The sequence below is a fragment of the Hordeum vulgare genome, chromosome 2H (genome assembly GCF_904849725.1).
Source record: "Hordeum vulgare subsp. vulgare chromosome 2H, MorexV3_pseudomolecules_assembly, whole genome shotgun sequence".
Classification (NCBI taxonomy): Eukaryota; Viridiplantae; Streptophyta; class Magnoliopsida; order Poales; family Poaceae; genus Hordeum; species Hordeum vulgare.
The window spans coordinates 16,850,164-16,922,252 of NC_058519.1; the positions used below are offsets into that span (position 1 = coordinate 16,850,164).

The 72,089-nt window shown below is 44.5% G+C and overlaps 2 protein-coding genes across 3 annotated transcripts; one reads left to right on the forward strand and one right to left on the reverse strand.

Moving 5' to 3' along the window:
- The first annotated feature begins 1,531 nt into the window (after nt 1–1,531).
- On the forward strand, nt 1,532–6,218 carry LOC123424484 (GDT1-like protein 2, chloroplastic). Its single transcript, XM_045108103.1, has 11 exons — nt 1,532–1,654; nt 1,745–2,015; nt 2,660–2,816; nt 2,910–3,093; nt 3,774–3,821; nt 4,343–4,439; nt 4,593–4,753; nt 5,220–5,285; nt 5,412–5,462; nt 5,549–5,653; nt 5,868–6,218. Exons 2-11 carry the CDS (start codon nt 1,814–1,816, stop codon nt 5,931–5,933), a joined length of 1,137 nt encoding a protein of 378 aa, XP_044964038.1. The 5' UTR covers nt 1,532–1,654; nt 1,745–1,813; the 3' UTR covers nt 5,934–6,218.
- Nucleotides 6,219–21,291: 15,073 nt separating this feature from the next.
- On the reverse strand, nt 21,292–42,215 carry LOC123429243. Of its 2 annotated transcripts, none has more exons than XM_045113297.1 (2): nt 41,327–42,215; nt 21,292–21,473 (listed from the first exon to the last, which is right to left on the reverse strand). In XM_045113297.1, the coding sequence occupies exons 1-2, from the start codon at nt 42,131–42,133 to the stop codon at nt 21,369–21,371; spliced, it is 912 nt and encodes a 303-aa protein (XP_044969232.1). In that variant the 5' UTR covers nt 42,134–42,215; the 3' UTR covers nt 21,292–21,368. The 2 variants fall into 2 exon arrangements, with proteins under 2 accessions (XP_044969232.1, XP_044969233.1); XM_045113298.1 differs by lacking the exon at nt 21,292–21,473 and adding an exon at nt 27,150–27,594.
- Between the last annotated feature and the right edge of the window lie 29,874 nt (nt 42,216–72,089).

Below are 72,089 nucleotides of genomic sequence, written 5' to 3' on the forward strand. Positions count from 1 at the left end.
ACGCTAAAAGCCTCTCCGCGTCTTGAGCATTGGGTGCTCTCAAGTATTGTTGGCCAAAGCACTTGATAATTACTTTTGCAAACCGCCTCAAGCAGAAGATGGCCGTGCTCTCGGCCATTGCAAGATGATCATCTACCAAATCAGCAGGTATTCCATAAGCCATAATCCGTATAGCTGCGGTCACCTTCTGCAATGTGCTATGACCCAACAAGCCCGTGCAACTCCTTCTTTGCACGAAGTAGTTGTCATGTTGACAAATTACCCCGCAAATATACTGGAACAAGTCCGTGCTCATCCGAAACCGCCGGCGAAAGTAACGCTCAGGAAATACCTGGGGTCTACCTGGAAGTCCAAATTAGTCCAACATAATGCGTTCATGGCCTTCTTGCCTTCGCCTACGAAGCACCTCACGCCGACACGAGAGCCTCCATGCCTGGGTCGTTTGTTTTGCTCCATGTCCATCATCATGAGCAGAGCTAGCTCCTCGTCTTCATCCCACTCTTCTTCTTCCTCCGATGATGAAACATTGCTCAATTCATCCTCAAACCGAACCATCTAGAAAAATAGATAGCACATCAAAATCTAAATAGCCAACTACCAAAACATTTCTATAGATATTTGAAACAAAAAATAAAAAAGGAAAAAAAATAGAAAAACGAAGAAATTACCTTGCAAGCAAACCGTCGAACACCTTGCGGGCGGCGGCGTCATTTGCGCCGGCGAGGGCGTCGAGGACACGGCGGCTGTCGGGGACGTGGGGAGGGGGGCGGTGAGGACTTTGGGCAAGCGGACGCGGCCGCACGCCGCTCCTCCTGCCGCCGCGGTGAGGTCGTCGGCTACCGCACGAGCTTGGCGCCGTGTGAGCTCGTCGTTGCCGGTCGAGGCGGGGTGGAGGTCTTGGAGGCGGGGCGGAGGTCCAGGAGGCGTGCTGGAGGTTAGGGAGGCGGAGGGAGAGTCGCCGGCGCAGAGAATCGGCCGCCCCGCGCCGGGCGGCGGGGCCTCGATGCGGCGGACGGGCGTCTCGATGCGGCGGCGTCTGTGCTCGCTGGTGGCCGGAGGAGGGAGGCGGGGGTCAGGGAGGGGTCGGGGACGTCGTGGATGGAGCGCCGATGGCCGGAGGGGGCGGCGGCGGCGGCGGGGTCGTGGAGGCGGCGGCGGCGGAAGTTTCCATTCGGGCAGTTGGCTACTCCCGCACTGATTTTGGGTCGGATGGGTATTTGCCCCAAAGACCCAAATATGCCAATTCTGAACTAAATTTTGGGTAGTGACCCAAAAAAAATTGTGTGGGGACCAGTTTTGAGTATGCTCTTGGAGCTGGTTTTTTACCCCCAGTATCCAGAAAAACAGTTTTTAGGTATTGAAAGCAAATATGGGTATGCTCTTGGAGATGCTATAATGAAATCTTCAAAAGTACTTATATTTAGGAACTAAGGGCGTCAAAAACTTAGAGTTCCAAACATTACTCACATGTGGCCCCAGTGAGCTGACAATGGTGGTCATGGGCTCATGGTCGTCTCATGGAGGATGGAGCAGGGCTTCCAGATCCGCCAAACGGGTGGCTTCCACAGTGCACCACCGAGTGGCTCGGCGGAGGGCGTGACCACCTCCGGCCGGCAGCGGCGGCCGGCGTCCGCACCGCACCACCGCGCGCCAGGTCCACGCTCCCTCCCTTCTTCCATCTCCTTCACTTTTCTGCTACGGGGACCATGCTCTCTCTCACTCACTTCTCTCTGCACGCTGACAGGCTGCGCCTCAGGCGATACGGACAGCTGACTGACTGACTGCCTGCCAACCCTATCCCGAACCTCCGCGCATGGCATCCGGCCTCCTCCTCCCGGCGCCGGCGGCTCCCCCGCGCGTCTCGCAGCGCCGGAGGAGCGCCGCCCGCCTCGCCTGCGCGGCCGCCCAGCACGCGCCCGGGCTCCCCTCGACGGGGCCACGCCCACGCGGCTCCCGCCCTCCTCCGCACTACCGGGCTACCGGCGTGGGGGCTGGGGCTCTCTCCTCCTGCCTTGGTAAGGAAGGATCGCTGGCTCACTTGCACTGCTGCTTTGCTCCGCCTGCTGACCGTATCCTAATCTCATCCATCCATCCATCCATAGCTCTGTTTTAGTTGCTCATCAAGGTTGATCCTAGTTTACCCTGTACGTACCTGCCCATAGCTGATTCATTCAGTACCTACCTACATCACTGGTTGCTGCTGCCCTTGACATGCTCGCTGAAATGCCCAAACAAAATATGTCGCATTGTGCGTCGACATTATCCTTAATGTACGCGGCGGAATGCACTAGAAATATGTATAATTTCAGTTGCGGTCGTAGCAACACCAAGGAGGCCAGGAATGTATTACTTTCGTCTCAGTTCGTGCTCTCTCATGCCCACTCCACATCTTTGGGGATTTCACATCATCTGCCACCCTACCCATGTTTTTGGGAAGCATCGTATCCGTATGATGGGCGCACTTACCCAGATGCACACCAACTTCTAAATGCCATGCACTTGCATTCAATATTTTCATGGCGAAGGAGTCTGGTGGAACACCACCTAAAAGCGCCTTTATTGCATTCTGCCAGAATAAATACCTTTTCAATATATTAGGTCTCTTGTTCAGCTTTGGTGAGGCAAACATATCTTTAGTTACATGTTTTCATTTTAACAGTAGGATGTAGGTTGTTGTCATGGTTGAAGCCAATAAGGTATGATGTTAGAGTGCAAACATCTAACATAGACCTTGGAGCTGGGAACTATGAAGGAGATGAAGCAGGTGGCCGTAGGGAACAGTTGGATAGTTCTGGTACCAAAAGTTCAAATGAACCGTGAGTTCTCGCCCCTCAACTGGTTTTCATCCAGCTTTGCTCCTGTCCTGATCCATATAGCACTGAGCTCATATCATTGACAATGCGTGGCAGAGCAAAACCAGTTTCGGGATCTCGTTACATGCAAGCTGTTGCTGCCGTGCTACTTCTGTGCGCCCTGGCATCTGCTTTTATCGTTTTCTTTAAAGGACAGCCATCTGCAGTTGTAGCTGCACTAGCAAAGTCAGGTTTCACGGCAGCATTTACACTGATTTTTGTATCCGAGATTGGGGATAAGGTATATAAACCATTTCAGTTCACCCTTTTCTCTTCTTATTCCTTATGCGTACATTGATTTTGGCCTGTCCCTTATCCTCCTTTAGTTAGGGGTTTTCACTTTTTCTAAAAAGACAACTTTGTGCTTCAGTAACCTTGTGGTGTAAGGAAGATCTTCACGACACAATTGGAGTTACTGATTTCACTAAACAAACTGAAGTTTTGTTTCATTCAGAAGTCTAGGTTTCACCTACACTGTTGTTGTCAACCCCTTCTAGAGGTTTTATTAATTCTCACACTCCATCACTAAAGTTCAGAATTGACCTTATTTGGATGTTGCCAACCCCTCTGTAGAGTGATTGATACATGATGAGCCATTGGCGTGTAATGTATTGTCTGAAATGTAGCCATAGCAGAATTAAGCTTCATCTACAATGCTGATTGTGGGATTATGCTATTTTGAGAATTAGAGAACATGATTGCCGGTTCTGTAAGATTGGGGTTATATTGCATTGACTGTGAATTATTGTGATGTAATTTAGACCATCAGTTGTAGCTATATGTTCATGTAAAATGTTCTCTGCATTTGGACCTCTCTTCAGCCAACATCCTATGCTTTATTTTGATGCTTATTTGATATTTGTAACACATTCAAGTAAACCAAGAAAAAATTGACCAGGCTGACCCTTTTTGTTATTGCAGACATTTTTCATTGCTGCACTACTCGCGATGCAGTATCAAAAGGCATTGGTATGTTGTGGACCTTGACATTTTATATCTGCCTACAGTATTGCCTAGTTATTCCAATTCTGCTCTTACCTGGTTTTTTCTTTCCTGCTGGTCTCATCTTCATTGAGAGAATAGTGTATTTAATTTATTATGTCATTTTGTGTATGCGAAAGACAGATATAACCTTTAACTGGATTCTGTTGAGGAGCCTAATGCTCAGTGCTCTTACATGTTGTGTGGAAAGTTGAGCAGAGAACAACCCCTTGTAAACATAAGACATATGTTGTACCCGAGAGCAGAAAGACTGTTGGAAAGTTGAGCAGAGAACAACCGCTTGTAAACATAATACATATGTTGTACCCAAGAGCAGAAAGACTGTTTTTGTAGCTAGAGTTCAAGATATCAATGATAGTGATACATATTTGTCACCTGCTGATGATAGAATTGCCTTCAGTTTTGTTGTTTGTAGAGAAATATGTAGTTCCTTAGCTAACTATTTTAATGGTGAATTAATGATACTGTCGTGTGCATGCTATGAGCAGGTTTTACTTGGGTCAATGGCTGCTCTTTCCCTGATGACTATCGTGAGTGTCGTGATTGGACGGATCTTTCAGTCTGTACCAGCACAATTTCAAACAAGTTAGTAAAGCTGCAGACCTTAACTAGGTCAATTAGTTTGTGCTTTAAATTAAATTTTCAGTGCTTCCTCTGTTACTGTCTATAAAGTACTTTGTAACACATATTTGTTATTCTTTGCGCTAAGACATGTGTGCAAACATGTTTTTTCTGCAGCACTGCCCATAGGAGAATATGCAGCGGTTGCGCTACTTGCATTTTTCGGTTTCAAATCAATTAAAGATGCATGGGCACTTCCAGATAAAGTAAATGGGAATCTTGAAAAAAACTCTGAATCTGGTGAACTGGCTGAAGCTGAGGAGCTTGTTAAGGAAAAGGTTGTGCTTTCCAGATATTTTTACTATTTCAAGAGATTTTTATTTTGACGTTTTGGACATGATCTTGCTCCCCAATATCCAACTTTGCCCGTTACTTTTCATACGAATAAGTTAGTGAAACATTGCAACATTGTAGTATTGTGAAAATGTTTTCCATGACAACTCTTATGATACTATTTTCACATGCCCATCTTAAAATATTTATTATGCATTGCAAAGCAAATTTAAAGAGGTTTGACTTTGTCTACACATTCTCTAAAACATCACCTATTTTCAAAAGGATGTAGCATAATGTTTTGCTTTACTTCAAGTCACAGCCTCTAGCTGCGTGCATTGTCCAAGCAAACATTTGTATCTTCAGAACGTGATGCTTTTGGGCATCTATCGAGTTGTGTTCGAGTCAAACGTGAAGCTAATGGAAGTTCCCTGCCATCGTTTGCTTACTGGTGGTTGTTTTACTCTTCAGGCTTCACTGAAACTCACAAGTCCTCTTGCGATTCTCTGGAAATCGTTCAGTCTTGTTTTCTTTGCGGTAAGTTGCTTCTGATGTTCATAAACATTATCCGTCAAACAATCATTGGCATAGAAACTTGATGCCCAAATATTGTCAATTCATTAACAAGTGGTTTATCGCTTGCCAAACTTTGTGTACATGCAGGAGTGGGGGGATCGCTCTATGCTGGCTACAATTGCTTTGGGTGCCGCACAGGTCTGCTTGAATACGTAGTAACATCACTTGATTGTTGATTTGGTTTAGCTTTTGCATAAGCATAAACCAGACTCTTACTTTTGCAGTCTCCCTGGGGCGTTGCTAGTGGGGCCATAGCTGGACACCTGATTGCAACCTTGCTTGCGATCATCGGGGGAGCATTCCTAGCCAACTACCTATCCGAGAAGCTGGTATGATAACTATAATGCATGTGCTCAATCTTCCACGAGCGTAAATTGCACACAACTCCAAAGAGTGTATCGCTAGTTCTAGCGGCTTCCTGTTTTGATTTAATCATGACGGCTAGAACTTCATGGACAGTTCTGGCTGCTTCCTGTTTCGATTTAATCATTTTGAGAGCTTTGGCAGTTCGTATGACTAACAAGAAAATGCGTTTCTCACCAGGTTGGCCTGCTGGGAGGAGTACTGTTTCTGTTATTTGCCGCCGCGACGCTTTTCGGCGTGTTCTGATATATCTGAAGAATCCGTAAGTTTTCTGCTGTGCAGTGTGGTAGTCCATCCTAAAGTTTGAGGGAGGGCAGACCCCACTCTAATGTTTTTTTAGTTGTGCAAAATTTTACTGTATGTAACTAGGCGTTCATATACCCTTCGGAAGATCTCGATGTGTATAATTTGAGTCATGTTTGATGAGCGATGCATGTGTCTTAGGGTGTCTGGATTCCTATTTGCTGTGTTGGACACTAAACACTTACCTCAATAGAACTGTCCATAAGCTGTCGTCCTTTGTATGCTCGAGAGACCTGTGCCTGTAAACTCGCAGTAAACTTGCAATAAAGAGAGGCCGTTCTTGTTCTTGTTATAGATGAGAGTTGGATTTTTTTCACCTATATAGTTATTGAATTTGATTGCACTTCTTCATTCCTGCTTGCTATTGTAAGGACGTAAGCATTGCGCGCGTAAACTTTTTTACCTTTCATTTTTCTGACCATATTTCTCTCTTGACATTTGTGACATTTGGTTCGGCCCTAGATGAAAAGGTACTCCCTCCGTCCCGAATTACTTGTTGTAGGAATGAAGTTATCTAGACGTGATTTAGTTCTAGATGTATTTAGTTTTACTATAAGTAATTCTGGACGGAGGGAATACTAGTTTTAAAGGAACCAAAATTCCTCCGAGCATCTTACTGCATCTTTCTCATCTCTGGTCATCGTAGGGGGAAAGGAACTCGGTAACTTGAGTGACCACAATATGATGTAGAAGATGCTTTTTTACGGGACGGTTACGTGGTCTGTTCGGATGCCGCCGCGTCGATCCACAAATAAAAAACCCCAATAGGTGAATTTGACAATGATTCTGACAAATGAGATCAAATTGAAACAATAAAACATAGTTCGCAATCATTCAAATTACAATAATTATTCAAATTACCGAAGCAAACTAAATAATTCAATTCAAAACATATCCCAAATAAAAATCACACATGAATTAAATGAAAATGAATGAAAAAATGGAATGTGTTACTGCCCAGCCCTTTGACAATGATGCTTAATGAGATCCTCCTAAAGCTGAAACTGGGTGTTTGTATTTTCAATCTCCTTGTAGGTCTGGAAAAAAGCTCTAATGCGGTTAGAGTCTCTAACTGGTTGGACACGGCTACCCACATTATCGTAGAAGAACTCCAAGTTCATGTCCCTCTCATCTTCGATAATCATATTGTGAAGAATAACACAACATGTCATGATGTTTTTCAAGGATCGCTTGTCTCAAAAACGAGCAGGACCCCCGAATGTTCTTTCAATGTCTTTTCGAGCTGCCTCTTGTGCCCTTGCGAATTCACGTTGTTTTCTGATTTTGGGGTCTTTGATGCTCTTGACAAATGTGCATCAAGGAGGGTATATACCATCTGCAAGATAGTATCTCTTTGTGTATTCATGCCCATTGATAGTGTAGTTGCAAGAAGGAGCATCACCACTAGCAAACAAATGAGACCGTTGCAACACATTGATATTATTGAGAGTATCCAGCATACCAAAAAAGCGATGCCAAATCCATACAACCTCAGATGCTACAGCCTCTAGCACAATTGTTGCATCACGAGACTTGCCACAATACATACCTTGTCATGCCTTTGGGCAATTTTTTCAAGTCCAATGCATACAGTCTATGCTTCCTAGCATGCCAATCCAATACCTCTTCTATCATTAGATGCCATCAATTTTTTTGTGTCTTCCTCGTTGGGTGCCCGAAGATATTCAGGACCAAAGACACGGATGATCACTTTGGCAAACCTACGCACTGACTCAATTGTAGTATCTTCATCAATGCGAAGGTACTCATCGGCATAGTCAGCCGGAATGCCTTATGCAATTACCCGCATAGCTGCCGATATATTTTGATATGCACTAAATCCCTTCAAGCCCGCGACATTTCTTCTTTGAGTAAAATACCGAGAATTAGCCTCGCAAGCTTGAACAATTTTCACAAAGAGGGATCGGCGCTATCGATACTTTCTCCGGAAGAGATGCGGTGGATATGTTGGATTGTCCGTGAAGTAGTCTTGCATTAGCATCTCGTTCCCGAGATGGCGATTTCGGGGAATGCAAAGACGTCCGACGGTCGATCTTCGCTGCATCTTTCGATTCCCGTCTTCGTGCTCCTTCACAGCAAAGGCCATCATCAACGTGTGCTGGTGATAGTTGACAAGCAGCGTCCCAACATCCGAGTCGTACGGATCGGACGATCGTCGAGCAAAAACTTCTCGCACGGGCTCAATTCCATCTAAATTCACAAATATGCGCGTCGCGTTAACCAACTATGCATACCGCTTGGCACAAGCACAAGTACAAACTCACCAGCTGCTCGGGGGCGGTGGCTCTCTGGCGGTGACTCTCCGACGGTGGATCGGCGAATCAGGGGAGCCGGTGCAACGACTTGGTGGAAGAGGGTAGGGGCATCCCCGCGGCGCGATTTCGCCCGTAGATTTGGCCGGAATCACCGGCGGCGGACGGGCGAAACCAATGGCGGAAGGGGGTGGGGAAAGGGTGCGGGCTGAAATGTCCCTCCCGCCAACCGCTTTCCTAGGATACGGGGAACCGTAGGGGCGAGACGGAAACCTACATTTTCATGGGTTGGAGATGTGATTTTGCCGCGTCCCTCAAAAATACTTACGGATCGGATGCATTTGCGGGGTCGGGCAGCATTTTCCGCGTCAACCCGTATTTTGACGGTTATTTTGCGGATCACGGCTTTATACAAGGTTTGGTAGAGATGCTCTGAGTGCCCTTGGAAACAAAGAGAAGGGTGATCAACCTGGCGTACGTGGGTAGGGACAAGATACGAGTCATCGTCGTCGGTTGTCCCTCCCCTGCACACGCCCAGATTTCACACATCCTCCTCCTACCTACATACTTCATCCGTACTAATCTTGAGACACTTATTTTAAGACGAAAGTCCATAATTATTAGTCTAGAAACCGATACTGACAATCTAGAAACCGATACTGACAAAGTTGTCAGTGCTGCTTACATGCGCGGCCGATCTACCACCACCGACGCCGCGCCGATCTCGCTGCCAAGATCCAACACAACCTGAAACCATCAGAAAGTGTGATGCCTTTCAGTGAGTTGTTGGGTGACCCAAAGGGATCAAGGTAATACAACTACCTGCCACATGCGCTAGCTGGTTCCCGCCAGCGGCTGCATGATTTCGATTCGATCAGATCGACAGCCGCTCATGATTTGATCACACGGTCCCAATCCCAACCAATCTACTCTACGCTGCTGCATGCTGATCAAATGTTCCCTGCACTTTCCTGCCCCGTCATCACTAGTGCGCTCGGAAGTGTGAAGATCGAACGACACACTAGTGGAAAACGGGCCTTTGGGCTGGACCATTTAGTCCCGGCCTGCCTCTGGGTCGGGACTAAAGGCCCGGCCACGTCGTCCCAATTCTCAATGCCTCCCTCGAGGCTTTAGCCCCGGCCTGTAAGGAGCCTTTAGTCCCGGTTCGTGTCCCAAACCTGGACTAAAGGACTACGCGGCGGGCAGTGGTGGTGGCAACCGTTCGTATCCCCCTTTAGTCCCGGTTGGTGGCTCAACCCGGGACTAAAGGACTAACACGTGGCCTGCCGTAGTGATGGCGACCGTTGGTATACCTCTTTAGTCCCGGTTGGTGGCTCAACCCGGGACTAAAGGCCTAACACATGGCATGCCGTAGTGGTGGCAACCGTTTGGTATACCTCTTTAGTCCCGGTTGGTGGCTCAACCCGGGACTAAAGGCCTAACACATGGCATGCCGTAGTGGTGGCAACCGTTTGGTATACCTCTTTAGTCCCGGTTGGTGGCTCAACCCGGGACTAAAGGCCCAAACGGTTTGCATCCCGGGTCGTTTCGGGCGATGAAAAGCACGAACCGAAGCATACAGTCGTCATTTCTCTGTTCTTCTTCTCTCTCGCGTCGCCCTCTCTGTTCTTCTCCTCTGTTCTTCTTCTTCCCTTCTCTTCTTCCACCATGCCAACTAGCTTTCGTAAGGTGCTCGCACATGGCACGACGATGCTCGATGTCGTGTACACGAACCTGAGCAACGAGGTGCCGATCAACGCGGTGTTGCCGTCATCCAGCTATGCTTCCAACGCCATGTCTTGATCTTCCAATGGGCGAGGTAAGTTTTCAGGCTTTCTTTGATCCAAGATAATGACATTGTAAGTTTATTTGTTTCAATCATAGTTGGTTCCCTTCAAATAGTTGTAGTGAAACAATTTTGATTAGTTGAAGGGGAGCACAATCTAATTGGAATAGTGTTCCATAATCTGAAAAATCGTATTAGAATCAACTAGTGTTTAATATGTTCCATTGGAATCATAGTTGGTTCCCTTCAAATAGTTGTAGTGAAACAATTTTGATTAGTTGAAGGGGAGCACAATCTAATTGGAATAGTGTTCCATAATCTGAAAAATCGTATTAGAATCAACTAGTGTTTAATATGTTCCATTGGAATCATAGTTGGTTCCCTTCAAATAGTTGTAGTGAAACAATTTTGATTAGTTGAAGGGGAGCACAATCTCATTGGAATAGTGTTCCATAATCTGAAAAATCGTATTAGAATCAACTAGTGTTTAATATGTTCCATTGGAATCATAGTTGGTTCCCTTCAAATAGTTGTAGTGAAACAATTTTGATTAGTTGAAGGAAACACAATCTGATTGGAATAGTGTTCCATAATCTGAAAAATTTGATTGGTTCAATATGTTCCATTGAAATCATAGTTGTAGTGATACAATTTTATGCGGTGTTCTTTGATCCAAGGTTATGAAAATTGAATATAGCTAGTGATCTCTCTAGGCTCCATTGGATAGCAATATGATATGTCATAGTCATGAAAATTGCATATAGCTAGTGATCTCTCTAGGTTCCATTGGATAGCTATAGTGATCTCTCTAGGTTCCATTGCATATGTTCTATTTGAATCCTAAAGATAAGTTTCTCTTTAGTTGTAGTGAAACATGTTTCCTTATTGCAGCAGTATGTAACATTTGTTCCATTTTAATTTGTTTCTGTTGCAGGAGTGACAAGCATTGTCCAGAACTCATGGAGTTCCTTCGCAGCGGCATCACTTTTGCTTCCGTTGACATAAGGAACGACAAGCTGAAGATGAGGCACAACTTCGGTATTGAGATACCAGTTGGTTGCCTCGTTGATCTCCAAACGATATTCAGGCTTCGACATGACAGGACTTCGATGGCTCATATGGCAGTTGCCTTGATCGACGAGTCACATGGTGATAAGAAGACCAGTTTCCCAAAGTCTCAGCACAGACTTTGGGAGAAGGCCCCACTTGATGATATCAACATTGAGTATGCAGCAAAAGATGCATACGTTTCATACGAGTTGTACCGCAAGATTCGAGTCGTCAACTATGGCCAGCGTCACCTCGAGGAATGTGGACATTCTGATTCAGATGATTCAGACGAGTAGTGTTCTTAACGTCGAACACTTGTATATATATCTATGGTAGCTATTATTATGTATTGTTTGGACTAGTATCATGTACTTCTTGGACCAATTTATATATGTCTAGTTTCTGTTTGTGCCATTATAGTTTCCAAATTTGAATGGTTTAGCCCTTTCTAACTTCATTTGCTACTTTTGAATGGTTTAGCCCTTTCTAACTTCATGATATCATGCATTTCGACCACATATATATACAAAAAGTCTTCAGTTCAAATAAGTTCAAAAAATGAAATCCCTTTTGTAACAGATCTGTTTTTGATTAAAACAATCATTTAAAAATGAAAGACCATTAGTCCCACGTGGCGTGCAGCGGAACCACGTGGCGTGCGGCGAAACCACTTTTGTTGTGGGGGTCAACTAGCTCAAAAAAAATAAGTAAATGCACGAAATATACCAATTGAAGTCAGAAATTGTTGAAATTTTGTGATGTGCCTTTGAATGGTGCATTTTGAACACACAAAAAGTATGGAGTTCAAATAAGTTCAAAAAAATGAAATCCCTTTGTAAGAGATGAGTTCTTGTTCGAAACCCCGCTACTTCGAGAGAGATTGTCAGTTTTGTACAGGAACTGCATCCAGTTTTTGTCGTAGCCTTCTCAACTTTTTAACACATGCTATGTGGGTGAAATGATGAAAGCATGCCAACTTTCAACATTTTCAGAGTTCATTTGTAGTGCTTTTCAATTTCAGGGTCAACTAGCTCAAAAAAATAAGTTAATGCACGAAATATACCAATTGAAGTCGGAAATTGTTGAAATTTTGTGATGTGCCTTTGAATGTTGCATTTTGAACACACAAAAAGTATGGAGTTCAAATAAGTTTTCAAAAATGAAATCCCTTTGTAAGAGATAAGTTCTCGTTCGAAACCCTGCTACTTCGAGAGAGATTGTCCGTTTTGTACACGAACTGCATCCAGTTTTTGTCGTAGCCCTCTCAACTTTTTAACACATGCTATGTGGGTGAAATGATGATAGCATGCCAACTTTCAACATTTTCAGAGTTCATTTGTAGTGCTTTTCAATTTCAGGGTCAACTAGCTCAAAAATAAATAAGTAAATGCACGAAATATACCAATTGAAGTCAGAAATTGTTCAAAATTTGTGATGTGCCTTTGAATGGTGCATTTTGAACACACAAAAAGTATGGAGTTCAAATAAGTTCAAAAAAATGAAATCCCTTTGTAAAAGATGAGTTCTCGTTCGAAACCCTGCTACTTCGAGAGAGATTGTCAGTTTTGTACAGGAACTGCATCCAGTTTTTGGATAGTCAAAATTATTAATTATGAAAATAAAAAATAGTTTTGCATTATTTATTCAATTTGAAACACTTTTCATTATCATAGTTTTGTCAAATTCTCAAATATGCAAAAAGAATGTTTAATAAACATAGTTTTTAATTGAAAATAACAAAATAGATAATAGTTTGGATAGTCAAAATTGTTAATTATGAAAATAAAAAATAGTTTTGCATTATTTATTCAATTTGAAACACTTTTCATTATCATAGTTTTGTCAAATTCTCAAATATGCAAAAAGAATTTTTAATAAACATAGTTTTTAATTGAAAATAACAAAATAAGTTAATAGTTTGGATAGTAAAAATTATTAATTATGAAAATAAAAATTAGTTTTGCTTTATTTATTCAATTTGAAACACTTTTCATTATCATACTTTTGTCAAATTCTCAAATATGCAAAAAGAATTTTTAATAAACATAGTTTTTAATTGAAAATAACAAAGTAGATAATAGTTTGGATAGTCAAAATTATTAATTATGAAAATAAAAAATAGTTTTGCATTATTTATTCAATTTGAAACACTTTTCATTATCATAGTTTTGTCAAATTCTCAAATATGCAAAAAGAATTTTTAATAAACATAGTTTTAAATTGAAAATAACAAAATAAGTTAATAGTTTGGATATTCAAAATTATTAATTATGAAAATAAAAAATAGTTTTGCATTATTTATTCAATTTGAAACACTTTTCATTATCATAGTTTTGTTAAATTCTCAAATATGCAAAAAGAATTTTTAATAAACATAGTTTTTAATTGAAAATAACAAAATAAGTTAATAGTTTGGATAGCCAAAATTATTAATTATGAAAATAGAAAAAAATTGAAACTATATGAGAAATCGTGGACAAAATTCGACCTGAATTCACTTTGAATTCAGATTGAACTTTATCCACAATTTCGAATATAGTCTCAATTTTCAGTAAGTTTAGGCACGTAAGCGTGTTTTAGAGAGGAGCTCGATGGAGAAGCTGCGACGGGCTTATAAACAATTGTTAGTCCCCCTCGCTGGGCAAGGTGGGACTAAATTTATCGTGCAACCGAGGAGGGGCTTTAGTCCCGGGTGGAGCCACGCCCCGGGACTAAAGACCCCCTTTAGTCCCAGGTGGAGCCACGCCCCGGGACTAAAGACACCCTGCTTCCCGCCTCTTGGTCTGCCCGAAAAGAGGCCTTTAGTCCCGGGGCGTGGCTCCACCCGGGACTAAAGGGGGTCTTTAGTCCCGGCTCGAGCCACGCACCGGGACTATAGATCCACCTATTTAAGCGGGACTTCGAAAATTTCCAACCCAATTCGTCCATTTCTCTTCTTCTTCCTCTCGTTCTCCTGCCTAGCGCGGCACAACGACGAACTAACCGACGCCGTCAGGCTGCCCGCCGTCCTGCTCGCCGCCGCCTGCCGTCCTCCTCGCCGTCGGCCGTCCTCCTCGCCGCCGCGCCGTCCTCCTCGCCGTCTCGTCGTCCTCCTAGCCGTCGCGTCGTCCTCCTAGCCGTTGCGCCGTCCTCCTCGCCACGCGCTGTCGACACCTCCGGCCGGTAAGCCCCCCGCCCCCTCCTCCCCAAGACTCCGGCCAGTATAGAAGAAAAGAAGAAAAAGGAGAAGAGAAGAAGAAAAAGGAGAAGAAAGGAAGAAAAAGGAGAAGAAAAGAAGAAAAAGGAGAAGAAAAAGAAAAAGTGTATATTGTATAGTGTATATGCTTAAGTGTATCGTGTATATAGTGTATAGTGTATAAGAAGAGGAGGAATTTTGCTATAGTGTATATAGTGTATAATGTATAAGAAAAGAAGAAAAGAAGAGGAGGAGAAGAGAAGAAAAGAAGAGGAGGAGAAGAAAAATGAAAATAAGAAGAGGAGGAATTTTGCTATTGTATAGTGTATATGCTTAAGTGTTAATAGTGTTTCTTAGTTTATTTTTAGCAAGAAAATTAATAGAACTAGTTTATTTTTTTAGTTCATTTTACGATGCCTATCCCGCATCCTCGTCGTCGACTCGGCGGAGGACACCTGCTTGATCAGAGGGGCCCTGTCCGGGAATGGGCTCCGCCCGGCTGGTATTGGGAGGTGCTACCTTCCGGGGGGGCGTAGGTTGGTGAGGAGCCAGCCCGTCGTTGACCCGATCCTTGTTTGGTGGCGGTCGTGTGGGCCAGTGAGGGTGTCGAGGCTTCCGGACACCGCGGAGGTGGTACGTCACCGTGTCAGCGAGGAGGATGAGCACGTCTGTCGCTACATGGTTGCATTGGAGGGCAGGTTCGAGCATACCTGGCAGGTTCTTCGGGGATCTCACTGGAGCTATGATCCTGTGATGGTTCCTTCTCTTTGGGTGTCCACCGCCCGCGCCGATACCCGTCGGGCGCTACGGTTCTAGATGTATTAGTGATGCTATATGTATGATAGTATTCGAGGAGTATTAGTGATAATATTCGACGATCTACGGACAAAAGTGATGATGTATTAGCTTATAATTGAATGCATGCTAATTTGAATACTACTTTATTTTACGATTTGGTTTTGCTTATTGAATGCTCCTACTTTGAATACTATGCAGAAATCTAGGATCCGTTTTTTGCACAACTATGGATCCACATATCAGGAACCTCGAAGAGGAAGAACTTCTCGAAGATATAATCAAAGACGGCCCCGACGTTGAACCAGTTGAATCTCCGTCGTCATATCTAAACCAGGACGTTGGAATGGAGGTCGAGCGACACGAAGATGAAGCCGATGGGGCAGGAGATAGGTCCAATGACGGAGAAGGTGATAGCTCCACTGATGGAGAAGCCGGTGAAGAGGAGAAGTCCGGCGAGGTATACATATGAAGTTCGACAATCACTTGTAATATGTGAATAATATTGGAGATAGCTCTATATTGTATACATATACATTCATTTGACGAATGTTTCTCCCTCTTAGGCCTCCACATCGAGCAAAACTACGAAACGAGGCCCGACTAGAAAGTTGGATGCACGGACGCATTACACATTTGAGGTGATATTTCCTACGGGCGAATCCAAGCTTCCTAAGAATGCTGCTGACACATTCAAGAAGCAATGAGGAGTTCTCGTTAGGGATCACGTCCCGATCAGCGTTCGGGAGTGGAACAAGCGCAAAGGGGCAGCCGATAGTGACTATGTGGCCGAAAGGTACAAAGATAATCTTTGGAATGATCTCATGTCACATTTCAACCTGCCAGAATGTGAGAATGAAGACGCCGCAGACAAACTGAGGGCCAAAGTCAAGCAGTGGACTCTAAAGAAGATGGCCGAACTGTTCCGTAGCTGGAAGAAGAAGCTATGGAAAAACTATCTGAAGACAAAGAAAGTGCCAGTATTCGAGGGGTATCTAGCCAAGCAGGCGAATTACTGGAAGGCATTTCAAGAGTACAAGGAGCCAGAAGATGCCCAGGCATTATCAGAAAAGAACAAGATAAATGCCGACAAGAAGAAATATCACCACAAGCTGGGGCTAGGGGGCTATGAGACTGCCATCCCAAAGTGGGATAAGAAAGAGCAAGATCTGCTAGATAAAGGCATCGTACCTGAACCACTCCGTGATGAGTGGGAATTGAGAGCAAGAAATTGGTTCCTTGCGCATGGTGGGTCGTACGACGAACAGACAGGGGACCTCATCTGCAATGACGGTCTTAGGATACCCAGGGAGAATTGAAAAAGGATAGTGAAAGAAATTAAGGAGGGACAAAGAAAGTTCACTGCATATAGAGATAAAGATTTGCTCACACTGGTCCTCGGCAATGACGAACATGGAGGACGAACGCGAGGCTTCGGTCCATCTTACCCGTGGTGGCTTGGGTTTGCCAGAGACCAAGACACTTACAGAAGCCGAGAGAGAGCAAAGAAGCGGCAGCAGGATGAGGAGAATGACAAGTTCAACCAGTTGCTTGCCAGGATTAACGAGCAACAGAAGCAGATTGATGAGCTTAGAGGAGTACCGCGCCAGGAAGATCCTGCACTTGATATTACCAGCGCCCCATCTAAGCGGAAAAGCAGCGTGGCTGAATCAGAGGCCCCGCCCGACGATGAACGAAGAATGATAGAGGGCGGTCCCGGCTACCCCGTGGATGGAATCAAGGAGTCAACATCATGTGAACTCCATCAGAAATTCAAGAACATGTCCATGAAGGTGGTCGTCGGACAAGCTTTACCTTCTGGCCCTGATGCACGCTGGCATGGCCGTGAGATTCCAGCTGGCTTTGCTAAAGTCGGGGTGGATGAAATCATGACGGGGTTTAATGATATGGAGCTCGACATAGCTGGACCCGAAGATGAGAGGACACTCGGAGAAGTACTGGGTGGAGTCATCCTATGGGACAAGAACTACATCAAGCTTCCAGGCTCGGCCCCAAGGACAACACCGCCTCCGAGTCGTCGCAGGTCACCTACACCTCCATTACCTCCAAGCCCTCCACATGACCTCGGCCAGCACAACACGAGTCCATCTCGATCACCGCCGCCGGACTTGGGTCGTCCGTCTCCGCCGCCGCCCGCACATGATACTAAGCGGAAGCGTGCCAGCAAGAACGCTCCGTCGATGATTTCTAAGCGACGGAGCTCCCCAAAGCGCAAACTGTCACCCCTCCCAAAGGTACCTCATGCTAATCTTCCTATCAGACCTTATGATCGTACCTCCGAGGAAAACGTCAGGATAACAAAGGAACAACATGAGGCGCAGATGAAAAAGAAGGAACCCGAGCCCCGCCCGAAATACACCGAGAAGCATATAGCATGGGCAAAAGAATTCATAACCCTTCCATCACAGTATGACTTACACCATAAGCCTGATGACTATACACGCACATTGCAGAAGGAAGTGAAAAAGAGCAGCTCACGTGCAAGTGCAAGTGGGAGCAAATCAAGTTCAACTACAAGCAAGAAAAAATCAGACGTTCCTCAGCTTGGACAACAGGCCAAACAGTCTATCCCACCCCTCAAGGTGTTAACCGAGAATGTTCCCCCTCCGGTGCAGGGGCAAGCTTTTGAAAGAGCAAAGGAGTTGGCGGATGAATGTGGTATCGCGGTTGAAGATTTGTTGGCTTCCCAAGACGACAGGATAACCAAGGCTGTGATAGCCCCTAAGCCACAGTTTGTCATGGGAGAGCCTTTGGTCAGCAAAGATAATCTTCCAAAAAATATGCGTTACTTGCATAGATGGTACTTAAGTGAATCAAAGAATGGGAGAACGATGATCGTGCTGAGTGTCCCACGGGAGTACTACGGCCGCTCCGAAGAAATCCATATCGACTTTGATGAACTCTTCCAGATGTACAATGGCGACGCCCTCGATAAATCGCTTATGAGTTGCTATTGTCTATAAGTTTTTCAATTCGTTGTCTACATATAACTTGTTTAGTTATTTCAATTCATTATCTATATATAACTTGTACTCTATTATGCAGAATGAAGATTCTGAAGTGTAAAAGTAAGAGCATCCTAAATATTGGGTTTATTGACCCAGATAAAATACATATAGCAACGCTAACTGACAAACCCAAGGAGACGGAGGAAAACCTTCTAAGGTTTCTAAGAGATCAAAATTTCTGTGACCACATACTGTTTCCATACAACTTCAGGTGAGGGTCTTTACTTTGTTGTGTCCATTCACTTATAAGTGTAATTGATAAGTTACTCACACACACACACACACACACATATATATATATATATATATATATATATATATATATATATATATATGTGCAGCTTCCATTGGATTCTGTTGGACATTCAAATTGATAAGGGAAGAGTTGATGCCTTCGACCCATTATCGAGACCCTTGGAACAGTTCCAAAGCATGCAGGACATGCTCCAAGGGTAATTTTAATCATTCTTGCGCTCTATCGGTCTCTTTCGATGATTTTCTGATATATCAATTAATGAAAAACTTAGCAAATCATTATCCTTGTCGGGCAGGGTTTGGAAGCGGTTCAAGTGCGTGACTCCCGGTAGCTTTCCTGAGAAGCTGACCTTTAGAGCGGCTCAGGTAAGTAGTAGTATGATATACTTCTATTAATTTTCAATACATTTATGATGCTAGATTATTATTTTGATTATATATATTCTATTCTCGTAAAGTGCGACCAGCAGCCACGGGAAACGCATCTATGCGGATACTATGTTTGCGAGACCATTCGCACGTTTACCTCTGAGTTCAAGGATCACATATTCGACGTAAGCAATGAACATTCACATCTCTATTTTTACCCGTCATTCTTTGTTATCATGATTGATATTCATATTCATCTCCTCTTCTTATATAGCACACGGCCATGAGGGCGAAGGTCCTACCACAGCAACGCGCGATTGCTGTTGCAGAGGAGCTTGCGGGATTTCTGAAGACGGAAGCTATAGAAGACAAAGGACGATTTAGTGTAGCTAAGGGCCATTACTGATGTTCGTCCATGTAATCGAATAGACGGGCTCTAGTCCCGATACTTCAGATCTCCATATAATTGTATATATATGATTGCTTGTAAGATAAGTTAATCTTATATATATATATGCATAATTATTTCTATTTAAATTATATGAAAACTAATTCCCGAACATCAAACGAGGCATCACGTTAATCTCCCGAACACCTAAACCCTAAAACCCTAAAACCCAAAAATAATTTCATTCAAAAAAAACCCAAAAATAAGCAAAATCTGAAACTGTTTAGTCCCGGTCCGTGTAACGAACCGGGACTAAAGGACCTGCCCCTGGGGCGCTACGAGGCGCCCACATGGAGCACCTTTAGTCCCGGCTTGTAAGAGGGCCGGGACGAAAAGGTTAGGCCTTTAGTCCCGCCCCTTTAGTCCCGGTTGGTGAACCGGGACTAAAGCCCCTTATGGGCCGGGGCTAAAGGCCCCGTCCCCACTAGTGACATCTTCTGTTTAAGGGATTGCCCAGCCTGAAATTACTCTGTGTTAGGAGGGGGGGGGGCATTGTAAGGCGGCCACGGCGGAGGCGGGCAGATTTACCATTTAAAAAATAAGTTTAACTCTGCGTCCATGACTTTTTTGGACTTTTTAATACGTTTATTGTAATGCATGTTCTTTTAAATTATTTTGCAATGACTTTTCCTTTTTATTTTATGTCCAAAACCGAACAAATTGTCTGCCATGTGGTGGCTAGTTGGCCGCATCTATGGACAGACGGCCTAAACCGGGTACGATGCCGATACAAATGAACGCAAAACAGATAAAACGACCGTTTGTTTGCAGTCACCCGTTGGAGTTGGCCTTACCTCAAAATGCTTCACGATTGCAGAACAAAAAGTATCCCCCCCACCCCATGACACCCATTGACCCTGCATTAGGCCTTGTACAATGCAAGGTGCTTAGAAAGATGCTTGGAAAAATAAATCAGACTTTTCTTAAGCATCGGTGTTTATTTGTATAGGATAGATGCTTAGTTAGGCGTCTCTCATGTAGAAATAGGCACTAGTTCTTTAAAAAACACGGTTTATTTTTCTAAGCACCTCCCTAAGCACCTAGCATTGTACAAGGCCTTAGATCCGCCCTGGAGCTTAGATTGTTCGGATGTTACTCCAATCCAATTCAACCCCTTCCCTTCAGATCGGAAGTGATTTTAGTTCAGCTCCTATGTCAAAAGTCATCCAGTTGGATTCTAACAGACCCTTGGGGGGTTTGCTTGAATAGAGGGACTATATATCCAACTGCTTCCAATGCCCAAGGATCTTATTCAACTTTTCTAGTTGTCCAAAGGGAATTGGACATAATCCACACCTGTCCAAACAAAACTCTCGAATGTACTCCACGGGAAAAATTCTCTGATGAAAAAATAAGAGACCCACTTAAAGATAGTTTAAATGTCAACATAATTGCATTAATATCCAGGTCCATCAAGGTGAAAGTGAAACGAGCCACAGGGAGAAAAGTCTCAGTGAGCTCCACAAAACCAATAATAGATGAATGTCAACCTGTCGAACCTTCCTCTCTGAGCTTCTCGCAAAAAGAAGAAAGAATAAATCCTCTGAGGTCCAGAGAAATGAGCTGAGCTGGAGCCACCGAGCTACTCCAGTAACCTATTGAACACTCCATACTCTAGGAACCCCTTTGAGTTCCAGAGGAAGAAGCCGACATGGAGTTACCCTGACCACAACCTTGACGAAGATGCAGGAAGCCAGGCTCGAGTGAATCATCATCACTATCCACATGATTTGGAGTGAGCCGATTCTGGTACGCTCTTCTGCGCACTTGGAAAACATTGTGATAGTAATTTACAATATCTTTTCTGCCCTTTGAACCCATGGCAGCAAGCACTTCCTCCATGAATCTGTACTTGGAAGAAGGCAGATTATTCTGGATAACGGTGTTGAATTTCTTTTCTTCCTCCTTTCTCCATGTCAATGCGGCATCCTCACCGATGCGATCAAATCCCATTGCATAAAATGCCGAGCCCAGTTCTTGCTTTAGTTTGATCCTTTTCTCTGCCACATGAAATCTAACACAAACCATAGAACCTGGGAGTTGACAGTTGCAATTATCTGGCCTACCCTTACCAGTAGTATCAGCATCAAGCAGGCTTTCATTACTTTGTGCAGGATAAACAGGTTGTCCGAGAAATCTCAAAGCATGCGGCTCGTCATAAGGTAACGAAGGCTTCCCAGTCCAATCTGGAACATCTGCTAGACCACTAAGTCGAGTTTGTGCATGCAAAATCCTGTCACTATTCCCACCAGCACACAGCCGATCATCCCATCCATTTGTCTGCCCCTCATCGTAAGTCCACTCTGCATTGAACAAAGAGTTACATTTTATACATTTTCAGAGTATCTCCTCAAGATGAATGAATATCAGTCATATAAGAGAATAAATTAAATAGAATAAAACATTAGTTCAGAATGCATGACAAACGATTTTAAGTTGTCTGATGATCGTATATGGGGCCTCCAAGCAAAATTACATAGAAAATGGAAGAGTATTTTATAAGCCAGTACACCTATACGTGGTATCAGCTGCTGTATGACAAACTGTTGGCATCATATATCAAGCGGCATACAGGAAAACAAAACATCTTAATAACTGAGTCTTGCCATCCTACAACTATATATTATTATTTTTTCAAAAAGAAGCCTACAACTACAAGAAGAATATATTGTAGTACAATATAACAGAGCACATCTGATAAAGTCAGCAAGGATTTAGGGTGTATCATATATATGACCGAAGAATATAAATAGCAAGCCACCCAGACTAAAAGTTTGAAGAAATATAATCATAAAATTTGTTTGTGCTAGCTTAAAATCTTAGAGAGTGGAAAAATAGAAAACAAAATTAAAAAAATCTGAAACTTGGAAGCATCAAGGCCTAAAATTTTGAATCCATATATAGTATACAATTGGAAACAAAAGTGAATCCATATATAGTATAAAATTGGAAGCATCAAGGCCTAAAAACTTGGAAACAAAATTGAATCCATATATAGCATAAAATTCATATCCGAAGTATATAAAAGCCTAAAAAATAGTAACAACCGAACTATAAGTTATCACTTTACAAATATGCATCCACTGTCATACTTGTATTCTCAAAAACTACACAAATATGTAATAATACTATATTTTCAAATACCATAATTAATTATTTTAGTTTGCCAAATTTGCCTTGGTCAAATTATAAAGCACAAGGCCCTATAACAATACAGTTGTAACATGTAAATTAGGTCTGAGACGTTTGAAGTAACATGTTCAATACCAAGTTAATTAATATATGGGAGCTATTGACCCAGCAATGCAAGTCATATATAGTGCACAATCGAGTAACTAGCAATAAAAATAATCTCCACCATGCATGCAAGACTAACTGCACCAATAGTGTCTAACGCTAGATATTGACTCAGAATGCGTGGGCCAACAGATTCGTGGACCTAGAACACTGAATGTGTTTGACAAGCATGATGCACTCAGAAGCCGTAGTGAGATCCAACGAAGAACCTTGGTTAATGGTTTCAATCGGAACAAACTTACTGGAACAGAGTGATGGTGAACTATGCTTGGACGGGCTGAAGCAGGAGGAAGATCTCATGAATGCTACAAACGATACTGCAAAACTAGTATGTAAATCATTCATGTGAAGGTGTTGGTCGTTTAAGAATGAATGACGAAATCCGCTCGGGACAACTCACCCTCCTAAAAAACCTAGCTCAAGAAATGGCTTGTGCTAAAGTGGTAACGAGCATATCTAATAGTTTTTTTTATGTTTTCTTGTTGGTAAAATGTTCATGTCATCAAGGAACAAATTGCCATACGACTACTCTTGTTTTATAGATGTCCAATAGGAGGTGAGAAAATCCTTACAATTAAATGGGAGTGTGCCGCCGTGATGGTTTGTACGTTCCCTTCTCACAAATATCTACCTCATAAATCAGAATATATTGCCTTCCTAAATCAAAACATATTGCCTTCCTAAATGACACCCCTCACGAACATCTCCTTTGTAAATCAAAGAAATGTCTTCACCTATTGGTTATCCACGTTAGATGTTTATAACAAACATATCCCCTTCCTAAGGAATCCCTCCTACCATTGAATCGTCGATGCTTCGTTGTAGTCAGAGTAGGTTGCTATCATGATCTAGTCATGTTAGGATTCTTGAAATTTCAATGGTTGCTTGGTTATCGCTATATAGAAGGGAAAACATGTGGAAGATTTCAGCATTTGCCTTGACATGTCGGAAGTCATATAAGATCATGCTAGACATGTGGTTTTCAAAGTATGATTGTTCCTTCACTGGTAGTATTATGTATATTATTTTCATTGTTACACATGAGTAGTGAAGGTCTAGCCACCTAATGCTCATCAACAATGTTCTATAAGGTGGTCCAATCCCACCTAGCCCCGATGAGACAAATAACACCTAGTCTCTCACCAACTCTTTAGAACATTTTCATGTCTAGAAACCATGATTGGATTTCCCCGAATGTGATAATTCTGCTTCTTAAGGATAACCCATGCAGGAGTGGCAATGTGCCAATGCTACCCAAGCTATAGCACCGTCCGAGCAACATTACTGTAAAGAGCATGAATTGAGTATCTAGCCCATAAATGTGAAAGGCCCACTAAACATAGCACCACTAGTGAGGACATCCCTACAACAATTACACCTGCCGAAGTTCCGGAAATACAACGACCAATCACGAGCGTGCGCACACCACATGAATTATCAGTTACTTCTGTTTCTTTGTACTATTACTAATGCTCATGATAATATGATGTTGTATTAATCGTATGTGTTTGTTCATGATGAAGTCCCTAACATGGACAAGAGGGGAAAAATTGGAGCACAATCAAGCATGGAGATGAAGCAAACACAGAAACAATGAAGACAAAGTCACAAGTGGAGATCTTGGGATAAAAGAGGCCACAATGATGAATGAATACATGGAAGAAATATACAAGATGACCACTTCATAAGTTCATCCATAGCTATTTATAATTGTCGTATCCTTATTGTTGGGCCATACCCATGTATTTTTGCACTAAAACACTATAGACAATTTTAGGAGTCCATATTCAGGGAGGAAACAACCCAAGAATTGGATTCGTCCATAACCTTCCTTGGCTAGTAGAAATCCCCCTTGCACCTCTTCAATATTATAGCTTTGCTAGTGTTAGATTTCGGTTCTTTTTAGCGGAAGTTTACCATAGTTGCAACTTGTGTACTTAATTTGTGTCCGTCACCAAGTCAAAACTGAATGTGGAACCTCAACTTTCTTCAATAGTTCATCATTTTTCACCACAACCATAACTCCATTTTCATAGTTCTTGCTTGTTCTCGACTGCACACAAAGGTTGGGCCTTCTATGAGATGACCCGACATGGTCAATAACATCTCAGGGGTTTGTTTAGTGATTGCTAAGGTGCATCATCGAGGCATGTTCGTAGTTCATTCGTCAAAGTTGTCTCCACTAGAGTTGAACCCTTGATCTCATCGAAAGATCTGGATACCCATGTAGGTAGGTAATTTTAAGTCAGGTGAAAAAATGTATACCAAACTTTCGAGTTTCAGAGTGTGAGACCAACCAAAATTTTCGACTAATAGACACCCCGGTCCCTAGCATAGCAACGAGAATGTTAAGAATGTTTTTTTGGTACCTTGTAGCGGTACTGTAGTCGCACATAATTTGTATAGTCGTGGGACATCACCTTAGATCACCAGGGATCTCTAAACATGATCTACGTGATGTGCCTACCATCATTAGGTTTGTGTGTATCTAGATTGCTCGTCCTCTGTGTCGGACCTCTCATGCTTTAATACATCCATATTGTTGTGGTGGCCTCCTCCCTCCAAGTAGGTGGATTTCTCGTGTGCGTGTGGGATTTCAAACCATGTATGAGTAGGACTCGTGGATCGTTCATCAAATAATTGCAAGGTTTCCTATTTGGTTACCCAACACGTATGCCCCCTTAGGCTAGGGTGCTCCATGTGGGCCTTCAAGTGGTCATACCTAGGCTCATATGGTCGTAAACGGTATATACAATAAATGGGTATTGGTATTATGACTACCCATGCATAGTAAAAGGCATGGGAATGCGTCCACACGATGTGGGTTCACTTCCGAGTCTACATCCTATTTTACCCATGATTTCATATTTGACAAGTGGGCCTGAGGTTCAAAAGAAAAAAATATGATGAGATATTCCAAATGTTGGATCGAACCCGCATCCTTTGAACTGGCTTGTTATCATTAGTTTTTACTCATGGTTGTTCACTACATTATCATTTGTTCAAGTTTTAAGCTTTAGTCTCGGTATGAAAGCAATTTGCTACAAAGATTACTGAAAACATGAAATTTGTTTATATCACTATCCAGTGAGAAAATTTTGAGAAGTTTTGGTCGAGGGTGATAGTCCAAGTAGTAGAAGTTGTTCCCCTCATCCTTTGAATCAGGCTTTCTCAATTGGTTTGTTTGTTTTCTTGTTAATCTCATGGATGCCAACTCCGTTATCCTTGGCTTGAATTTCAAATTTTGATTTAATGATGAATAAAACTTGATCCTAAACTACTAAATCTTTGAAATTCATGATTTTTTCCATCATCCTTCAAAAGAAGTTGAGAATACTTTTGCTAATCAAGGTTCCACTCGAGGTAGGATAACTGGTGAAATTTGGTGAGCGCATGGCCATCACAGTGTCACATGAAATCTTGTATATGAATTTCATCTTCTCCACCACACCCTCTCATATAGCCTTGATTGTCCAAGATTATCTAGGCCACCATCTTTCTTTATTGTGATTCAATTATCCAAGGGACATCCAACAAATAATACATAGTGTGTATAGTTCGATAATGGTTTTTAAGACGAAAAGGTGACCCAAAGGGACCAACACCATCATACTACTACTTTTAAGCATTTAAGGCGAGGTCATCTTTACCTAAGACAATAGAGGAACATATCAATTGGGATACCCCCACGACTGACAAACTGCTTCGATCCTTCTCTCTTCGGGAATAGGCAGGGCCAGTTTTCCTCTGTTTGGCCACCGTAAAGCATGGGTCCTTTGCCTCTCCGCCTACTGATCTGGCGACGTGAGGGGGGCAGGACCCTAGTTCTTCTGTGACTTATGTATATGGGTGGGAGTAGTTTGTCTAGGTGCGTTGTTGAGGTGGTGGGAGCAGCACTTCGATGGATAAATCTGTATCAATTTCTTTCCCAACTGACAGTGCCTTCCACTTCAGCATCTTAGAGTTGGTGGCTTCGTGTGCTCATTGTTCCTTTCGATCGACGGTGTTTGGGTCCATGGATGGTGTCGGTGAGGCAGGAGCGGCGTCTCCATTTGATGGTGTGTTCTTCTGCTTTGCCTCAATCACTGCAACGAGTGCTCCAACCTTGTAGAGGAGCAGGGGCTATACTCGGGATATGGGAGGCGACATCGGTGTGTTGGTCGGGATGGGAGCCCTGGAGCATGGTTTGAAGCACAATTGCGGTAGATATGGCGGTTCCCCTCGTCGTTGAGGATAGTCAGTACATGATTTGGAGCCGAGAAGGCACTCGGACATTCCCCCACCGACATTCTACTGTGATGTTTTCCTTGCCATTTGCGGCAGGATTGGTCTTAGGTTCAAAAATCGTTGATGGTGCTTCCCCCATTCTTGGAATGACGTGGTTGTTTTATTTTCTTCTCGAGAGCGTCTCAGCAACGCTGGGAGTTGGACATGGCTATCTGCTATGGTTTATGCATTGATCATCGAGGGCATTATTTCTTTTGAAGTTTTTTATGCATAATTTTCTGGATAGTTGTTGTTTCCAGACATCACCAGTAGTTTTTGTGAGTTCGGAGTCATGTAACCACGTTTTATGTTAATGAAATGCATGGTTACTTCAAAAAACATATCATTTGGTACACATTACAAGAGAAACAAAAATAATAAAAGGTGGGTGACTAGTCATAAAGCAACATCTCCAGTGCCCAAAATCCATATAGTGACCCACTCATTCCTCTTGCGACCAAATTCGCACAATATATCCATTATTTATGACCATATATAGCCACACCATTCCACATCCTCTCCCTTGCGATGACATAAACAAGTAACATCATATGCCTAGCTTCTCCCTCACGACAGAAGACACATTCCCTCCCTACCTTCCCATCATAGTAGTGTAGTTGATCGGGAAAGGGAAGTGAAGATCAAAACAGACATGATTAGATGCATGACAGTGCAGGCAGATGAAAGGAACGCCTTTTCCAAACCTTCACAGCAACCACATCAACATTGAGATGAGGACCAAGTGGCGCCAGACTCGCCTCTATAGTCAACATGTGATAGGTTGTGAAATCAAGGATGACACCTTCTTCTAAGGCGCCTTAGTGTAGAAGATTTCTTAGGCAATGTCTTAAAGCCATGGCTCTGGTACCAAAATAGTGAAGGGCCATTAATAACAGTAAATATCATTGAAGGTGGAAGGGTGGCAAGTTGTAAATAAAAAGAGCAAGTTATAGGTTGGGGTGAATCCTACTTCATTCTTTCTTGTTTATGTCTTAAGCATATATGCTATTTCCTGGTAATGAACATCGTCTAACAATTCTCCCTTAGAGTTATCAATCCAGAAAAAGAAGGGAAAGTAAATAAATATGCAGAACATGTATCATAATTAAGGTTAATGGTGCAAGCATAACCCTATAAAGAATGACACAAAGAGCTGCCATTTTTGCACCATGAAGAAGACTTCAAGCCAAAGCCTTTTTAACTCCCCTTATTTGCTACTAATGGTAGCCAACATTTTCCAAGAATGCCCCACCCTAGAATTTAGGTAACGTTTACAGCTGGTGCGATGGCCGAACGCTCGGATTGGTCGCTTCCCCACGCTGGCACCTCCAACCATCAGGAAGGTAACACGTTTACCTTATCCTTTCCCCAAGGCCCGTGTCCACTCTCCTTTCTTATTCCGCGCGACTTTTTCCTGGCAGCAAACTTCATGGATCCAGGCAGTCTTAGCTCCTGCCTCCTATGTCGTTCGAGCGCCTCTTGAGAAACACTGACGTGTCGTTTCCATGGTCACGCTCCTCGCCATGGACGCGCTCTTCGTCATGGCCGTGTCGTCGTCCTAGATTTTTTGCTACAACCAGGCAAGGGGGAGCTGCAACTATGGATACAAGAGCTGGAACCGTAGTCAAGCGAAGCTGCAACGGCGGTCCGGTGGAGTTGCATGGTCACCACGGTCACCATTGAGTTTTGCTTCAACCGGCGTCCAAATTTGCTACAACCATCCACAAAAAAAGCTGCATCCCATGTTCATCAGAGTTGCAAACCCGAGTTTGCCGATTTTTTTGCTACAACCGGTGTCGATTTTTGCTGCAACCGGTATCAATTTTGGCTACAACCATTCACTAAAAAGCTGCATCCATGTTCATTAGAGTTGCACTCCGAGTTCGTCGGATTTTTTTGCTACAACCGATGTTGATTTTTGCTACAATCGGTATCAATTTTTGCTACAATGACTGCAGCCGGCGTGGACTGTGGGTGCGCACCGCCATGGGGGAGTAGGCCGTGCTGAGCGCGCGTAGGCAGCCGGAGGGGTCGACCTTGAGGAGCATCCCGGTGGCCGATGCGGGCGGCGACGCAAGGCAGAGGCCAAGCTTGGAGGAACGAGCGCCGCGTGGAGATCACGGCTGTGATGCGAAGGACAAGGGAGGCGCAAGGAGGAAGAGACGGCTCGAGTGGATAAAATCTAAACGTCCCAGGATGCGCTAATCGAACGGCCGCGCGATGGCCAGCTGAAACGATTGGACCGGTGCGCTGGCGCAGATTACTGCCTTAGAATTTCTGGAGATATAAGTAGAGTCCTTTGAATTTTGTTCAATGATACATAGCTACCATTGATTTGCCTTATTATCATGATTATTAGATACTATTATATATGGAATACATTGTGTCTTGATTTTCCTAATACACCAATAGCACATGGGTTTTCAGAATACATAAAAATATAAAAGGGTCGGCCTGTGAGGCATGGCCCATATGACCAGGTTTGCATGCATGAATCTCAACATGCTTGTTATCATCATTTTAAGGCGTCACCGTCAGCGCGGAGGGGGGGGGGATTGAACTGGTATGGCGAATCCCCTTGGGTCAACAGTGTGTTGTTATATTTTCTACAGATTTCCATTTTTTAGTGACGACTAACTAGGTTAATCGCAGTGCTCGTGATTTTTTGTCGATGGGGTGCGAGTTCATCCCCTAATTCTGAATGAGATCTACATGACCTTTCTGCGTGTAGGATTTTTCTTTCCCAAACACACACTCTACGACAGTTCACTGTTTGGGTGCGTTGGGCGTTTTGTTGTTTCAAAAAACCATATGTGTGTGATCTATGTTTTTTTTTCAACAGGATAAATGTGTGGGCTATGCTATTTTTGTGTTCAGACAGTAAAGTGTATGTAATGCATGATGGAATGAGCTAGTGTGTTCTTTTCTTTTGCTGTGAATTTTCAGTTAAAAGTGAATTGAAGATATCACCATTTTGATCTTATTATGTGTATCCATACCGGCACACGCAGGCTTAACTAGATATACATGATGCTTGCAGTTTCAGGATTCGGAGTTCTGACATGAACCAATTTAAGAAAAACTTAGTTAGGCTGAAACACTCTTTAGTTTACATCCTTGCTTCACTATTTCAGTCATCTGTCTTATTCAGTCATTGTTTGTTCTTCAAATATTTTTTACTCTTCATGCGCAATTTTCATTTTTATTTTTCAGTCTTTATGTATAGTCTTTTAGTTTTTAGGTTTTTAATCAAGTTATTGTTGAGTTTTAGCTTAATTTCTTGGCCATCATTCATGAATTAAGTTTTTAGTTTAGTGTACTTGTCGTTTAGTTCACTATAAATTTTAGCCTTCTTTGGCCAGTCTACGGCTTTGGCCTTTTCTATGATAAAGTTCCTTTATACCTCATTCTACATGAAGCCCCTTATCCACACCCTCCAACATTTGTTTTGCGATCTATGCTCTTCATCTAACTTACTACAAGAAAAATACTTTTTTGTTTCTCTCAAATGAAATAACATATGGACTTCCAACTTTGCAGATCAAACAAACTTCCTAACAAGAATGTGTGAAAAAATTTCAAATTTTTTGGTCTGGCATAAATATGCAAAATGAGATTTTTTTTTGATTAAAAAAGTTACTTTAAGCATTTAAAATGCATGAAAAAATCAGAATTTTTTCCCCACATTCTTGTTAGAAAGTTTTGTTGTCCTGCAGAATTTGAAGTTTGTATGTTCTTTCGTTTGGGATAAACAAAAAAACAAATGTGTCTGTAAAGATCTTGATGCTGAAATGAATGGCTTAGATAAGAGGTACCATGGAGGTCGAGCTACAGAAAACCACACTCCTTTTTTATCTTAGTCATTTATGTTTCGGTTTTAATGTTTCCTATGATTCATCATTTCCCTTTTTAGTTTCTTTGTCATGTTAGTCTTCTCAAAGATTAGTACCGGGTTGTCTAACTATTCATCTTAGTTTTTAGTTTAGCATAGTTTCTTAGTCATGTATCGTTTAGTTGATTAGTTTTTCTTGTATTTTTAGTTATCAATGTTGCGTTATTAGTTTTTGTTATTTCAGTCAGTCATCTGGCCCGCCCACGAACAAGAACCAAATGGTTCATAATATGGTACAACACAGGATTCATCCTCAAAGTTTATTGCTTAGGTATTTCTTAAGTTTCTATGTTGATCGTCTTGTTTTTCTTCCTCCATTAGTCTATTTTTAAAAGTCTCTCGGTCTTTGAGTATGAGTGTATTATTATCTTTCTTTTGTCCAATGTTTTTCTTAGAATAATTCTCTATCTGAATTCAATCACTATTCAGATAGTTGATAAGAAGTATTTCGGCATTATTCAGTTTGTTTTTGTTTTTTTTCATTTGATTATCTCTCAGATTTATTTCGTCAACCATTATTCATTGTACTTTCCTCATTACTCATTTGTATTTCTTCTGTTCAATTCAATCTTTTAGACAGTTCAGTCCAGTTGGTTGTGAGATTTAGGGAAAATATTATGTAACTCTGGCTAGTTCAAGTTCAATTCAATTCAGTTGAGTTGTGAGGACTGAATGAGATAATGTATTGTGGATGCATGGTTCCAACGAGCTAAATTTATTTTCTCCCTAATATTTTTTCTGTAACTTTGTTCTGTTTAGTTTAGGTTCAGTTCAGTTGGTGAGAATTAACGAGATAATGTTTTGTCGATGCATAGTTGTCGCGAGCTAAAATTTATATTTCGCTCCTAATGTTTTTCAACTTTGTCCTGATCAGTTCAAATGCAGTTTTCTTCTTGTTGTCTGAACCGAGAAGATATGTTTTTCTTCGATGCACAATTTGTTTCTCAATGCACAGTTGCAACGAGCTAAATTATGTATCTCCCTAATACTCCCTCCAATCCTATTTAGTTTCCCTATAACTTTTCTGGGTTTTTCCTCGATTACAGAGGAATATCCCTGCAAGGCCTAGAATACCTAGAAAACCCCATCAGCCCATTTGATTCACAGGGATTAAATGGGCAAAACCAGTCCAATCCCCGCTAATCCCTCCCCACCCACACGGCTCAACAACCTCACACAGCCCCTCGCGGAAGGAGACCCCGCCAATTCCAGCTCCTTCGTCACAACCCCTCGCAGCAGCTGCACCAACGCGATACAGGAGGAAATGGGACAGCCCAATCCTCTAAAATATCGTGGTTGGAGGGGGTTTGCGGATTCAAAGGGATTTGCGAGGACTAGGATTCCCCCAATCCTCTGAAATCCCCATCCTCTTTGGGGCTGTAAATCCCTCCATACCAAATGAGGCCTGAAGAATGAGTTGTTGGGATAAGTCCCTTCACATGGAGGTGTGTTGGCAGACCAACATCAACCCGTAAGTCCAACACATGTCAGTCGTTGATACTCGCTGCATCCAACTATGGAGAGCGCTTTTCAAGTAAAGGGAAGCAAGAAGAAAACCCTAGCCACTCCAGACCTGCTGGTGGTGGCTGCCATTCGTGAGAGTGAGATGAGAGAGAACACACAAGAGAAAACACAACATGTAAGAGAGAGGAAGAAGAAGAAAAAGAAGAAGTGGAGGTTCTGTCCAGATTTGCTGCTTGTGACTAGGCAGTGGTCAGCCTGTGATTGCAGGCTCAAGCGTGCTTGGATTGACCCCAAACTTGGTGAGCTCATTCCTTACTTTGAGTATTTCGATCTGGTTAGCTGGTTTCAAGATTGGGTCAGTGGCACATCAGATTTGAGAGTAGTTTTTTCAGCTTTGACTGCTGAAGTTTCAGAATAGAATAGTTTTGGGATACAAAAAGTTTGGATAGGCAAACGGTATCCGATTGAGCTAAAATTTTGAGGGGATCTTAGGAACTCGTGTGTCTAATTGTATGCCAAGTTTGAAGTTGTTTGGTTCAGCGGTTTAAGAGCAGTTTACAAAATACAGAAGGAGACAAAAGCTATGTGTACCTTGCTTTGCTGAAATCTTGCCTCTTGTGGTTGTTGTTGTTGTTGTTGCCAGTTGGTAATGTGGAGAGTGTATTGTAAATCTCTCTAGAGGTTATAGAGAAGAATTTGTACTCATCATTCTCATAGTGAAGTTGAATGGACCGGTCGGTCCACAACCGTGGTTTTTTACTCATCAACTTGAGGAGGTTTTTCCACGTTAAATCATGTGTCACATGTGCATGTTGTTTATTTTATTCCGCTACTTACTAGTTGGCTGAAGCTGTCCTCAAAGTTCATCACAAGTGGAGGGGGTTGTGTAGTGTGCATATTTGTCGTGTGTGTGAATTTATGCAGCACATTGTTGCTATGCAGCCCGAGCAAAGTGGTATTAGAGCTTTGGTTTGCTTGTACAAATTGCTTAGTTTTTTGTGATGTAAGATGGAAGTGAATACCAGTAGGATGATATCTTTGAATGGTATAAATTATCAAGCATGGAAGGGCAATATGGAGGACTTGTTATATGTGAAAGAATATTGGAAGCCAATGTTCTCCACTCAGATGCCAGAGGGCATTAAGGAAGGTCAGTGGAAGGTACTTCATCACCAACTTGTGGGTTTATTTAACAGTGGGTCAATAACAATGTTCTGAACCATATCATTGATGATACACATGCACACACCTTATGGTAGAAATTAGAAGAGTTGTTCGCCCGAAAAAAAGGTACAAACAAGATATTCTTTATCAAACAATTGATGTGTTTGAGGTACAAAGAGGGCATTCTAATTACAGATCATGTGAATACATTCCAAGGCATTATAAATCAGCTTTCTTCAATGGGAATAACATTTGAAGATGAAGTGAGAGCCTTGCTGCTACTAGGCTCATTATCGGACAGGTGGGAGACCTTTAAGGTCACGATTTGCAATTCAGCACCTAATGGAGTTGTCCCTTGGATTCTTGTAAAAACCATGGTACTAAATGAAGAATCCAGAAAGGTGGTAAAAGCTAATCCTTCCTCACATTCAGAGGTGCTAGTCACTCAGTCCAGGGGGAAAAGCAAGAGCATAGGTCCAGGTAAAGGGGCAGAAAGAGGTAGGACCAAATCAAGAGGCAAGTATGCCGATTATGAGTGTCATCACTGCCATCAGAAGGGCCAGATTAAGTGGCAATGTGGCAAGTGGAATAAAGTCAAAAATAAAAATAAGAAGCAAGATCAGAAGCAAGCTGACAGTGATAGTGACACAGAGGACAACCGAGTTACTGGAGTAGAAGAGGACATCATGCTTGTTATGCATGAAGAAAATGAGAGCAGATTTGGTTCCACTTTTGAGGAGAAGATCACTATTGTTTCTAATGAAACCGTCAACCTTGTGGATGGTGACAAGATGATTTGGATGCCGAACAGCGGTGTTACCATTCATGCTACATCTCGCAGAGAGCTCTTCACTAACCATATATCCGGTGATTTTGGTGTTGTGAAGATGGGGAACAATGATAGGCAGACATCATTGGAAAAGAAGATGTTGCATTTGGAGACCGCAAATGGTACAAGGTTAGTCCTCAAGTCTGTGAGGCATGTTGAGGCACTTCATCTCAATATTATCTCAGTTGGTTTGCTTGATGGATATGATTACTTGAGCAGTTTTGGAAAAGGGCAGTACAAACTCACCAAAGGCAACATGGTTGTTCAAAGAGGTAAAATGGTCTCAATTTTGAACCATGTTCATGCTAAGCTCTTTAGTGGTTCTGCCAATGCACTAGAGGAGGATGGTCATTATGCTCTATGGCACAAGAGACTTGGGCACGCGAGTGAGAAGGGGATGACAGTACTAGTGAATAAAGAAATGTTGAAGGGCGTGAAAGGAGTTCACGTTAGGAAATGTTCAAATTGTGTAGCAGGGAAGCAACACCGAGTTGTCTTCAAGACTCCACCCCCTCACTTTGGGTTGTCACTTTGAGGACCAAAGATCAAGTATTAGGTGTATGCAAGCGATTCCATGCCTCGGTTGGGAGAGAGACTGAGAAAATTAACAAGTGCATTCGCACTGATAATGGAGAAGTGTATACTTGGCTATTTGATTCATATTGCAAGCAGCAAGCTATTAGGGATCAATTTACTCCCCCGGAGACACGCCAAGTGAATGATCTTCCTAAGAGGATGAGGACAATTGTGGAGAGAGTTAGATGCTTGCTGCCAAGTGCAAAGCTACGTAAACACTTTTGGGGTAAGGCTTTGATGACTGCAATTTATGTTATTAATCTCTCACCAAGTTATCCTTTGCAGGGAGATGTTCCTAACAGGGTTTCGTATGACAAGGACGTGTCATATGACCACCTGGAGATTTTTGGTTGCAAGGCCTTTGTTCATATTCCTCAAAATGAAAGGTCAAAGCTTGATTCGAAGACACGACAATGCATCTTTCTTGGCTATGGTGGTGATGAGTTTGATTACAAGTTGGTTGACCCTATGGGAAGGAAAGTTGTGAGAAGTCGTGATGTTGTGTTTGTAGAAGACCAAACAATTGAGGATATTGTGAAGACAAAGGAGCAAGTTCCTCCTGGGCAGCAACAAGACATGATTGATTTTGACCCAGTTCCTGAAGCTCCAGCTCCTATGCAAGTTGAAGCAAATGCAGAAGATGTACAAGATGATGTACATGGTGGTGCATGTGAAGAATATGCTCCCCAATAAGTAAGAGTATGATGGTGAAGTTGATGATCTGTATCAGCAGGAAGCACCAGCACGAGAAAGTCCACCAGCCGCTCCACTCAGAAGGTCCAACAGGGGTCGAATTCCTTCCAACAGGAAGCCCTCGGATCAATACGTGGTATTATTACCTCACAGTTCAGAACCTGAATGCTTTGCAGACACAATGGAAGGTGAGTACAAGGAGGAGTCGAGAAATGATATGAAAGAAGATATGGATTCCTTGCATAATAATCATACTTATGAGTTGATGAAGTTCCCAAAGGCAAGAAAATTTTGAAGAACAAGTGGGTCTACAGAATCGAGCGAGAAAAGCACACATCACATCCAAGGTACAAGGCCATGCTAGTTGTAAAAGGATTCAACCAAAGAAAAGGAATTGACTATGATGAGATGTTTTCTCCGGTTGTGAAGATGACATCCATTAGAGTAATCCTTGGCATGGCAGCAAGTCTCAAGTTGGAGGTTGAGCAAATGGATGTGAAGATTGCATTCCTTCATGATGAGTTGGATGAAGAAATTTACATGGAGCAACCTGAGGGGTTCCTTATGAAAGGCAAAGAAGATTGTGCGTGGAAGCTAACGAAAAGTCTCTATGTCCTGAAACAAGCACCAGTACAATGGTACATGAAGTTTGAAACTATCATGGGGGAGCAAGGCTACAAGAAGTGTAGAAGGCTACAGGAAGTGTAGCTCTGACCATTATGTGTTTACTCAGAGGTTATCAGGTGATGATTTTATTATATTATTACTCTATGTTGATGATATCATGATTGTTGGCAAGAATGTATCTAGGATTGCTAAGTTGAAGAAGGAGTTCAGCAAATGTTTTTCCATGAAAGACTTAGGTCCAGCAAAGAACATTCTCGGAATGAGAATTACGCGCGACAGAAATTCCAACAAGTTGTACTTTTCTCAAGAGAACTATATTGTGAAGGTACTTCAGAAGTTCAGGATGGAGAATGATACAATTGGGAGTTGTCCACTAGCAGCCCATTTCAAGTTGAGCATAAAAAGCAAGTTCTACAACTGATGAGAAGAAAAGGAAATGCATCATGCTTATTATGCTTCAGCGGTTGGGAGTTTGATGTATGGTATGGTGTGTACAAGGCCTGACATTGCTCATGCAGTTAGTACTGTGAGCAGATTTATGTCTAATACAAGAAGACCTCATTGGGAAACCGGGAAGTGGATTTTGAGATATCTCCGGGGCAGCACATATATGAAGCTTTGCTTTGGTGTGGTGAGACCAGGTTGATTGCTTTTCAGATTCTGACATGGCTAGAGATGTTGCTGGAAGGAAGTTAACTTCAGGTTAATTGGTTATCTATGGAGGTGGAGCAGTGTCATGGCAAAGCAGGCTAAAAAAGTGTGTGACATTGAATACAACTGAAGTTGAATTCATTGCAGTAACAGAGGCGAGCAAAGAGCTATTGTGTCTGAAATGGTTAGCTTGTGAGCTTGATTTTAAGCAAGACAAGCATGTGTTGTTTTGTGACAACCAAAGTGCTATCCAGTTTAATAAGAATGCAAGTTTTCATTCAAGGTCTAAGCATATAAAAGTCCGCAATCATTGGATTCAAGATGTGTCGTATTCCAAACAACTGCAACTTGAGAAGCTTCACACTGATGACAATGGGGCTGATATGTTGACTAAAGTGGTGATTAGAAAGAAGTTCGACGTATGCCGCCGGCTCGCTGGCATGGCTGCCGAAAGGCAGTGAGACCCTTCATGATGTCGGGATGGGGTGTTTGTTGGGCCAAGTCCCTCCACATGAAGGTGTGTTGGCAGCCCAACATCAGCCTATAAGGCCAACACATCAGTCGTTGATCCTCGTCATAAGAAGAAAACCCTAGCCACTTCACCCCTACTGCTGGTGGCTGTCATTCATGAGAGTGAGAGTGACAGAGAGCACACAAGAGAAAACACAACATGTGAGAGAGAGGAAGAAGAAGAAATGGAGGTTATCTCGAGCTTTGGTGCATGTGACTAGAGAGTGTTCAATCTGGTGATTGAAGTCTCAAGCATGCTTGAATCGATCGCAAACTTGGTGAGCTCATCCCTTACTTTGTGTACTTCGATCTGGTTAGCTGGTTTGAGGATTGGGTGAGTGAAGCACCATATTTGAGAGTGGTTTTGTCATTTCTATCTGCTGCAGTTTCAAAACAAAATAGTTTTGGGAGACGAACAGTTTGGGTAGGCAAACAGTGTTCGATTGGGCTGAAATTTTGAAGGGATCTCAGGAACTTGTGTCTCTACTTGTCTGCCTAATTTGGTGTTGTTTGATTCAGCGGTTTAAAAGCAGTTTGCACAATGCTGAAGGGGCAGAAGTTGTGTGTACTCTGCTTTGCTGAAATCTTGCCTCTTATGGTTGTTGTTGTTGTCAGTTGGCAATGTGAAGAGTGTGTTGTAAATCTCTATAGAGGTTCTAGAGAAGACTTTGTACTCATCATTCTCATAGTGAAGTTGTGTCGACCGACCGGTCCACAGTCATGGTTTTTTACTCCTCAACTTGACGAGGTTTTTCCACGTTACATTCTGTGTTACATGTGGAGCAGTGTCGTGTGCATATTTACCATGTGGGTGAATATACAACGCATTGTTGTTGTCCAGCCCCAACACGAGCAAACCCGCGTGTTGACAGTGTCCTCGTGGATTGCGACGTCCACATGTTCGACGGCATGCCGGCTGCAGTTGGTGGAAGGCAGGGTCCTCCTGGATGGCAGCGTGCTCAAGATAGCGTCATTATGGATGACGGCGTGCTCGGGACGGCTATGCAGGACAACGAGCTCACGTAGCACGGAGTCCTCGCGGACTACGGCGAGCACGTGGTCGGTGGCATGCTCTTGGACGACGGCTCCGGTGGCGTGCTCGCGTCGGCTATGCAGGACAACGAGCTTGGGCAGCACATCGACCACAGGGACGGCGGCAAGCACGTCGCCGATGGCATGCTCGTGGACGACGCCTTTGGTGGCATGCTCGCTGTGTTGTGCTTGTGTATGGTGTCGTCCTCGTGTCTAGCCCATGGTGGCGTGCTCGTGTATGGTGTCGTCCTTGCGTCCGATGATGGTCATGGTGAAGAAGAGAGGAGATAAATCTTGTTCTTGTCAAGGGGGGAGCTTTATCCTTTATAGGCATCTCTCTGATTCCATTGTTCATGACGGTAAGCAAAATTTTGATCTGAAAATCCACCAGCGTGCAGGTCTATTTAGGAGGGAATCATAAAATTCGACGGCTGCTACGGATCAGACGGATGATTTCTCAATCATCCGCTGGCCAGCTGTCTGATGTGACAAATGATGGCCCTTTGATGACAACAAACGAAGCCTCGTCTTCCTCTCTATTCCTCCATCCCGCACCCTGTGGCATTTTCACCAAAAAAACTTCAGCAGACATCAGCTTCCATGGCAGCACGGCGTGTCGCGCGAACCATCGATGATGCCCGGCGATGCTCGATTGCAGCTCTGATGAAGCTTCAACGACCCCACGGTGCATCATTGCAGCTCCGGTGTGCTTGATTGCAGCCCCGGCGGAGCTCCATTGTAGCCCCAACGGAGCTCCATTACAGCACTGGTCAGACTCGACGGAGCTTCATCATGACACCGACGACCTCCTGTAAAACTCCAACAGCGGCGACGGGTGCTGCCACGCAGCATGGCGGCGACGGCGAAAGCTACAACGCAGCGCATGGTGACGACGATGGAAGCTGACATGCAGCACCGGTGGCCATGGCAGATGTTGCGATGCAGTGTTGCCGGCGATATTGCTGCAACACGGCGTGGCGGCCATGGCAGAAGCTGAGATGCAGTGCCAGTGGCCGTGGCGGATGCTACGATGCAGCGTTGCCGGCGATGGTGTTGCGACGCAGGATGGCGGCCATGGCAGATGTTGCGACGCAACACGACAGCCATGGTGGATGTCGCGATGCAACGTGGCGGCGGCGGGTGCTGCGACTTACCACGACGGCCATGGCGGAAGTTGCAACATAGCGGGGCGGCCATGGCCACAGCGAAAAAGCCATGATGCATCGCGGGGGCATTGTGGTGTAGCGTCGTCGGCTACGGCGGGTGCTGGATGCAGCCTCGACGGTGACGGTGCATTGCAACGGCGCTACCAGATGCTTCGTCGGTTCAGGGAATGAGATACAGGAGAGAGCCAATGGCCAAGATAAATATGGTTGTGGAAGAGATAAGATGGGAAGAGATGAAGGGCCATGTGGGTCCACTGAGGGACACGTGGTTGGAGAGTGACGCGGTTTACGCGGTCGGAAAATCAACCGGCTGGTTTAAAACGTTTTCCCAAAATTCTTGGCGCCATTTCCTCCATTTAGACCACTGCCAAACTGTCCAGCGTCCTTTTCTCTTCCGTCTACTCATAGGCCATGTCTTCAAAAAGCGAGCGAGAGAGAGGTTGACAGTGTGGTGACATGCGCATTGCCAGAGAGAGAGAGAGAGAGTTGGGCGCATGCACAGAGAGGGCTCGACGTGCAGCTGAACAATACTAAACCTGGGCATATCCTGGGCCGGGCCGGGCTTTACAAAGCTCGAACTGGAAATCTCAAGCCTGAGCCCGGCCCGACCCGGCCAAAAAAAACGTAAAATCAGGCCTGAGCCCGGCCCGAATGGACATAAAAGGTGAATTCCGAGCCGGGCCAGGACGGGCCCCCATGTAAATCACCATTTTTTGCAAGCCCGAGCCCGGTCCGAATTGCTTTTCGGGCCCGATTTTCAAGCCCGAGCCCGGCCCGAACACAAAGCCCGACCCGGGTTGTCGGGCAGGGCTGCCTATGCCTAGATGTAAACAATACTACCGAGGTGTGCATCGGAGGATGCAGATCATAACTACTCTTCCAATCCATGCAAAAGCAAGGGCAAAACTGTGCAGAAAAATTAGCACAGGCCTCCCCTTGGTATGCAGTCTCAAAATAGCATGGGCAGAGAAAAAAGGATGAGGGGGTACAATTTAGCACTTATTTTTTTAGAGAAGGAGGTTAAACCCCCGGCCTTTGCATCAATCGATGCATGCAGCCATCTTATTAATTATTCCACAAAGTTTCAACAAGAGTATACATCAATCCACCCAAAGCCATCACTCACACCTACAATTTAGCACTTATGATGTATATGTGCTGAAGAATCACTTGTTAAACAAAGTTATATGTTAACTGAGTTTCAAGAGTTGTCTTCTCTAATTCTTTTTGATTTTCTTTCTTCAGTTTAGTCTGTGGTTTCAGTTTCTATCTTTAGAGATAGAAGACACTAGAAATTAACTTGCAGAACTATATCCAAATAAACCCGGACATTCTCTGCGTCGGGCGGGGTACGGATCAGGCTTCACAAAGCCCATCCAAAATTTCTCATGGCAGTCCAAGATTTCTCAAGCCCGGAAAAACTGATGTTTTCTCTATCAAATTTAATAAAATGCCTAATTTGGGGGCTATACATACTATATTACACCTACTTTTTCTTGAATAACACGTTTTACTGGGCTTCAGGCCGGGCCATGGGCTAAAAAGTGAGGCCCGAGCCTGGCCCATATATCGTGCTTACTTTGGACCGGGCGACCCATGGCCATGTCTATGTCCGATACACAACATAGTGTGTTTGGGTTGGGGGCTAGCACAATCTAAGAGCACGAAGCACGCATGGTAGTGGTACAATAACCGTGAGAATGCTCTAAATGGTCCAACATCCAGCAATCCCCAGGATGACCCTAAGCGAGCATGCATATTAAAAACGATGTGTGATTTTCTTTTCAAGAATGAGACCACTTTTGTGCAGGTAAATCTAATTAAGGACCAACATATATCTTTCGATAGCCTGAAAATAATGACCAAATCCACAATCTAGACCCACGATTTAATGAAGACAATTACGTACATAAGAGATAAAGCATATGCCATTTATATATTGCTCTCAAAAATAAAAACTAGTGTATTGTATGTGGCAGAAAGATTTACCTGCTGCGAGGTAGTGCTTTGGGCCAGTTGGCTGCAATCAACATTTGCAAACCTCAGGCGACGGAGCATAAGCGTCGAGGAGAATTGGCTGCAGATCCCATTCCCATGTTCAAGAGGGCTCTTGGCCACAAGGCGGACCCAGTTGAGCATCTGCAGAGGCACCGGCGCCCCCCTCTTACGCTTTAGATGGCCTGATGATCGGAGGCTCGCCTGGTCCTTCTTGCCGTTTGAGCGGCGAGCTGCAACTGCATCACGACAGCCTCCGGCCACCTCCTGATCCTGCATTTCTGGCTTGCAGTTGCCGATGCTCTGCTCAAGGGGCAGGAGGTACTTGAAGTAGAGGAGCTTCAGGGGCGCGGCCGCCACCGGTTCGAGGCCGACCACCTCGGCGATGGCCGCCCATGACGTGACGGCGGCGTATCCCCCGCTAGAACGCACGGCGAGGTGCAGGCGGAGCATCTGCATCTCCACCGGGCCGTCTTTCCCGATCATGAGCGGCTTCGGGAGCAACGGAAGCCCGGCAGATGCACGCACCTCGGCAAGGAAGGCTTCAAGAACGCCCTCGAACAGGGCGGACGTGCCCTCCTCGGTGAGCTCAGCGTCCGGGGTATCCAGCCCGGAGAGGTGCCCGCCGGCGCGGAGCTTGTTGACGATGTCGCGCACGTAAACGACGATGTGGCGTGGGCCGCTGGACACCGGCGACGCCCCCACGGCCGGCGCGCCGCGTGGTTTTGGGCTTGGGATGTTGGTTTTGAATGGACATGCGGACGAATTCATGGATGGCGGTGGGCTCGGTGGGGTGGCCATTATGGCTTCAAGGCCCTCTCGGCTGAGTAAAATTCAGCAAAATATTTCTTGGTTAATGGAATGAATTCTAATCTTTGTACATGTAGATATGCATGGTTGGGGGTGGGCCGGGGGAGGGGGGAAGGGTGAGGAGAAGGGGGTGGTTCGGGGTATGCTACTTATAGGAATCGACTTGGTGAATACAAATGGTTGCATTAATTGCAATTAATTTGGGGGAATTAATTAGAACTAATCTACTTTTTTCGTTTTTAAATATAAGTCTTTTTAGAGGTTTCACTGAAGGACTACATATGGATGTATGTAGACACAATTTAGAATGTACATTCACTCATTTTGCTTCGTATGTAGTCCCCTAATGAAATCTCTAAAAAAATTATATTTAGAAACTAGGGAGTAGAAATATCTTGGAAAACATTAATTGCAATTAATATAGGAAAATCTTGGAAAAAACATTAATTGTAATTAATCTTAAAAATCTTGGCGAGAACATTAATTACAATTACTCCAAAAAATATTTGGAAAAATCATTAATTGTTGCTAACATAGGGAAATATTGGCATATCATTAATGGCTAATTTTAGAAATACCATGTATCTACTACTACTTATAAAGGACGAGTTTGATGAATCCATACATTCAACGTATCACGTTGCTCCGATGGTACCATCACATCATCACAATTTGCATTAATCTTTGGAAAAATTAATTCAATTAGTTTTATAAATATTATGTATTGCAAAAATTACATTCATAGAAACATCATGTGATTGCTTCTCAAGACATTTTCAAATCGGACGTGTGTTACAAAAATTATTATGAAAGGTTGCCAACTCCCAAGCCAATGTACTAAACTGAGGGTTGTCCATTGTTTTGGACCAGCCACAGGGACCATTGGGCTGACCTAACCAAACATGACGGCCAGCCCCAGGGATAAAGCATGCCTCGCCAGTTTGCGAGCTTCGAAATTCGAACTCCTAAATTCATGACTAATATTACACATATTAAATAGAGTTTGACGATGTACGATTTCATGTAAAATCGCTCCGTAAATAGCCGGGTTGTTCAGGAGGATATCTTCCACGACCAATTTGCAATCCAAATTCACCTGAATATTGTTCTCATAAAGATCATCTGCTAAGGAAAGAGCTTCTCTGATTGCTAGTGATTCAAGTATGGCTAGATTAGAGACGACGCCCCGAGGAAACTTCCATCCCTATGCCTGCAAACATCCCCAACAACTCTGTATGAACCTCCTCTACCCACTGCAGCGTCCACATTGATTTTCATGAGACCTAGTGGTGGAGCAATCCAGCGCGCCGGCTTGTCCAAGGCTGCAGCTTGCGGTGATGTTGGGTTTGGCTTGATGGATCTAAGCTCGGTCAGGTATGATTGCAGGAAGATATTAATCGCTGCTGGGCTCTGGTATATATTTTCGTAGATTGCCTTACGACGTGCTCCCCCATAAAGCCCACAATATAACCACAAAAGTGGTGAACTCATCTTCAGATAACTTCTCATCTCTACTGTTAAAAGCACGAGAAGGCAGATTCAATTTAAAATTTAAACCGTTTAATTACATCATCAACGGTCTAAGTATGTTGTTAACGAAACTAAGCAACGAAACTGATCCCTCACTAACCAAACCCCCCGAGAGAAACCTCCCAGTGAACCGCTCGCCTCTGCGCTCGCGACGCTCGCCCCAGCCTCCGCTGGTGCCGCCGCTCGCTCGCTCCCCCCAGCCCCCGCTGGTGCCGCCGCTCGCCCATGCTCCCGCCGGCACCGCCGCTCGCCCATGCCCCCGCACCCGCGCCCGCACCGCTCGCCTCCGCCTCGTCGGTGCCGCCGGTCCCCCCCGCTCGCCGCCCAGCCCTGCCCCCATCAGTGTCTCCGCTCGCTCGCTCGGCCCGCCCCTGCCTCGCGCAGCCTCCGCTTGCCCGCTCCCGCTCGCTCACTCGGCTCGCCCTGCCTCGCGCAGCCTCCGCTCGCTTGGCGCTCACCTTCGCACCACCCGCTCGTCGGCTCGGCTCTCCCCCGCCGCTCGCCAAGGCTGGCGCGCCGACGACACCCATATCCTTTTTGGTAAATCATGTTTCGGTATTTAAGTTTAGTTATTACTAGCAAAAGGATCCGTGCGTTGCAACGGGAGAAAAACAATTATAATCTCCAATAATGCTGATCATATTATGTCTTTAAAATTTTAAGACATTTCTTGAAATGCATGAACATTTTTTGAATTAGCAAACATTTTTTTCAATTGCACTCAAAAAATAACACACAATTTTTTTTCAAAATCATGGACTTTTATTGTTTCACCAACATTGTTCTCAAAATTATGAACATTTTTCTGAATATGCGAATATCTTTACAAAAATCCTGAGCATTTTTTGAATTCACAAACATTTTATAATTTCTTCAAACTTTTATTTCAAAATTACCAGTTTTGTAAATTAAAAAGTTTTTCAAAGTTCTAAATTATTTAAACAAAAAAATATGGAACAGAAAAATGAAAATAAAAAATGAGACTAAAAACAGAGGCACGCACTATTTTTAAGATTTTTACACGAACTTTTGTTTAAAATCGTTGACTTTTTTATTTTATGGACATTTTCTCAAAGTTTAAACATTTTTTTATATGCAAATATTTTTCAAAACTCCTGAGTAGTTTTTGAATTCTCAAAAAAATATGTTTTTTTGAATATTTTATTTCGAAATTCTCAGTTTCTTAAAATTGAGAAAAGTTGTTTGAAGTTCTAAATTATTTAAAGTAGAAAAACAAAATGAAACTGAAAAGAAAAAAATAAAATAAATAAACTAAAAAAACAGGCGCCCACGCATGGGCCGGCCCAAACAAGTGTGTTGCATCTTTTTTCAATACCCAGAGCGTAATATAGGAGGTGCCTACATGGGCCGGCCCAGTCCGGTGATTTTCCTGTTTGAAACGTTATTTATAACTTACTAGCAAAAGAGCCCGTGCGTTGCAACGGGAGAATGCAAGGCGTGAGAATCAGACTCGAATGCATAGATATTCTAATGGTGCAGTATTATCAAACATGTCAAATATGTACCCTTAGGATCCTTGTGCAGGTCAGATAGCATTACGGATTTTTGTTTACGTTTAACTAACTTTTCTTCTTCTTACTATCCAAATTTTAGCTGAAACTTTGAAGCGGAGGACAGCGTACCGGCCACCTAGAATACCGGGTGATCTCGTCAATGCAGACTGTTTCATCGATCTCCTTGACACAGAGTGCCGCAGATCATCTAGAGTCTAGACGTCGCATGTCGCGGATATTCTCAGCGTCTCGAGCAGGACGGCGGGCTGTGCAGCTATGGCGCGTGCGGAGACGGCGTGAGCAGCAAGCAGCCTAGTGGCGCCGGCGAAGGCTGCTTCAGTAGCCACTCTTATCGACATCCTCAAGTAGTTGTCTCCTGTTCTCCAATTCAGTGCTAGTTGAACTTCATAGGAGACCAGAACTTGTAGCCGCGGGCTGGCTCGAGTGCCCGCGGTGGGCCGCCTCGGCCGTGTAGTAGACTCTCCTCACGAGCTCCTCGCGGAAGATGGCGTGCCGCGACTGTGCGCCAGCGAGCACGGTGGCCGCGGCCATGGGAGCGGCGGGGCCGGCTTCCTCGCGCCCCGCCACGGCGGCGCGGGCCCGTCTCGCGGACGGCGGGCTTCGGCAGGGGCACGGGAGGGCTCCCTTTGGTCGGAGGCGCGCGCGAAGGAGAGGGAGAGCAGGGTCCGGCACCGGGTCGCCTGCAGCTCGTCGACGAAGGCCGGGGCGCCGCGGGGGAGGAGCTCGAGCGCGGCGGGGAGCTGCGGCGTCGAGAGGCGGTGGTGGGGGCAGCACTTGACGGAGCAGGCGACCGCCGCCGGCATGGCTGCTGGTTGGCTTGACGAGCTGGGGTTCGGCAAGGGGAGTTGGTGGAGATTGAAGAAAGAGGCCCCTGGACTGCGGGTTAGTTTGGATTAAATATAGAATGGTTTGTGCAAAATGTAAAAAAGTTTCGTTCTTTGACTTAAATTTGAACTGCGGGTTGATTTCAGGAAAAGTCGGGGGCTTTTTTGTAAATGTCGTGGTGGGTTTTCCGACGGAAGCAATAGCCGCTTTATTATTAAAATTGCAACGGGAGAAAGAAATACCACACGTTTTTAATTTATTTATAAAAATGGTCTATAATTTGAGAATTTGTAGTTACGACACAAATAAAGATGGTCTTATCCTACAAAAATGCAGTTCAAAATTTCACAGGTCTTTTATTTTAACACGGCTTGCATGTATATTTAATACGTACAAAGAATCAGTCAAGTGACCTTCAGTTTCATCTCTAATCCTGATTTTGTTGACGTGTTCATCCCCAACCCGGATGAGTACCGGTATGAAAGAAAGACGAATGATGACTTATTTATTAAGATTGCACCCTAGATAGTATTTTTATTAAACATTTAACAGATAAAATAATATCATATTTAAATTCTACATATTTTTCTAATCAAATTCCATATATAAGAAAAGGACACATGCGTTGCAACGGGAGAAAGAAATACCACACGCTCTTAATTTATAAAAAATGGTCTATAATCTGAGAATTTGTAGTTACGACACAAATAAAGATGGTCTTATCCTACAAAAATGCAGTTCAAAATTTCACAGGTCTTCTATTTTAACACGGCTTGCATGTAGATTTAATACGTACAAAGAATCAGTCAAGTGACCTTCAGTTTCATCTCTAATCCTGATTTTGTTGACGTGTTCATCCCCAACCCGGATGAGTACCGGTATGAAAGAAAGATAAATAATGACTTATTTATTAAGATTGCACCCTAGATAGTATTTTTATTAAACATTTAACAGATAAAATAATATCATACTTAAATTCTACATATTTTTCTAATCAAATTCCATATATAAGAAAAGGACACATGCGTTGCAACGGGAGAAAGAAATACCACACGCTCTTAATTTATAAAAAATGGTCTATAATCTGAGAATTTGTAGTTACGACACAAATAAAGATGGTCTTATCCTACAAAAATGCAGTTCAAAATTTCACAGGTCTTCTATTTTAACACGGCTTGCATGTAGATTTAATACGTACAAAGAATCAGTCAAGTGACCTTCAGTTTCATCTCTAATCCTGATTTTGTTGACGTGTTCATCCCCAACCCGGATGAGTACCGGTATGAAAGAAAGATAAATAATGACTTATTTATTAAGATTGCACCCTAGATAGTATTTTTATTAAACATTTAACAGATAAAATAATATCATACTTAAATTCTACATATTTTTCTAATCAAATTCCATATATAATATGTTAAATTTGGAGTTACGATTTAAAAGATATAAGTATTTTAAAAAACATTTAATATATACTACGAGTTTAATGTCATAAATAGTAAGGGCTTGTTAATAAAATCATCTCGGTGGGTTTTCCGACGGAAGCGATAGCCTCTTTATTATTAGAAATAAAGATAGGTGGCATTGGTGGGTAATTTTAGTTAACTTTAAGGACAATTTGGATGACGTACGGAAGAAGCACTATTTGCTTTATTAGTAGGTAAGATATGTTTGTATTGATCTGCACAAGTTTCCTCCCTTCCGTCGTCGGCCTCATCTGAAGGTGTTCTTCCCCGGCATTGTCGTTCTGCAAGAGACTGTTGAATGTTTCGACATGGATCTCCAGAGACAAAGTTCTGCACTCATATGGCATAGTTATTGTCTTCTGTTCCACATCCGTTTAGTTTTAACTGTAGCTACCTGATAAACCGTGAAGGACTAGGGCCCTAGCAAACTAGAAAAAATATTTGTCAGAACTGCTGTTTATGCTTGTTTGATTCTGAAGCTTCTGGTTAGCATTTGTCCATCATCTTTTCATAGTTGCTGATGCGCCAGTTTTTTTAAAACTTTGTACGCGTACAAAGCAGCAACCCTGAGTGAGCATAATTGTCCTGTGGCACATAATTCAGAGTTTCACCTTTTAATACTTAAGAAGTGTCATTTTGCTTGAAATTGTACAAATACATGCTTCTGGTCTGAGTCAGCACAACTGCCCTATGATGCAAAGTTCAGAGATTTGCTACACATTTAGATTACAGCAAATGCCATAATTGCAAATACCTTTAGAGGCATGCCATGTAATTGCAATAATTATCAATAATAAAGTCTTATATATTTTGTAATTTTCAGGTCCTTCGATCGGTCTATTCTGCGTCAAAGGTCTCATTCATCTTTGACAAATTCCGCTACAACCTCAATTGTACGTGTGCTTCAATCTATTTTCGTGTTGTTTTCTTGGGCCTTAGTGTTTTGTTTCTTGGTTGTTTGATGAACACATCACAATTAAGCCCCTGTTAACAATTTCAAAGGTGTAGATTGGTCTGCAGCTCATGTGAGCAGAACTGAAGCACGCTTTAGTCTATCCATGAGAAGTTGTTGCCGCTCTCCTCGCTGCCACCGCTAGAGCCGAAACTTGGTGGTAAGCCTCTTCTTCCCCCCTCCGAGCTCTTCCCCTTTGCTTTGGATGATATATGTTCATGTCATTACTGTTTATTAATATCTTTTATTGTTCTAGCTGATAATCTTGACTTTTTCGGTGTTCATGGAGGTAGCTAAGGTATACCTATGATGTAGTCGACGAGGAGGCTTACCTATGATGCCCGTGCAGTTGAAATGTTTGCATGCCAGCCTATGATGTCAAGTTGGAGGTTACTTATGATGTTAGGTTGTTGTACACGGAAATTTTATGGGATAGTTTGCAGATTGGGAGTTTATGTTTTTTTGGTTGGTTTTTTAGATTGTTGTAGTTAAAATATGAGATGGAAGCCTCGGATTGAATACCGAGCTATGTTACAAATTTATAGATGGCCAGTCTCTATGGATTATAGGTATGAGTGGACTAAGTGAGAAAATACATGATTGTAGGTTGCTAATTATGCGTATGTGTTCATGTGTGTGTGTGTTGTTATTAGCTAATATCTCTTCTTTTTTCTCATAGTTGCATTACTCGAAGGGGTGGATCAGGGTGCACTGTCGAAGCATTTTGATTGGCCTGAGAGAAATGAGTACACTGCGACAGATAATGTTTTGCTTACTAACTTCATAAATATTTCAAGTGTAAGTCTCTAACTACAAAAACTACAAGGGACATATTTGGGTAACCCATTAGCGCATATCATTGTTAAAGTCTGGACTTAAGATAATTTGTGTCTTTTTCTACTGATGTGATCCTATTGTCCACTCTGTTATGTTGAATTGCAACACTCTTTTATGTTTTAAGTTAACCTCACGCCTACACATTTAAGATGTTCCTCTTATCTATGTCCTATTTGGGGTGATATAGAGCATTTGCACACAAAACTTCTTACTACTAGAACTATTGCTTTGCACCATGTGGGGAGAGTATTAAATCATGTTCTGCATCATCCAACAATCCGTCTTCATGTTGCTCTTCTACCACGAATGGTTCATCTCTATTTTTCTATTCTCTGACCCTACCATGGGTTCCATATTTTTCATCTTTTTCAATCTCATTTCTAGCTAGGATTGGCATATTCTTTTGTGTGAACATACTACGTTGGGTAGTTCACGAGGTTTCATATGTACATGTTGTTCAGAGTGTAAATGTAAGGTTTATGTGATATGCTTCTTCTAATTGTCTAATGTCAATAATGTACAAGTATAAATGTGTTATGTGTTGTAATATTACTTGTGTATTTGCTGAAAGGGAGATGACTACATTGACCAAGAATAAGCACATGCATGTGTCATACAATATGGATATCTATTTTTTCATCCCATATAAACCGACTCGCAACCTAATGAATGAAGAAATTCATTCTATTACACGTGTGTTGTTGCACGTGCACCGTTACTAATGCATAACAAAGAGCCATCTATTTCCATCATCATTAACATTAGCACTTAGCTGATCAATAATTGATTCTGGCGCCAAAGCCCAAGTGCTCCTCGAGACTGGACAGTCTAACATTGCATGTTGCCATGTATCCTCTACTCTAGAAAGATGACAAGAACTAGTTGTGGACATACGCCGATGGTGCAAAAGACCCATGGTAGGTATTGAGTGTTGCGCCAAACGCCACAAGAAGGATTTCAGTTTAGATGGCACCGTGATTTTCCACATGTTCGTCCATCCTCTGTTGTCAGAATTAGTGTAGGAGGATCCTTCTTCACCATACGACCATGCTTCTATATTCAGCTTAGTCCTTTGAATCATTCTATAAGCGCTCCGAATTATGAAGAGGCCCCTTCTCTCCTACTTCATGCCCAAAAATCCGGTATTTGCCTTGTACAAAGGGGAATTTTTAGGATTGTTGTTGCATCGATGGGTATAAAGACCGACCTAACAAGTTGTACATTCTAGGAGGTAGTGGTATGGTTAATGAGTTCGGACACCCTTGTTGGTGGATCAGGTGCAAGCAATGTTATAGGCCTCGTGATATTGTCTCGAGGGATCCAGTTGTCACTCCGTATGTTAGTAGTCTCCCCATCTACAATGCGCTTTATTAGGCCTTGTACCATAACATCTCTTCCATCCAAAACAACTCGCCAAATTTGCAAGGGGTGAGCTCCCAATTCAGCCTCAAAGATGGACGAGTGCGGATAATATGCAGCCTTCAGAATCCGGGTGCTAAGAGCTGTTGAAATTAGAGATGGACCTTAGGCCCATAAGACAAATTTCAGAAAAATCTCCAAGGGCCCATCAAGGTGGTGGCATGACAAGGTGGTGGGAAGTTTAGTCCCACCCCGCTAGTGCAGGAGAAGTTGGACCCCTTTATAAAGGTCTCTCTTCCACATGCTATTGGAGAGTGAGAAGAGAAGGTGCCTCGCGCACTCTTGCATCTGCCTCACGCGTTTGTTCCTTTTGCTGCTGCTGCCGCCGGCGACTCCGTCCCGTTTACCGCGTACACGGTCGACGGGAGAGCAGGCCTCCGAAACCCCGCCTCTCCGGTTCCTGTACGGGAGAGGGGCGATTAGGTTGTTGGGGAGCGATCACGCGACTGCTCGCCTCCGTCCGTCTGCTTCGTCTACGTCCGCGTCGCCCTCGTCATCGCCATGTCTTCACCAAGCGAAGCTGACCGTCTCGTCCGCGAGAAGGCCGAAGCCGAGAAGAAGGCGGCAGAGGATACTGTCGCCGCCACCGCTGCTGCTACGGCCAATTGGCCGATCGGAGGGTATGATAGGTTTATCTCTCTCCTGTTTCTGTCTGCACTATTAGTATTGCCTATATGCGTAGATGTTTCTGCTATATGCGTAGTACTTGCTAGTATACTCCGTGACCAGTATGTCATGAACCTAGTCAATGCCATGTTAGTAATTATTTCATGGATTAATCTACTCGGAAAATTGCCTATTTACTCAACAATTCAAAAACCTAATTTGTGTAGGAATTTTTCGAGTAATGGTTTTGCTGCTGCACTGAAACCGGATAAGTTTACCGGTACTTTTTTCAAGCGTTGGCAAACGAGAACCACCTTATGGCTCACGGCTATGAACGTGTTCTGGGTAGCCGGTGTCACTCCTACGGAAACTATCACTCGTGAACAGGAGAAGATGTTTAAGGAGGCCACCTTCCTATTCCTTGAAGCAGTCATTAGCGTGATCGGAGATAAGCTGGTTGATGCATATTTACATATGCATGTTGCCAAGGACTTGTGGGAGGCGCTCGAATCTAAATTCGGGGCCACCGATGCTGGGAGTGAGATGTATGTTATGGAGCAGTTCCACGATTACAAGATGGTTGACAACCGTTCTGTATTGGAACAAGCTCATGAGATAATATGCATAGCTAAAGAACTTGAGGTTCTTAAGTGCAATTTGCCGGGCAAGTTTGTCGCGGGCTGTATAATTGCTAAGCTCCCTAATTCCTGGAGGAACTTTGCTACTACTCTGAAACATCAGAGGCGTGAGTTCTCAGTAGAGGACATCATCGGCCATCTGAGTGTTGAGCACAACTCGAGAGCAAAGGACTCCAATGGAAAAGCGGTGGAAAGCTCTTCTGCTGCCAATATGGTACATCAGAGGAACCTCAATTCCCACAAGCCCAATGGAAAGAATTATGTCCAACAGAATACCGACTTCAAGAAGAAGGGAAAGTAGCCCTTCAAGAAGAATAAGAAAGGAGATGGCTGCTATACTTGTGGTTCAGAGGAACATTGGGCGAACAAGTGTCCAAACAAGTACAAGAAGCCGGCGCAGGACTCCAAGTCTGCCAATATGATTGTGGGCAACAGTGAAAGTGGTGCATCTGGGTACGGTAATTTACTTACTGTATTTACAGTTTGTCAGTCCACCGATTGGTGGGTAGACACGGGTGCAAATATTCATGTGTGTGCTGACTTATCATTGTTATCTTCTTATCAGGCCACCGGTCGCGGGTCCATATTGATGGGGAATGGCGCGAGTGCTTCTGTTCTTGGTGTTGGCACGGTCGATCTGAAGTTTACTTCGGGAAGGATTGTGCAGCTGAAGAACGTGCAGCATGTCCCCGCCATCAAGAAGAATCTCGTTAGTGGCTCCCTTCTGTGTAGAGAAGGGTTTAAGTTGGTATTCGAGTCTAATAAAGTAGTAGTTACGAAATATGGACTTTCCGTTGGAAAAGGTTATGAATGTGGAGGTCTGTTCCGCCTTTCTCTTGCAGATTTTTGTAATAAAGTCGTGAACAATATTCATTCGAGTATTAATGAATCTGAAGTTTGGCATTCACGTCTTTGTGACATAAGTTTCGGTGTTATGTCGCAGCTAGCAAAACTGAATTTAATCCCAACTTTCACTTTAGCCAAAGGTTGTAAGTGTCATTCGTGTGTACAAGCAAAGCAACCCCGCAAGCCTCACAAGGCTGCAGAGGAGAGACACTTGGCACCATTAGAACTCATACATTCTGATCTTTGTGAGATGAATGGTGTGTTGACTAAAGGTGGAAAGAAATACTTCATGACATTGATAGATGATTCCACTAGATTTTGCTATGTGTATCTGTTAAATACTAAAGATGAGGCTCTACACTACTTTAAAATCTATAAGGCAGAAGTTGAGAATCAACTTGAAAAGAAAATTAAACGAGTCCGGTCTGATCGTGGTGGAGAGTACTTCTCAAACGAATTTGATTCATTTTGTGCGGAACACGACATTATTCATGAGAGGACGCCTCCCTATTCACCCCAGTCAAATGGGGTTGCCGAGCGGAAAAACCGTACTCTAACTAATTTGGTTAACGCCATGTTAGATACATCGGGTTTATCCAAGGCATGGTGGGGGGAGGCTATATTGACCGCGTGTCATGTCCTGAATAAAGTTCCTACAAAAGATAATGAGGTCACTCCCTACGAGGAGTGGTCGAAGAGAAGGACGACGCTCTCGTACTTACGTATTTGGGGTTGCTTGGCGAAAGTCAATGTACCGATCCCCAAGAAGCGTAAGCTTGGACCAAAGACTGTGGACTGCGTTAATTTGGGATACGCTAAGAATAGCGTAGGCTATAGATTTCTAGTAGTGAAATCTGAGGTACCTGACGTGAAGGTCGGTACAATAATGGAGTCGATGGATGCTACATTCTTTGAGGATATATTTCCCATGAGAGATATGCAAAGCACTTCTAGACAGGAATCTGAGATAACTCATGAGCTTGCAATTCCTATGGAATACTATGAACAAACACATGATGAAAATCCTCAGGAGGATGATGAGGAAGCCCGTGGTAGGGGCAAGAGACAAAGGACTGCAAAGACCTTTGGTGATGATTTCTTCGTATACCTCGTGGATGATAATCCCACTTCTATTTCAGAAGCGTATGCTTCTCCAGATGCTGATTACTGGAAAGCTGCGGTCCGTAGCGAGATGGATTCCATCATGGCTAACGGGACATGGGAAATCACTGATCGTCCCTATGGTTGCAAACCATTGGGATGCAAGTGGGTGTTCAAAAATAAGCTTAGGCCCGATGGTACGATTGAAAAGTACAAGGCTAGGCTTGTGGCCAAGGGCTATGCCCAGAAAGAAGAAGAAGATTTCTTCGATACTTATTCACCTGTGGCTAGACTGACCACCATTCGAGTACTACTCATATTGACGGCCTCTCATGGTCTTCTCGTTCATCAAATGGACGTTAAGACGGCTTTCCTGAATGGAGAGCTAAATGAGGAAATCTATATGCAACAGCCAGATGGCTTTGTGATAGAAGGTCAGGAAGGAAAGGTGTGTAAGTTGCTGAAATCTTTATATGGTCTTAGACAAGCACCTAAGCAATGGCATGAGAAGTTTAATACAACTCTGACATCTGTTGGCTTCGTTGTCAATGAAGCTGACAAATGTGTATACTATCGCCATGGTGGGGCGAAGGAGTTATATTGTGCTTGTATGTTGATGACATGCTGATATTTGGAACGAACCTCAAAGTAATTGAGGAGGTCAAGTCTTTTCTGTCTCAAAACTTTGAGATGAAGGACCTTGGGGTGGCTGATGTTATCTTGAACATCAAGCTGTTGAGAGATGATGAGGGTGGGATTACACTTCTGCAATCCCACTATGTTGAGAAGATTTTGAGTCGCTTTGGATATTCAGACTGCAAAATTTCTCAAACACCATATGATCCTAGTGTGCTTATTAGAAAATTTAAAGGCACAACTATAGATCAATTGAGATTCTCTCAAATTATCGGTTCGCTTATGTACCTAGCTAGCGCAACGAGGCCAGACATCGCGTTTGCTGTGAGGAAACTTAGCCGGTTTGTTGCAAACCCGGGCGATGTTCATTGGCGTGCTATTGAAAGAATTATGCGCTACTTAAAAGGTACCGTCAACCACGGGCTTCACTATACGGGATTCCCATCGGTACTTGAAGGGTATAGTGATGCGAATTGGATCTCTGATGCTGATGAGATTGTCACGCCCAAGATGCGACCCTGTCCTCAATTTGGCACGAAGGCCTTGTCAGGAATAGAAGCGCATCTCGTCGTGTCGCAAGAATGGATATCGTTACAAGTACATGTACTGAAAAGAAGAGATATATATACAGAGTTGGCTTACACTCGCCACAAGCTACATCAGAGTCACATCACTACATTACATAATCATCAAGAGTAAGAGCAGGGTCCGACTACGGACGAAAACAAACGAGAAAAATAAGAACGACGTCCATCCTTGCTATCCCAGGCTGCCGGCCTAGAACCCATCCTAGATCGATGATGAAGAAGAAGAAGAAGCAACTCCAAATGTACAATCAACGTGCTCGCGTCAAGTGACCTTTACATGTACCTGCAACTGGTGTTGTAGTAATCTGTGAGCCACAGGGGACTCAGCAATCTCATTTCCAAAGGTATCAAGACTAGCAAAGCTTATTAGGTGAGGCATGGTTAAGTGGTGAGGTTGCAGCAGCGACTAAGCATATGTATATGGTGGCTAACTTACGAGTACAAGAAACAAGAGAGGGAAGATTTACGCATAGCGGACGTGAACTACTGATGATCAAATGAATGATCCTGAACACCTACCTACGTCAGACATAACCCCACCGTGTCCTCGATCGGAGAAGGAACTCACGAAAGATACAGTCACGGTTATGCACACAGTTGGCAAGTTTTAATTAAGTTAACTTCAAGTTGTCTAGAACCAGTGTTAAAGAAAGCTTCCACATTGCCACATAACCGCGGGCACGGCTTTCCAAAAAGATTTAACCCTGCATGGGTGCTCCAACTAGTCCATCACAAATTACCACAAGCCGCATAGAAATCCTCAATCACGAAGCTCGCGATCTCGTCGGATTCCCTAGTGGAAAACCTCAACTCTGAGATTACCCAAAGCATCACCGGAATCCCAATGCACAAGATATCTCGTCAAAGGTAAAACTAATCCAGCAAGGCCACCCGGTGTGTCAACGAACCCGATAGGAGCCGCGTATCTCGTTCTCAGGACACGCCGTCTATGCAAAGTGGACGGGAACCAAACATCGAGTTTCCCCGTGGTGGCACCGCCGACTGCTAGGTGGGTGGACCAACACTCATGAGGAGCACTGGCCCGGGGGTTGATTAAATTTCCTCAGGTTAATTACTCCCTATGCAGTTCATTAGTTATTAGGCAAATGTAGTACCAAAGTTGGGCCCTGCCAGACCAGCTTTAATCTAAAACGAATTATCAAGGGGGTCCCCATAACAACCCCGATCGTGTTAGGAGCGCTCATTTATGGAACACAACACCGGTAGCCGGAAACTAAGGGGGCAAAGGTGGAACAAAACACCAGGCTAGAAAGGCCGAGCCTTCCACCTTTTACCAAGTATATAGGTGCATTAAATTAGATAGCATTAATATGGTGATATAACAAGGAACCCATGTTTTCACATGGAAGCAACTGCACCTGCAACTAGCAACGCTAACACAGGGTTAAGCAAGCAGTAACATAGCCAATCAGTGGTTTGCTAGGTTGAACAGGTTGAAGGATTCATGGCATTGTTGAGAGGCTGATATTAAACATGTGGTAGGCAACGAGACATAAACGGTAGAAGCGATAAACTAGCATGGAAATGATAGTAATGGTATCTAAGGAAATGGTCATCTTGCCTGAGATCCCGGTTGGAAGAAGAATGCCTCCGTGAAGCAAACGAACCGACGTAGTCGAACGGGTCCTCACAATCCGACACGCTTGCGGAACTCTATCGAGACGGGGAAAACCGGAACAAGCATCAACACACGAGATTCACCACACGATGCACAACACATATGATGCATGAGCAGATGAACACATGCAAGTCACGGCATGTCAAACCACACAATCAAACACTACACGTTAAGTGAAGTTCAATATGCAACGAGTTGCATATTGACGAAACTCCACGTTTAAATATTTAGTTCTATCTCGATTAGATACACAGCAATATTAAATGTGGTTAAACATGGCAAGAGGTGAAGCGCAATTAAACTACCTATCTAGGCATTTTAAATGAGGTCGGAAATGACACATAGCATCTCCGAAACGACCTCACATCTTAATTTACAATTCTGTCCAGATCTGAACTAATGCATTTCATTAGTTGTTAAACGGCAAAACAAATAGGTTCACGTGAATCTACGCGTCATTTCAAGCAATCTACACATAGAGATCATCTCCAACGGAGCTACGGGTCAAAAGATACAAGCACCGCAAGATATGATGACATGAATGCAATATGTGTGCAACGACGGCTACGAGCACTTCAAATCATACAACCAGCAAGAGAAAATGAAACTACACGATATTCTAAGCAAGTTTCATGCAGGACACGATCAAATCGGAGCTACGGTTCAACAACTACGAGCAAAACAAAAATTCACTACAATCTGCCAAAATCAGCCACATAGCATTTTCTACGCCCCACAACTACGAGCTACACAACTCCGATAAACTCAACCAAGGCATGGCAAGAAAGAGGGCAAGACGCACTATTACAAACAACTAACAACAACTAGCATAGAAGCAAGGAGCACTAGGAAAAGAAGACACAAAATGGCATCTCACACACTATTTCAGACTTAGTGAAAATTACACCTCATGAAAGTGCAGTTTTCGATCTGAAGCAATATTGACAGCAGCAAAACCATAAGCTACAGGACTCCAAATGGCATGAAAATTTACAGCATGCAAGAGAAACACAAGGGGTACAACTAACTCCATTGGACCAACCTCAAAAGAGCTACAGATCAAAAGACACAAGCAAGACAAGACAACAACAAAATAATAACAGATTCCAGACTTAGAAATATTTCAGCTCCTCAAAATCAGCACTATTTCTAGCAACTTGAGGGCAATCAAACCACAACTAAACATTCATTTCTATTGCAACTAAAAATACCAGGGGCTAGTCTAAACACCCAAGAACAACTCCCTAGTTGACAACTCCGTCAAACGAAGAACGGATTAAATCCTATGAATCAAACAAAAGGACAACATGGCAAAATATCTCGCGAACTAACTTACTCAAAAGCTAAAACTAATTGCACAGAAAAATCAAATGGATTTTTCTACCCCGAAAACATATAAAATATGTGGGGTTGCAACACAAAATATAGCCACACATAAATGCGAGATAAATAACTTATATACGGGAAAATAACCTGGAGGCAATTCCCTATACGCAAAACTATAAATGACCGCTCTAAAATGCATGGAAAAATGGTCCCTAAAACATGGACATTTAATCTACGGTATACATCCCTAAATATGAAAGTTGTGGAATCGTGTTCTACTCGCGAAACTACCCCAAACCCATATAAAATACGCCTCGATCCGATTTACGGTTTAAAAGATACACGCGTTTTAAAACTAACATTTATCTACGGAATATCTAAATCCTGGGGAAAAACTAAAATGTACTGATGGGCCTAAACTGGGCATACGTGACTTAGCTAACAGTTGCACAGGCGAGGGATAAGGTGGTTTACCTCGGGCTGAGGCCCGGACCTGTAGCAGAGGCCAACTGAGCCGAGTGGAGGCGCTGGGCCACGAGGCAGTGCGGCTGGCTGGAGGAGCTGGGTCGGCCTGGAGCTGCGGCGCTGGCCAGGGGGAGCTGGGCCGCGGGCGAGGCCCAGGGGACGTCGGGCTAGTGGCGCTCGCGGCGCGCAGGCGCACGCAGCGAGGCGCTCGCTCGATCTGGATCAACCAGATCCCACACGAGGGGAGGCGACCTCGACGCGATCTGCCCTGTTCCCGGCGGTGGTTGCAGGCGGTACTCCGGCGAAGGAGCGCCGACGGCGAGGGGAGGACCCGACAAGGTCCAGGCGGCGCGGAGGGAGGCCGAGGCGGCGGCGGGAGGCTCGGGTAGCGCCGGCTCCTAGCGGCGGCTCGCTGCGGTGCACAGCGACGGGAACAAAGGCCGGCCGCGCCACGCAGGCAGCGAGATGGCGGCGGCGAGAGGCTCCTAGCGGGGATCTCCGACGAGGGGCTGGCAGCTCGGGCTGCTGGACGTGGGAGGAGAGAGGGGCTCTATTTGCACGGTGGTCGTCCGGACATGTCCGAGTTGGCCACGGACGTGTCCGGTAGGTGGGGTTTTTGGGCAAATCTGGGCCTTTGGATGGATATCCAATGGTCCAGATCTGACCTGAGATTGGATTTCGGGGAGAGAGGAGGTGGAACTAGCAGGTGGGATCTTTCTAGGGGGGTGGCTGCGAAAATGACTAGGGGGAACCCTAGTGGAGTGAGAGAGGTCCCTCCATGGGGTGGAGCTTATATAGGGTTGGTCTCCGGTGGGGTGGACCCCGTCCGTCCGATCGCGATCCGATGACCACGAACGGAGGAAGTGGCTAGGTGGAACTAGTGGGCTGTGTAGAGCGGTTATCCGGAGACGAGAGGGAAAACGGGCGACGCGGCAACGATTTTTTAAAACACTGACGAACGTCCGACGAATAACCGAAGACGGTGCCGCTACGGTCGACCGTTCGGGTACCAGACGGTCTCCGATCGCGACGAAATTCGACAGGCGGCCTGGCTATATTAAAATAAGACTGCACGTCAAATCTCAACCCGACCAGAGAAAGTTTAACGCACACTTTTAAAACAGGGTTACGACGGTGCCGCGGGCGCGTGCGTGTGCGGTCGGACTGGGAACGGACAACGTCGAGAACCGGCAACTACTAACGGATGCAGGTTTCGAAAACTGGCGGCAACAGAGATGTCGATGCAATGCAGATGATGCGAATGATGCGAGGATGATGCGACAAAAGAATATAGACATACGACGAAAACGGAAAGAAAAGGGAATCTTCTAGAACGTCGACATCGGGCTGTCACAGAGATGAAGGCCACCACTAGGTATATGTTTACTCTTGGGGGTGGTGCTATTTCCTGGAAGTCTTGCAAGCAAACGATCTTAACGAGATCGACAATGGAAGCAGAATTAACAGCATTAGACACATCTGGTGTCAAAGCAGAATTTCTTCGAGATCTTTTGATGGACTTACCTGTGGTTGAGAAGCCGGTTCCGGCTATCCTTATGAACTGCGATAATCAAACAGTTATTGTTAAAGTGAAGAGTTCAAAGGACAATATGAAGTCCAACAAACATGTAAGAATGAGATTGAAGTCTGTCAACGTTTGAGAAACTCCGGAGTGATAGCGTTGGATTACATCCAAACGGCTAAGAATCTGGCAGATCCCTTTACTAAAGGGCTATCACGTGTTGTGATAGATAGTGCATCAAGGGAGATGGGTATGAGACCCACATGAGTTGCCATGGTAGTAACCCAACCTATATGATCGGAGATCCCATGAAGTAGGACCTGGGAAAACAAGCTAGTGGTGAACTGAGGAGAGTAATTTTACTAACCCACTCCGTTGGAGATGCAATACTCCCGGATACTGTATGATAGGATGACTACTGTCTTAATGTGTTCTAAGGCTTATATGTAAGCAAGATGCTGTCCTACAGAGCGATCTTTGGAGGAACACACCTATATGAGCTTGACTGCTGGTCACAGTCTATGAGATTTGGGTGATCTCTAGTAAACTCATGAATAGGCCAGGAGTGTGACTAATATGCTCCACCCGAGGGGTCACCTTCGGCAGTCTAGTACTAGTAAGACTTGTGGTGAAGCTCCTTTACGCCAAACTGACAATTCAAGGCATAGTCCATTGTTCAGTTGTAAAGGGGTGTAGCTCCTTGCTCTAGGTGAAGCTCAACCTTAACAGGTCTTCACTGAAATGCTGGTATAGTAAAACAGTGATTGGAACGAGGGAACACGATGTGCCCTTGAGATCTGGTGGGGGATTGTTGAAATTAGAGATGGGCCTTAGGCCCATAAGACAAATTTTAGAAAAATCTCCAAGGGCCCATGTAGGTGGTGGCATGACAAGGTGGTGGGAAGTTTAGTCCCACCCCGCTAGTGGAGGAGGAGTTGCACCCCTTTATAAGGGTCTCTCCTCCACATGCTATTGGAGAGTGAGAAGAGAAGGTGCCCTCGCGCACTCCTCCTCTGCCGCCCGCCTCGCCACGCCACGCCACGCCTCGTCACGACGCGTCGCGGGTTGCGGGAATGAGCCGAGCCGAGCTCATACCTACGCGCTTATTTTTGCCGGTCAGGAACGGAGAATACGTAACGGACACGGTACGATCCGAGACGTCGGATTGTGGGCTGTTACCGACTCGGACGTGGGTTCGGCCCACTTCTCTCCACCCAGTCGCCTTTATAAGCACGCTATTGCCTACCCTAGCCGTCACGAGAATCAAATCGCATCTGCCTCACGCGTTCGTTCCTTTTGTTGCTGCTGCCGCCGGCGACTCCGTCCCGTTTACCGCGTACACGGTCGACGGGAGAGCAGGCCTCCGAAACCCCGCCTCTCCGGTTCATGTACGGGAGAGGGGCGATTAGGTTTTTGGGGAGCGATCATGCGACTGCTCGCCTCCGTCCGTCTGCTTCGTCTACGTTCGCGTCGCCCTCGTCATCGCCATGTCTTCACCAAGCGAAGTTGACCGTCTCGTCCGTGAGAAGGCCGAAGCCGAGAAGAAGGCGGCAGAGGATACTGCCGCCGCCACCGCTGTTGCTACGGCCAATTGGCCGATCGGAGGGTATGATAGGTTTATCTCTCTCCTGTTTCTGTCTGCACTATTAGTATTGCCTATATGCGTAGATGCTTATGCTATATGCGTAGATGTTTCTGCTATATGCGTAGTACTTGCTAGTATACTCCGTGATCAGTATGTCATGAACCTAGTCAATGCCATGTTAGTAATTATTTCATGGATTAATCTACTCGGAAAATTGCCTATTTACTCAACAAGAGCATCAGTGTTTTGTATCATACGCCAAGATTGTCTGGCCAAAAGAGCTAGATTTCAAATATCTAGATCGCGAAAGCCAACTCCACCCAAGTGTTTGGGCTTTGTCATCACATCCCAAGCTACCCATGCCGGCTTTCGTTTCCCTTGCTTACTTCCCCACCGGAATTGCCTGATCAGAGAGGTTACACTGTCACATAAGCCACGGGGTAGGCAAAAACATTACATCGAGTACACCGGGATGGCCTACGCCACTGATTTGGTCAACACATCGTTTCCTGCTGCAGACAAGAGTTTCTCCGTCCACCCTTTAACTTTCTCCCATACTCGATCATGCAAATATTTGAACGTCCCATTCTTCGAGTGACCCACATGAGTTGGCATACCCAGATACCGGTCACTGAGAGATTCATTTTGAACCAACAAAGTAGTTTTTGTACTATCACGTACCCCTTGCGGGCAACCCCGACTAAATAAGCTAGAAGATTTATCATGATTTATTCGTTGCCCCGATGTCAAACAATATCTATCTAGTAGGTTTGATACTTGAACTGCCCCATCAATGCTTGACTTAAACAACAGTAGGTTGTCATCAGCAAAAAGAAGGTGATTCACAGCCCGAGCTGTAGGAGCCACCTTGATGCCGCCCAGTGATGACGAAGAAATGGATTTCGGGAGGCACGAAAGGCCCTCTGTCGCTATTAAGAAAAGATATGTGGAAATTGGATCTCCATGCAGGATACATCTACTTGGCACAAAATGTTCAAGTCTTTCTCCATTAAACATAGCTGAGAAGGATACAAACCAGACCATGCCCATGATCGTGTGAACCCAGGCTTGATCAAACCCCAATTTCAGCATCATAACTTCCAAGTAATTCCACTCTAACCTATCATATGCCTTCATCATGACAACTTTCAATGCACAATAGCTATTTGCTTTGGCATTGCTGCGTTTCATAAAGTGTAAACATTCATAAGCATAGATAATGTTATCCGTGATGAGCCTCCTAGGGACGATAGCTGATTGTTCTTTAGAAATAATATCCGGTAGGATTTGCTTCAACCTATTTTCCATCACATTGGATGCTATCTTGTAGAGGACATTATATAAGCCGATTGGTCTGAATTGAGTAAGTAGGGACGAGTTTGTTACCTTGGGGATCAAAACCAGTACTATTCCGTTGATGCTCTCCGGACTTTGGATAGCCCTTGTCGTCCTGGATCCAACAAGCTTGGGTTTGCTCGATTCGGAGCTCGTATGCGAAAGTTATGGCTGTTTCACTGGCAAGCGGTAGTACCGCTGGACCTAGCGGTAGTACCGCTAGAGTTGGCGGTAGTACCGCTGGCCCTAGCGGTAGTACCGCCCCTGGTCAGCGGTAGTACCGCTCCAGGAGCTTAGTACCGCCTGCCTAGCGGTTGTTCATGGACGGACCTTTTTGCGAAGACTTTCTTGGCGGTGGTAGTGCCTTTGCACTACCACGGGCCCAGCGGTAGTACCGCTGGGGCCAGCGGTAGTACCGCTGGAGTGCTAGCGGTAGTACCGCTAGCTGGCGGTAGTACCGCTGGAGTGCCAGCGGTAGTACCGCTGGAGTTCCAACGGTAGTACCGCTGCAGCCAGCGGTAGTACCGCTGGAGCTCGGGCAGAGAGTGGGGGTAACGGTCTGATTCTTTCCCCCACTATATAAAGGGGGTCTTCTTCCCCCTTGGCCTTATCCATCTGTTGAGCTCTTGTTCTACCTCCATTGTTGATATTCTTAGAGCTTGATTACTCTCTATCCCTCCAATGATTCTTGCTTGTTCTTGAGGGAAAAGAGAGAGGAGATCTAGATCCACATCTCCACCAATCACTTTCTCCTCTATGTGAGGGGAACCCATTGGATCTTGATCTTGGAGTTCTTTGTGAGCTCCTTGTTCTTCCTCTCATATTTCTCCATAGCTTTTGTTGTTGTGGAGGGATTTGAGTGTGAGGGACTTGACCACTTCGTGTGTTCTTGCCATAGCATTAGTTGCATCGGTTTGAGTTCTCCACGGTGATACGTGGAAGTGAGAAGTTGAGAAGCTTACTACCTTTGGTACTTAGTACCCTTGATATTGTTCTTCGTGGATGCTTTGGCGTCCTAGAAGCTTGGTGGTGTCTCGGAGCTCAATCATTGTGGTGTGAAGCTCCGGGAAGCGTCGGGGTCTCCAATTAGGTTGTGGAGATTGCCCCGAGCAATTTGTACGGGTACCGGTAACCGCCCCCAAGGGTTGCCACGTGTACGGGTTCGGTGACCGCCCCCAAGGTTTGCCATTTGTACGGGTTCGGTGACCGCCCTCAAGGGTCCCTTAGTGGAATCACGGCATCTTGCATTGTGCAAGGGCGTGAGGAGATTACGGTGGCCTTAGTGTCATCTTGGGGAGCATTGTGCCTCCACACCGCTCTAACGGAGATTAGCATCTGCAAGGGTGTGAACTTCGGGATACATCATCGTCTCCCTGTGCCTCGGTTATCTCTTACCCGAACCCTTTACTTATGCACTTTACTTTGTGATAGACATATTGTTTATTGTAATATATCTTGCTATCACTTAGTTGTTTATCTTGCTTAGCATAAGTTGTTGGTGCACATAGGTGAGCCTAGTTATTTGTAGGTTTTGTGCTTGACATATTAAACGTTAGTTTTATTCCGCATTTGTTCAAGCCTAAACCTTAACTATTTTAAAGCGCCTATTCACCCCCCCCCCCTCTAGGCGACATCCACGTCCTTTTCAAAGAAGAAGAAGAAGAAGAAGCAACTCCAAATGTACAATCAACGCGCTTGCGTCAAGTGACCTTTACCTGTACCTACAACTGGTGTTGTAGTAATCTGTGAGCCACAGGGGACTCAACAATCTCATTTCCAAAGGTATCAAGACTAGCAAAGCTTATTAGGTGAGGCATGGTTAAGTGGTGAGGTTGCAGCAGCGGCTAAGCATATGTATATGGTGGCTAACTTACGAGTACAAGAAACAAGAGAGGGAAGATCTACGCATAGCGGACGTGAACTACTAATGATCAAATGAATGATCCTGAACACCTACCTACGTCAGACATAACCCCACGGTGTCCTCGATCGGAGAAGGAACTCACGAAAGAGACAGTCACGGTTACACACACAGTTGGCAAGTTTTAATTAAGTTAACTTCAAGTTATCTAGAACCAGTGTTAAACAAAGCTTCCACATTACCACATAACCGCGGGCACGGCTTTCTGAAAAGATTTAACCCTGCATGGGTGCTCCAACTAGTCCATCACAAATTACCACAAGCCGCATAGAAATCCTCAATCACGAAGCTCGCGATCTCGTCGGATTCCCTAGTGGAAAACCTCAACTCTGAGATCACCCAAAGCATCACCGGAATCCCGATGCAAAAGATATCTCGTCAAAGGTAAAACTAATCCAGCAAGGCCACCCGGTGTGTCGACGAACCCGATAGGAGCCACGTATCTCGTTCTCAGGACACACCGTCTACGCAAAGTGGACGTGAACCAAACCTCGAGTTGCCCCGTGGTGGCACCGCCGACTGCTAGGTGGGTGGACCAACACTCATGAGGAGCACTGGCCCGGGGGTTGATTAAATTTCCTCGGGTTAATTACTTCCTATGCAGTTCATTAGTTATTAGGCAAATGTAGTACCAAAGTTGGGCCCTGCCAGACCAACTTTAATCTAAAACGAATTATCAAGGGGGTCCCCATAACAACCCCGATCGTGTTAGGAGCGCTCATTTATGGAGCATAACACCGGTAGCCGGAAACTAAGGGGGCAAAGGTGGAACAAAACACCAGGCTAGAAAGGCCGAGCCTTCCACCTTTTTCCAAGTATATAGGTGCATTAAATTAGATAGCATTAATATGGTGATATAACAAGGAACCCATGTTTTCACATGGAAGCAACTGCACCTGCAACTAGCAACGCTAACACAGGGTTAAGCAAGCAGTAACATAGCCAACGTTAAGTGAAGTTCAATATGCAACGAGTTGCATATTGACGAAACTCCACGTTTAAATATTTAGTTCTATCCCGATTAGATACACAACAATATTAAATGTGGTTAAACATGGCAAGAGGTGAAGCGCAATTAAACTACCTATCTAGGCATTTTAAATGAGGTCGGAAATGACACATAGCATCTCCGAAACGACCTCACATCTTAATTTACAATTCTGTCCAGATCTGAACTAATGCATTTCATTAGTTGTTAAACGGCAAAACAAATAGGTTCACGTGAATCTACGCGTCATTTCAAGCAATCTACACATAGAGATCATCTCCAACGGAGCTACGGGTCAAAAGATACAAGCACCGCAAGATATGATGGCATGAATGCAACATGTGTGCAACGACGGCTACGAGCACTTCAAATCATACAACCAGCAAGAGAAAATGAAACTACACGAGATTCTAAGCATGTTTCATGCAGGACACGATCAAATCGGAGCTACAGTTCAACAACTACGAGCAAAACAAGAATTCACTACAATCTGCCAAAATCAGCCACATAGCATTTTCTACGCCCCACAACTACGAGCTACACAACTCCGATAAACTCAACCAAGGCATGGCAAGAAAGAGGGCAAGACACACTATTACAAACAACTAACAACAACTAGCATAGAAGCAAGGAGCACTAGGAAAAGAAGACACAAAATGGCATCTCACACACTATTTCAGACTTAGTGAAAATTACACCTCATGAAAATGCAGTTTTCGATCTGAAGCAATATTGACAGCAGCAAAACCATAAGCTACAGGACTCCAAATGGCATGAAAATTTACAGCATGCAAGAGAAACACAAGGGGTACAACTAACTCCATTGGACCAACCTCAAAAGAGCTACAGATCGAAAGACACAAGCAAGACAAGACAACAACAAAATAATAACAGATTCCAGACTTAGAAATATTTCAGCTCCTCAAAATCAGCACTATTTCTAGCAACTTGAGGGCAATCAAACCACAACTAAACATTCATTTCTATTGCAACTAAAAATACCAGGGGCTAGTCTAAACACCCAAGAACAACTCCCTAGTTGACAACTCCGTCAAACGAAGAACGGATTAAATCCTATGAATCAAACAACAGGACAACATGGCAAAATAACTCGCGAACTAACTTACTCAAAAGCTAAAACTAATTGCACAGAAAAATCAAATGGATTTTTCTACCCCGAAAACATATAAAATATGTGGGGTTGCAACACAAAATATAGCCACACATAAATGCGAGATAAATAACTTATATACGGGAAAATAACCTGGAGGCAATTCCCTATACGCAAAACTATAAATGACCGCTCTAAAATGCATGGAAAAATGGTCCCTAAAACATGGACATTTAATCTACGGTATACATCCCTAAATATGAAAGTTGTGGAATCGTGTTCTACTCGCGAAACTACCCCAAACCCATATAAAATACGCCTCGATCCGATTTACGGTTTAAAAGATACACGCGTTTTAAAACTAACATTTATCTACCGAATATCTAAATCCTGGGGAAAAACTAAAATGTACTGATGGGCCTAAACTGGGCATACGTGACTTAGCTAACAGTTGCACAGGCGAGGGATAAGGTGGTTTACCTCGGGCTGAGGCCCGGACCTTTAGCAGAGGCCAACTGAGCCGAGTGGAGGCGCTGGGCCACGAGGCAGTGCGGCTGGCTGGAGGAGCTGGGTCGGCCTGGAGCTGCGGCGCTGGCTAGGGGGAGCTGGGCCGCGGGCGAGGCCCAGGGGACGTCGGGCTAGTGGCGCTCGCGGCGCGCAGGCGCACGCAGCGAGGCGCTCGCTCGATCTGGATCAACCAGATCCCACACGAGGGGAGGCGACCTCGACGCGATCTGCCCTGTTCCCGGCGGTGGTTGCAGGCGGTACTCCGGCGAAGGAGCGTCGACGGCGAGGGGAGGACCCGACAAGGTCCAGGCGGCGCGGAGGGAGGCCGAGGCGGCGGCGGGAGGCTCGGGTAGCGCCGGCTCCTAGCGGCGGCTCGCTGCGGTGCACAGCGACGGGAACAAAGGCCGGCCGCGCCACGCAGGCAGCGAGATGGCGGCGGCGAGAGGCTCCTAGCGGGGATCTCCGACGAGGGGCTGGCAGCTCGGGCTGCTGGACATGGGAGGAGAGAGGGGCTCTATTTGCACGGTGGTCGTCCGGACATGTCCGAGTTGGCCACGGACGTGTCCGGTAGGTGGGGTTTTTGGGCAAATCTGGGCCTTTGGATGGATATCCAATGGTCCAGATCTGACCTGAGATTGGATTTCGGGGAGAGAGGAGGTGGAACTAGCAGGTGGGATCTTTCTAGGGGGGTGGCTGCGAAAATGACTAGGGGGAACCCTAGTGGAGTGAGAGAGGTCCCTCCATGGGGTGGAGCTTATATAGGGTTGGTCTCCGGTGGGGTGGACCCCGTCCGTCCGATCGCGATCCGATGATCACGAACGGAGGAAGTGGCTAGGTGGAACTAGTGGGCTGTGTAGAGCGGTTATCCGGAGACGAGAGGGAAAACGGGCGACGCGGCAACGATTTTTTAAAACACTGACGAACGTCCGACGAATAACCGAAGACGTGCCGCTACGGTCGACCGTTCGGGTACCAGACGGTCTCCGATCGCGACGAAATTCGACAGGCGGCCTGGCTATATTAAAATAAGACTGCACGTCAAATCTCAACCAGATCAGAGAAAGTTTAACGCACACTTTTAAAACAGGGTTACGACGGTGCCGCGGGCGCGTGCGTGTGCGGTCGGACTGGGAACGGACAACGTCGAGAACCGGCAACTACTAACGGATGCAGGTTTCGAAAACTGGCGGCAACAGAGATGTCGATGCAATGCAGATGATGCGAATGATGCGAGGATGATGCGACAAAAGAATATAGACATGCGACGAAAACGGAAAGAAAAGGGAATCTTCTAGAACGTCGGCATCGGGCTGTCACAGAGATGAAGGCCACCACTAGGTATATGTTTACTCTTGGGGGTGGTGCTATTTCCTGGAAGTCTTGCAAGCAAACGATCTTAACGAGATCGACAATGGAAGCAGAATTAACAGCATTAGACACATCTGGTGTCAAAGCAGAATTTCTTCGAGATCTTTTGATGGACTTACCTGTGGTTGAGAAGCCGGTTCCGGCTATCCTTATGAACTGCGATAATCAAACAGTTATTGTTAAAGTGAAGAGTTCAAAGGACAATATGAAGTCCAACAAAAATGTAAGATTGAGATTGAAGTCTGTCAGACGTTTGAGAAACTCCGGAGTGATAGCGTTGGATTACATCCAAACGGCTAAGAATCTGGCAGATCCCTTTACTAAAGGGCTATCACGTGTTGTGATAGATAGTGCATCAAGGGAGATGGGTATGAGACCCACATGAGTTGCCATGGTAGTAACCCAACCTATATGATCGGAGATCCCGTGAAGTAGGACCTGGGAAAACAAGCTAGTGGTGAACTGAGGAGAGTAATTTTACTAACCCACCCCGTTGGAGATGCAATACTCCCGGATACTGTATGGTAGGATGACTACTGTCTTAATGTGTTCTAAGGCTTATATGTAAGCAAGATGCTGCCCTACAGAGCGATCTTTGGAGGAACACACCTATATGAGCTTGACTGCTGGTCACAGTCTATGAGATTTGGGTGATCTCTAGTAAACTCATGAATAGGCCAGGAGTGTGACTAATATGCTCCACCCGAGGGGTCACCTTCGGCAGTCTAGTACTAGTAAGACTTGTGGTGAAGCTCCTTTACGCCAAACTGAAAATTCAAGGCATAGTCCATTGTTCAGTTGTAAAGGGGTGTAGCTCCTTGCTCTAGGTGAAGCTCAACCTTAACAGGTCTTCACTGAAATGATGGTATAGCAAAACAGTGATTGGAACGAGGGAACACGATGTGTCCTTGAGATCTGGTGGGGGATTGTTGAAATTAGAGATGGGCCTTAGGCCCATAAGACAAATTTTAGAAAAATCTCCAAGGGCCCATGTAGGTGGTGGCATGACAAGGTGGTGGGAAGTTTAGTCCCACCCCGCTAGTGGAGGAGGAGTTGCACCCCTTTATAAGGGTCTCTCCTCCACATGCTATTGGAGAGTGAGAAGAGAAGGTGCCCTCGCGCACTCCTCCTCTGCCGCCCGCCTCGCCACGCCACGCCACGCCACGCTACGCCTCGTCACGACGCGTCGCGGGTTGCGGGAATGAGCCGAGCCGAGCTCATACCTACGCGCTTATTTTTGCCGGTCAGGAACGGAGAATACGTAACGGACACGGTACGATCCGAGACGTCGGATTGTGGGCTGTTACCGACTCGGACGTGGGTTCGGCCCACTTCTCTCCACCCAGTCGCCTTTATAAGCACGCTATTGCCTACCCTAGCCGTCACGAGAATCAAATCGCATCTGCCTCACGCGTTCGTTCCTTTTGTTGCTGCTGCCGCCGGCGACTCCGTCCCGTTTACCGCGTACACGGTCGACGGGAGAGCAGGCCTCCGAAACCCCGCCTCTCCGGTTCATGTACGGGAGAGGGGCGATTAGGTTTTTGGGGAGCGATCATGCGACTGCTCGCCTCCGTCCGTCTGCTTCGTCTACGTTCGCGTCGCCCTCGTCATCGCCATGTCTTCACCAAGCGAAGTTGACCGTCTCGTCCGCGAGAAGGCCGAAGCCGAGAAGAAGGCGGCAGAGGATACTGCCGCCGCCACCGCTGTTGCTACGGCCAATTGGCCGATCGGAGGGTATGATAGGTTTATCTCTCTCCTGTTTCTGTCTGCACTATTAGTATTGCCTATATGCGTAGATGCTTCTGCTATATGCGTAGATGTTTCTGCTATATGCGTAGTACTTGCTAGTATACTCCGTGATCAGTATGTCATGAACCTAGTCAATGCCATGTTAGTAATTATTTCATGGATTAATCTACTCGGAAAATTGCCTATTTACTCAACAAGAGCATCAGTGTTTTGTATCATACGCCAAGATTGTCTGGCCAAAAGAGCTAGATTTCAAATATCTAGATCGCGAAAGCCAACTCCACCCAAGTGTTTGGGCTTTGTCATCACATCCCAAGCTACCCATGCCGGCTTTCGTTTCCCTTGCTTACTTCCCCACCGGAATTGCCTGATCAGAGAGGTTACACTGTCACATAAGCCACGGGGTAGGCAAAAACATTACATCGAGTACACCGGGATGGCCTACGCCACTGATTTGGTCAACACATCGTTTCCTGCTGCAGACAAGAGTTTCTCCGTCCACCCTTTAACTTTCTCCCATACTCGGTCATGCAAATATTTGAACGTCCCATTCTTCGAGTGACCCACATGAGTTGGCATACCCAGATACCGGTCACTGAGAGATTCATTTTGAACCAACAAAGTAGTTTTTGTACTATCACGTACCCCTTGCGGGCAACCCCGACTGAATAAGCTAGAAGATTTATCATGATTTATTCGTTGCCCCGATGTCAAACAATATCTATCTAGTAGGTTTGATACTTGAACTGCCCCATCAATGCTTGACTTAAACAACAGTAGGTTGTCATCAGCAAAAAGAAGGTGATTCACAGCCCGAGCTGTAGGAGCCACCTTGATGCCGCCCAGTGATGACGAAGAAATGGATTTCGGGAGGCACGAAAGGCCCTCTGTCGCTATTAAGAAAAGATATGTGGAAATTGGATCTCCATGCAGGATACATCTACTTGGCACAAAATGTTCAAGTCTTTCTCCATTAAACATAGCTGAGAAGGATACAAACCAGACCATGCCCATGATCGTGTGAACCCAGGCTTGATCAAACCCCAATTTCAGCATCATAACTTCCAAGTAATTCCACTCTAACCTATCATATGCCTTCATCATGACAACTTTCAATGCACAATAGCTATTTGCTTTGGCATTGCTGCGTTTCATAAAGTGTAAACATTCATAAGCACAAATAATGTTATCCGTGATGAGCCTCCTAGGGACGATAGCTGATTGTTCTTTAGAAATAATATCCGGTAGGATTTGCTTCAACCTATTTTCCATCACATTGGATGCTATCTTGTAGAGGACCTTATATAAGCCGATTGGTCTGAATTGAGTAAGTAGGGACGAGTTTGTTACCTTGGGGATCAAAACCAGTACTATTCCGTTGATGCTCTCCAGACTTTGGATAGCCCTTGTCGTCCTGAATCCAACAAGCTTGGGTTTGCTCGATTCGGAGCTC

Excerpts from the sequence above, each read along its gene's own strand:
- LOC123424484 (XM_045108103.1), top strand. The coding sequence starts at position 1,814 with ATGGCATCCGGCCTCCTCCTCCCGGCGCCGGCGGCTCCCCCGCGCGTC. Across the intron at positions 5,286-5,411 it reads TCAGTCTTGTTTTCTTTGCG|GAGTGGGGGGATCGCTCTAT; the intron begins GTAAGTTGCTTC and ends GTGTACATGCAG. Across the intron at positions 5,654-5,867 it reads ACTACCTATCCGAGAAGCTG|GTTGGCCTGCTGGGAGGAGT; the intron begins GTATGATAACTA and ends GTTTCTCACCAG.
- LOC123429243 (XM_045113297.1), bottom strand. The coding sequence starts at position 42,133 with ATGGCCACCCCACCGAGCCCACCGCCATCCATGAATTCGTCCGCATGT. Across the intron at positions 21,474-41,326 it reads AAAGCACTACCTCGCAGCAG|AGTGGACTTACGATGAGGGG; the intron begins GTAAATCTTTCT and ends TGTTCAATGCAG.